Source organism: Scleropages formosus, chromosome 8, assembly GCF_900964775.1.
Source record: "Scleropages formosus chromosome 8, fSclFor1.1, whole genome shotgun sequence".
Classification (NCBI taxonomy): domain Eukaryota; kingdom Metazoa; phylum Chordata; class Actinopteri; order Osteoglossiformes; family Osteoglossidae; genus Scleropages; species Scleropages formosus.
The window spans coordinates 7,029,673-7,089,874 of NC_041813.1; the positions used below are offsets into that span (position 1 = coordinate 7,029,673).

At 43.1% G+C, this 60,202-nt stretch overlaps 1 protein-coding gene across 5 annotated transcripts; it reads left to right on the forward strand.

Moving 5' to 3' along the window:
* Positions 1-4,823: 4,823 nt before the first annotated feature.
* On the forward strand, positions 4,824-56,487 carry ldb3a (LIM domain binding 3a). Of its 5 annotated transcripts, XM_018766284.2 has the most exons (17): positions 4,824-4,912; positions 8,759-8,943; positions 22,273-22,424; positions 31,749-31,830; positions 34,704-34,726; positions 37,384-37,587; positions 38,801-38,833; positions 45,703-45,873; positions 47,244-47,342; positions 48,023-48,154; positions 50,675-50,731; positions 51,428-51,546; positions 51,630-51,990; positions 53,119-53,299; positions 53,386-53,506; positions 53,601-53,716; positions 54,287-56,487. In XM_018766284.2, the coding sequence occupies exons 2-17, from the start codon at positions 8,848-8,850 to the stop codon at positions 54,374-54,376; spliced, it is 2,037 nt and encodes a 678-aa protein (XP_018621800.2). In that variant the 5' UTR covers positions 4,824-4,912; positions 8,759-8,847; the 3' UTR covers positions 54,377-56,487. The 5 variants fall into 5 exon arrangements, with proteins under 5 accessions (XP_018621800.2, XP_018621801.2, XP_018621802.2 ...); XM_018766285.2 differs by lacking the exons at positions 4,824-4,912; positions 45,703-45,873 and having other exon boundaries at positions 8,575-8,943; XM_018766286.2 differs by lacking the exons at positions 4,824-4,912; positions 45,703-45,873 and having other exon boundaries at positions 8,575-8,943; positions 38,804-38,833.
* Positions 56,488-60,202: the final 3,715 nt, after the last annotated feature.

Here is a 60,202-nt window from a genome sequence, read left to right on the forward strand (position 1 = left end):
TGCTTTTATTACGGCGGAGGGAGATCCGCAGAGCGACTGTCGCGCGGGGAGCGGCGGTCACTTTAATGAACGCACCTCAGTGGAAATCCCGCGCCTGCCTTGGCCGCTCGCTCCCCTGGGCCGTGACGTAACCCGAGGACCCGGGTGATCCGTTCAAGTCCGCCGGAGCGACGCGGCGGGAGCGGACGGGAAAGCGGCGGAAGGCGACAGCAGGTACTACGTTGCGGCTGCCCGCTGTGAGCCGGAGCCAGTCGTGACCGGTTCACCTCGGAGTCGGAGCGCTCGGGGACACCGCTGCTCCGCCAGTCCGCGGTAACCTGACGTGTCACGCACGGCCGCGGAGGCTCGTCACTTGTCAGTGTCGTCGCTGCCGGCAGAAATAAGTCAGACATAAACAGGATAAAGTAACTCGCAGCTGCTCTATCCGCGTGTTGGGTTGCGGTTCGCTTAGCGTTTGAACTTCATGTTTTTTGCGGTTTTTTTTTGTTTTCTCAGAAAGTCCGGCTGGAGTGTGGGATTTAGAAAGCCGGCTCGGCAGTGCAGTACGGCTCATGGAGTTGGTTGCGGTGAGCGGACGGAGTCCCCGCAGGGTAGGGGGCCGCCTCGGGTGCTGCCTCGCCTCGCCTCGGGTCCGGTCGGGTCGGGTCGGGGGTTCGAGGTGAGCAACGACGAGGACGAGGAGGCAGCACCGTGGCTTCTGTGGGTTGCTGAGGCACCGACATGCGCCTGGAAAGTCAGTCAGTCTACCTACTAGTTTGGCAAGATCCTTGCAGACCCGTAGTGCAATGAATGAAAATACATCTTTAGTTTTACATTCGGTTGAATGTTTGTTGTTGAGGGATTGGGAGTTGAAGCCCTAAGGAATCTCAGCACATCCTCATCCTAGTGCATGAAATTTTGCCTTGCCTGTGTTTACACCTTCTTTTTACATTTATTTGTTTAGCAGACACTTTTCTCCTAAGCAACTTCCAATGAACTCTGTAGTGTTATCAGCCCACACACCTTATTCACCGTGGTGACTTACACTGCTAGATACACTTCTTACACTGGGCCACTCATCTATACATCAGTGGAACACACTCTCTCTGTCACTCACACACTATGGGGAACCTGAACAGCTAGTCTTTGGATTGTGGGAGGAAACCAGAGCACCTAGAGGAAACCCACACAGACACAGGGAGAACATGCAAACTCCACACAGACTGATCAGGGATTGAACCCACATCCTTTCGCAGCAGCTGCAGCACTACTCTCTGTGCCACATTTTTTCTTTATTTTTCCACATTGCCTTATTTGGCATCTCCCCCCCCAAGACAAACAATTGCTATACACCTGAAACTTGCTGGTCAGTGGTTCAAATACCATTGGGTGACATGCAGCATTTGTCAGTGTTCTGTTGGTTAGCGAGGGTGCGGTGGCGCAGCGGGTTTGGCTGGGTCCTCTTCACTGGTGGGTCTGGGCTTCGAGTCCCGCTTGGGATGCCTTGTAACGGACTGGCGTCCCGTCCTGGGTGTGTCTCCTTCAGCCTCGTACCCTGTGTTGCCGGTTTGGGCTTGGGACAAGCAGCCTCAGTCAGTGTGTGTTGGTCAGTGTCACATCTGTGCTTTTGCTTTCCTTTCAGAAGCAGCCACCTCTGTGCTGTCCAGCGAACCTTGGTAACATATTGCAAAACTCAGGTGAAGTAATTAGATGAGACAGCAGGTGACAAAATGGTTAGAGTTGCTGCCATTGCTCTCATAGGTTGCAGGTTTGAATCCCACGTCCTGCTGTAGTGCCCTGAAACAAGGTATTGATCGGGAATTGCTGCAGTAAAAAAAAAAAGTTGCCCAGGAGTGTAAATGAGAGGGCACGCAGGGGTGTCGTGGTGCAGCGGGCTTGGTCTGTGGTGGGTCTAGGGTTCAAGCTCTGCTTGGGGTGCCTTGCAATGGATTGGTGTCCTGTCCTGGGTTTGTCCTCTCCCCCTTTGGACTTGTCCTGTCCTGCTGGGTAGGCTCCAGCTCGCCGCAACCCCGCTCAGGACAAGTGTTGTTAGGCAGTGTGTAAATACAGTAGTTAAGAGTAATTATAAGAGTTAATAATTGTAGGTAATTTAACGTTGTGTGTTGCTTTGGAGGAAAATGTCAGTCAAAGAGGGCAAGGCAGCTGGTAGCATAGTGATTAGTGTTACTGCCTTTTCACCCAAAGGTCACAGGTTCAATTCCCACCTCTAGCTGTAGTACCCTTGAACAAGATACTTACTGTAAGTTGCTCCAATAAAATTATCCAGCTGTATAAATGGGTAAATAATTGTAAATATCTTAACATTGGTAAGTTGCTTTGGAGGGAAGCTTCAACTAAATGAATAAATGTATGCAATGTGAGCATGTAAATGTTGTGTGACAGTTGGTAACCCAAGGACAGATTAGTTTCTGTAGAGCACTTCTGTTCGGGATCAGAGGATATCAGTGATGTGTGAATTTGCCTGTTAACCGGACAGAACCACTTTGGCCAGCATAAAGGCCACAGAGAGACGGACGCTGTGAGATTAATGGTGGTGATGTCATCGTCCCCCCGGGGCTCTTTGCAGCTTCCTGTCTCTGGGCTTTGCTTATAGAAAGTGCCACTAGTTCCCTCTTTGAGTGCAGATATTTGTTGTGATTTGCTAATCCACAGTGGCAACAGTGTCATGCGTTACAGCTGAGAAGCGAATTCGCAGTTCGTACGGTGCCTCGCTCTTTTTTTTTGTTTTTTGGGCTAATGCCGTTTTGTCACATTTTTTGCTTTATCTTGTTGCGTCCATGACATCCTTATGGCCCTTAAGAAATATGTCGTCTGCTTCTCAGCACTGCATATTGTTTAATCTAAAACACAGTACCCGTGTTGCTGTCAGTCTTGTTGAAAATTACTTCATAATTTCTTTTGCTCATTTTATGTTCTGTTGGAAGAGTCAAACTGTTATGAAAAAGGGAGTTTTTTTCTTGTTTTACATATACTTGTGCTCTACACACATTCACTAAAGCTTTTTTAATTATCTTGTTTGGTTTAGACATGTGGTGAAAGGAAGCTTGGTTATGTTCTGTTAGTGGCACAGGGATCACAAATAGTTAACTTTAACAGTCAACAGCTTTTTTTTTTCCCCCCCACTTCTGAACTCCTTTACATTTACTCATTTAGCAGATGCTTTTCTCCAAAGAGAAGTACATCTCATAGAAAATACAATGTGTGCAATACATTGAGAGAGACAGACTTACAGTAGATGCTGACATGGGATTCTTAAGTACAGTTAGTTATTTTCCACCATGTGAATCAATGTTCATCACACGAGTAGCTGAATAAAACTATACCAGAATATTGATGATACCTGATCACCTTCCTAGTATATATACACACACACACACACACACACACACACACACACTTTCTGAACCGCTTGTCCCATACGGGGTCGCGGGGAGCCGGAGCCTAACCCGGCAACTCAGGGCGTAGGGCTGGAGGGGGAGGGGACACACCCAGGATGGGACGCCAGTCCATCGCAAGGCACCCCAAGCGGGACTTGAACCCCAGACCCATCAGAGAGCAGGACCCGGTCCAACCCACTGCGCCACCGCGCCCCCCACCTTCCTAGTAATTTTTTATTATTTTTTTTTAAAGATAGAGATAAACATTTACGTCACATTACAGGAGTAGCTGTGTAAAGGTTTATCTGAGGATGATCATAAAGTTATAGAGGATGAACATTTACACCTTACATGAACTTAAGAGATCATGGGCAAAGTGAGTCTGGATGAGGTGAGTTTTAAGACCCTTTTTTAAATGTGGACAAAGATTCAGCAGTTTTGAGTGAGAGTGGGAGGTCGTTCCACCACAACGGAGCCAGAAACGAGAACCTCTGTGCTTTACCTTTTGTGTGTGGCACCACTAAGCGGGCAGATGATCAAGTCTTGTAGATATCTGGGAGCGGTTTTACTGATGCATTTGCAGGCCATAACCAGGGTCTTAAATTTGATCCAGGCAGCTATAGGAAGCCAGTGCAGAGAAACAAGTTGCACCTTTATTATAATGTCCACCTGCATGGTTTCTGCCTTTCAGAAATTCATGCTGGTGGAAAAAAAGGACATTGTCAGCTGTCATAACTCCTGTTTCAGTGCGGGTGATTTCCATAACTGCTATCTCAAAGGAGATATTTTCCATACTGAGCACTTGAACACAGTGCCTGTGTAATTATGCCTTACAGTTAACAAGAGGGAAGGCAGTCTGTCAGCCAGAAAACAGCCATGATGGTCTGAGGAGCAAAATGTACTACTGATCCCAGAAGACTGTGTAAAGAAAGTATCATAAGAATACCTAGAGAAGAATCGGCGAAAGCCTGTTACATGCACCATGTCTACTTCTCTCTTATGTACGAAGATCACCTTATAATAGCACCTGGTGTTACCAGTTGATGAGGGCACCTTGCATGATATTTTTGTTTGATTTGCTCTTTTAGAGAACTGGCTGTTGGATGCTTGAAAAGTACAGCCTGTAGGGCGTTACTATGTATGCAGGTGGCCTAGGATGCCTTTGTGCTCTATGTTTCTGCTGTAACCCTCCATTCAGTCAAGCAGTTGTGGAAGTAAAGGACTTAGCTGCTTTTACTCTTTATTTAGCTAATAACTTTGTCCAAGGTGACTTACATTGTTAGGTTCAACAACAAGCCACTCACAATCACTTATAGTACCTATTTATGCAGTAGAGTATACATATTGTATCAATTCATTGCAGATACCTTGCTGAAGGGTGCCATGGCATAAGGAGGATTTGAACAGGGGTGACCAACCTAATGATATATGTTTCTACCCCCATAGGGTGATCCTCTTTTGTTCTGGGAGGACTGGAGCACCGTGGAGCGCTATAGTCCCCGTCCTGAAGGAAGGATCATCCAGAAGCCTGCATTGTATGTTCTGTTATTAAAGCAACACCTTTGCATTTATCCAGGAGACTGAGTGATTGTGGGACTAGGCTATAGCCCAGAGGATAGTAGGCAAGGCTCAATATCAGGGTGTTAAGTAGACATTAACAGGTAGTAGGGGTTGCACAGGTTAGTCGACTAGTCGATTTGTCGACTTTACTGCTCTGCGATGACACTTTAAGCTTTACGTCGACAAGCTGCTGGTCACGTGATTATGACACTAACAACATGGATGCCTCCGAGAAGACAACAGCTGAGGAGCCTGGTGGGTCACTGCAGCAAACCAGCAGCGGTTTATCAAGTGTGTGGAAATACTTCACTAAAGATGAAGCTTGTGCTACTGTCACTTGCAAAAAATGCAGGTCTGTCCTGAAGTGAGTAGCGTTACTGTCTCGCAGCACCTGGGTGGTGCGAGAGGACGTGGGTTAGATCCCCGCTCAGTTTGTGTGGAGTTTGCATTTTGTCTGTGTGGGTTTCCTCGCACAGTCTAAAGACATGTTGTTCAGGTTCACCCATAGTGTGTGAGTGACAGAGAGAGTGTGTTCCACTCATGTATGGATGAGTGACCCATTGTAAGTAGTGTATCTAGCAGTGAAAATCACCGTGGTGAATAAGGTGTGTGGGCTGATAACACTGCATAGAGTTCATTGGGAGTTGCTTTGGAGAAAAGCATCTGCTAAAAAAAGTAAATGTAAATATCTAACAAGTAGAGTAACCTGGATGTGAAATTGAGCTTCATTGGCGGTCTTTCCTTTGGAAAAAATGTCCACTCTGGAGTCATTTGCACAAATGATAAATAATATGATATTAACTAGAGCAACATATTCAGAGATCGCAGACAATCTATTACAACATGGTGCTGCGCAGGGTTGTTCTGCAATGAGTGTCCAAAGATTTTGTGCGCAGCACAGCATTGTAAGAAGAGGACACTCTTGTTGATTCATATCAACTTATGATCAATAACTCGGAGCGAAGCTAGCATGTTTGATTAAGCCACTGATGGATTGTTTCAATTCGTTTACATGCGGGGTTGTTGAAGAACACCACAAAATGAAACAACTGAAAGTCAAAAAATAAGATGGCAAGAAACTATAGATGAGGCATATTTTAAATATTTTACATTTTGAGGAAAAAAGGGTTTTTAAACATAGTTAATTCATAATTTGTTTTTCATTTTTAAAACAAAAAACAGAAAAAACTGCATTTTTTTGAACACAGCTATGATATATAGCCTATATATGAACTGTGCTGTGAGTGTATGCATTCAGTTTGAGAGTACAGATTGTTGGTTGTTGCAAAGCATTCCTTTCTCCTATGTTATTATTCACGACGTCATCAGCGATTAGTCAACGTCGACTCGACTTTCATCACATAACTGTCGACTTTTAAAAAAAATTTGAAGTCGTGCAGGAGGAATCGGGCCATTGAGTTGGATCGCACCAGTGCTGAACGAGTTCTCTCTCAAAGGAGGGGTGCGGTGGCGCAGTGGGTTGGACCGCAGTCCTGCTCTCCCGTGGGTCTGGGGTTCGAGTCCCGCTTGGGGTGCCTTGCGGCGGACTGGCGTCCCGTCCTGGGTGTGTCCCCTCCCCCTCTGGCCTTATGCCCTGTGTTACCGGGTAGGCTCCGGTTCCCCGTGACCCCGTATGGGACAAGCGGTTCTGAAAATGTGTGTGTGTGAAGTCGTGCAACCCCTAGTGGGTAGGCTGAAGGTCAGTAGGGAATCAGGAGAACCCTGGATTGGTGCGAGATACATGGTGAATGGTGCTCCTACAGATGGATGGGTGTACCATTGAGTCAAAGCTGACTGATATGCATGGTTTCCACGGCAAAGGTGAATGGAAGTGCTTTGCCAGAGTCTCCTTGTATCCATGTCTGGGTGGTGCAAACACAAAGATTGTCTCCTCACACCCTGAGCTTGACTCCAACCCCATGCCCACCTAGCAGCTCAGGAGCTGTGAGGCAGCAGATAATGATTCCTATAAAGAAGCCCACTTTTGCTCCATACTGTACTCTATCACTCATTAGTTCTGGTTGGAGTGCACTTGTTTCTTAGAGGGGAAAAAAAAAAAAAAAAAAAAAGTAGTCTGCTTTCTTTTGTATTTGGGGCTCATAACACTAGTATTTACATTTATTCATTTAGCTGATGCTTTTCTTCAAAGCGACTTACAACGTTAAGGTTACAATTATTTACCCATTTATACAGCTGGGTAATTTTACTGGCGCAATTGAGGGTAAGTACCTTTTACTTTTTTTATTTTTAAGAAGAATAATTTTTCTGAATAATTGCTACACATAAATAATATTTACCAGTATTGGAAACAAAATTCCACGGTATATACTGCATGTGTTAAGTGTGTCTGTCCTGTATGTCTTGTATGCAACTCTCTACTCAGGTAATCATGTTCTCTAGTGGTTCTGTAGAAATCAGTGACTTGATAACAGCCAGTGAGGTCTTTATTGGTCCCAACGTACTGTATGTTTCCATTGATAAAAAGGGCTATACTTAGCATTTGACATTTGCCACTTTAGGCTTCACTTTCCTGCTGCTTAATGGTTATTCCCTGACCTCAGTCACAGGCCCTTGTAAGTGCTGTCGTGCATGAGGGCTGCTGTTATCTCAGTGGAGCTCTGTAGCCTGTCTGGTGGGCTATTTCTGGACAGGCCTGACCCTGAGACACCAAGCTGGGCAGCCAGGGTTCATTTGTATTGATCTTTGACCATTGACTGCAAGGGCAAGTAACTGACAGCACAGCCTTTTAAGACATGTGGCCAGCTGGCAACTACTCACTAATAGCCCTTGACTTAAACAGGCACCAAGTGGTGTGCTGGTGACCGTAAGGTCACAGCTTTGAATCCAAGGAGGGAGAGCCTACAGTTTTCTCGAACGACTTCTGTTCATTGAGCTGTTATTAAAAGTGCGGAAAAATAAAACTTTAAATGGTTTTTTGCAGAAAATTCTGCAAAGCAACTGAATCATAAACCTTTTTCCCACCCCCAGAGTATTTTGCTGTAATTTACTGATATTTAGGAGGGGATTCACAAATGTCAGTACGTGCTTAAATGATGTTTGTGTCTGATGGTCTTTGAAGGCTCTGTCCAAGAATTTTTCAGTGTCTGTATTGGCACTGGTGTCAGTTTCAGAGAAGGTTTAGCAACCTTTCCATCTCTGAAACTGGGCATGGGACCCTCTCTGAGCTTTACTCAGCTTCATGCATATACATAAATCACCCAGTGGCACTGTCAGCTCCAGTTTTTCCAGAAGTTACAGTTAACACATACAACCAGGCTACGCTCTCAGTCGCCATCACTGGCCAACTGAATTTGCTTTCAATTAAGCAATAGCCTTTGTGCTAATTACTGCTAATCAGCCATTTCCTTACCTCCTTATGCTGGGCACCAGCAGAAGAAGTGGGAGGAGCCTGGGGTAGACTAGAAAAATCTGTTGGCCTTAGAAGAGGCTATATTAGCCATGTGAATCATGGAAGCCTGGCATACTGGGTGTCTCCTTACAAGCCATATAAGGGCCCACAGTGCCAGAGTGCTATCGCTTTCTGTTGAGGGGTGCTATTCTTAGTCTGTCATTCCAGCCCATCAGAGCAGGCAAGACCTCTCTTCCTTTTCCCTTCCCTACATCTATGTCTGATTTTCATTTTATGTGTTTAAGGCAGGGAGGGGGCCAACAGTTAGCCTGTTGGTCCAGTTAATTTCTTGTCTTGTCTTCTCAATCGCTGTTTCCAAATAAATCCATAGATTTATTTAAAAAAAAAAAAAAAAACTTATATTTTTATTGTTTGTTTTTCAATTTTTGCCTTTATTGGTTATTTATTTTAGTGACTGCCTGGTGCCTACCGCCCTTCACCAAGGGTTTGAAGGACAGAGACGTTGAAGAGCCAAACTGACGTGAAAAGGGTTTTTTGAAGATGAGCGCTTACAACGTAATGCTGAGTGGTCCTGCCCCATGGGGCTTCCGGCTGCAGGGGGGCAAGGACTTCAACATGCCCCTCACCATCTCTAGGGTAAGAGCTGCTCACATCATGCCATAAGTACATGCATCCTCACACAAGATGTCCAACACAAGTTTAATTGTGCGCTTCTTTATTCTACACTACAGGCAATATTATTGGCAGGTATGAAGTTGCTGTTCTCAGCCACTCACTGTGCACATCCTTCTGTTTGCTTTCATACCAGCTGAATGCTGTTAATCCTGACTGGATTATTGACATCATTATAGCGGATTAGGTGCCATGAGCTCATTTCTTCCATATTCAGAAAATAGCGACTTAAATTTATGAATAGTGTAATATATGCATCCAAATATAATGCCAGGTGCTGAAAGTAATTGCTGAGAAAGAAGAAACAATGATACAATACCAATACAATGAGAAATCCACTTCATTTTTGTCTCTGTTGTTTTAATACATCTACTCACATCTTTGCCGGAGTCTGCTTTGCTTATCTATCTGGGTGGTTTTAGTGCTGCCAGTTTATTGTTTGCAGTTACAGTATGTACATTCTTAACAGGACTTATTACAAATTTGAAAAGACATTGCTTTCTGCAAGTTAGACAACTTTACCCATTTATAGGTTTATTATAAAAAATAAATGCTATGTGTGGTTAATGATTGCATCAAAAACCTAGTGTTTCATAAAGCCTTTTCATCAAGTTTTTTAAAAAAAATCATATAATTAGGCATATAGATTACCTTCTACTGCTTGTTTTGGAAAGGGTTTGTAAATTTAAGAAAATGTGAATGAACGGCAAATGAAGTCAATTTAAATCTGAATAAAGATCTAGGTACCACCTCCTGGCTCTGCAAGTGCTTTGGTTTTAGATATAACGATGTATTGCTCTGCAGGGCTATCATTTTTCTGAGACTGGAGATGAGAAAAAAGAAATGGGCCACCTGTATTGCAATGTAGACCTGAACTATACTGTCATGGGTCTCTTCTCTAGACAGGGAAGGACAGGTGTCTATCAGTTCTCAGCTTTTCTACTCTGGAGTGCCAGAGGTATGAGAGGAACCTGAGGTGCAGGGGGAGCGGGCAAGGTGCGAATGGTGGCAGCTGGCCTGAGTCCAGGTGGAGCAACACAATCTTCCTCACATAGTTTGTGGTTGGGAACTATGGTGGGCCTTTGCTTTCTCCTGAGCTGACTCAGTGTCTGCTGTGGTCATTGCATGGCTGACACAAACCCATAATAAGCTAAGAAGTTATGCATGCCTTCTTCAGCACAGACTAAAATGAAGGAAGTCGGGAAAAATTGCACTCTGCCAACTGTTTTGACCCATATTTGGATTGTAGTCTGGAAAAAGCTGTGTTTTTAGGACAGTGATGTAGTGATGTTAAGAAGCCTGCCATAGAGTTGGAACTGTTCTGGCCTATTTGTTGCGGACAGAAACACACTCTGCCCACTGAATATGAGCATAAGCCAGGATTATTTGGAAAGGTAGCTGCTGCACCCAGTGAACACACACACACACACACACACACACACACACACACACACACACACACACACACATTTTCAGAACCGCTTGTCCCATACGGGGTCACGGGGAACCGGAGCCTACCCGGGAACACAGGGGCGTAAGGCCAGAGGGGGAGGGAACACACCCAGGACGGGACGCCAGTCCGTCGCAAGGCACCCCAAGCGGGACTGGAACCCCAGACCCACTGGACAGCAGGACTGTGGTCCAACCCACTGCGCCACCGCACCCCCCACCCAGTGAACATCAGAGCTGAAATGGAGAAGCACCAGGTGCTAGATGAAGTATTCCTCCAAAGCCCAGCACTAAGGGCAGAAGGACCAGTCAATCACCAGCCCAGCAGGTGGTACTCTGTAGTATGTAGTAGTCTCTGTCTATTTATGCTGGTCTTGCTGCCAAGTCCTTCTAAAAATATCTTAAAAATGGTTCTTGTTTTGGGCTGGTCTGTTAGAAGAGATAAAATGCTATCTTTATGAGTGTGTAGAGATAGAAACAGAGAAGGGATGTGAGTTGTAAAGTTTGTTTCAATCACTTGTGTCCTCTTCTCCAACCCTTCCATCAGGTTGTTCTTTGAACCACACATGCATAGCAGGATTTGGAAGTGCTCTAAACTTAATGAAATATAGCAGTGTGTCTTCTAACTGTTGAGTAAATGGTAGAGAGGATGTATTCACAGATACTGCACAAAACTGTATGCTGGATTGAGTATGAATGATAAGGAATTGTTTTTGTTACAGTCTGCAATCCTGGGGTGACTCGGTGAAACATATGCTGGGTCCTTGGCTTATGAACACAATTACCATTGGAAGTCTCTTTGCATCTTGGTTTGTTTGAAAACCCAAACTCATTTTTACCAATACTATCCCAGTGGAAAAAAAAAAAGCCTAATAATAGACATCTTTCAATTTATTCAGGAGTTCGGATCTGTAAAAACCTCACATGAAACTGTAATGAACGGAAAACTCTCTATAAGACTTCTTGCATTCTGTTTTTATCAATCACTTGTCCAGTGTAGGTTTGCTGTGTTCCAGAGACTGTGATGAAAACATGGTGGCTGAGGCAGGGTACACCCACCCACATGCTCTGTCTACAACCACTTGTCCCAAGTGGGGTCACGGCGAACCGGAGCCTAACCCGGTAACGCGGGGGAGGGGACACCTTGGACAGGACTCCAGTCCACCGCAAGGCACTCCAAGCGGACCCGGGCCAAACCCACTGTGTACCCGAGATGCTTTATTTAATTTTATTAACTTCAAACAACATTAATATTAAGTTTAGTTAAAAATTTGTAAAAAGAAAATACTTACACCATGTCTTCATAGCATCTTTCAGCTTTTTTTAATTGATCTACACACAATCATTAAAAGCATAGCAGACATACCTCAATCTATTCATCCGGTATATTCTGTGAAACTTTTACATATAGCTAAATAAATATACACTATAAAACAATTTTTTTAAAAGTTTTTTCAAGTGGTGAGACAAAATTGTTCTTGACTGAGGAAAGAGAAAAGTGAGACTTATTTAACAAGCATTTTACACTTCTGTATCTTTTTTTTTTTTTTTTTTTGGAACAAATTATGTGTACAGTTAAGGTCATTGAAGAAAAAGTATGTGAAGCTCCAGGGTAATAGTGTTGAGGCCAGCACTCACAGTAGTAACTATATATAATTTTTTGTTCAGTGTAAATGCAAAACTGATGCTATAACACGAACGAGACAGTCATGTCACTATAACTGAATAGAACAATGAAGTTGATTGGACAAACTGCAGATAGGAACGACACTGACATCCGTTATATGGCAGGACGCTGGCTCTTAATCACAATGGATGCTTGAGGTAACCTTTACAAAACATGTTAACTGCAAAATAGAGAACAGAAAAACAAAATTAAAAAAAACCACCATCCATAGTATAACAGACTGGGTAAGTGCATGTATAGCATATTCAGTATATAGTTACTGCTGTGAGTGCTGACCTCAACACTTTATTTCAACATTTATTAAACTTTTGTAAGGCTTCAGCACCCATTGTAACAGTTTTGCATTTTGGTGAGCATGTTTTTAACTTCCCATTACAACCTCTAGGACATAACATCTTGAAAAGAAGGTAATTGGAGGCACACGTTTCAATTCAGGTGTGTTTGTGAACCACCCTGCCGTATAAAATAGCCATACAAAGTTGGTTACCTGTTCCTCACAACAAAACTATGCTGTAGGGTAATATGAAAAGAACTTTCAGAAGACCTTAGAGAACAAGTTGTTGAAGCTTATGAGACTGGAAAGGGTTTCAAGGGTTTGCTACTCTCCCGAGAAATGACTGTCCTACAAAGAGCAGTGCAAGGGTACGCCGTACAAAACTGAAATCATTGATGAAGGACCCTTGGGTGAGAGCTAAGGGTCTGCAGGCATCATCGCTTGAACTTGTCAATGTTAATGAGTCTACCGTAAGTGAAACACTTAACAAAACGTGGTGTTCATGGGAGGTTAGCACAGATGAAATCACTGCTCTCCGAAGAAGGTGTTGCTTCAGTTGTTTGCTTAATTTTGCAGCGGCATCACATACACTGAAATTATTGCAAGTGTAGCTGTTATTGAATCTAGTCATGAATGGTCTGAATGTATGTGTATCACCAAAATGACGTTATAGTCCCAGCCATGTCTTTGACTGTTCTTCAGTAGTTATTCATTTTAAATGAGTCTGTATAAATATTATTCTTAGTAGGTTCATTTGATTGAAGGGCAGATTGTCTTCAGGGATTCTTTTCTACAGAGATCTTGTTTCCTGCAGTTCCCTATGATAGCATGAAGATTGATTTAATCTCTCTCAAGAACTGACTGCTGGACCTGTCTTGTGCTGGGTATATCCACAGGTTGACTAGTCATGATACTATTGTGGATGGAATGGATGTATTCCTGCTGTGCACAGGATATTCAAGACTCGGGGTTCTCTGGGACGAATGTTCCCAAGGGGGCTCCTCCTTTCAGCGGCTGGCAGTTAAACGTGGAACTCCACACTGGTAGTATTTAATGTCTTTAATATCTGGCTCCACAGATGCTATCAAGTTTTATGGTTACCTTAAATCTGAGATGTATTGATCTCAGTGCATGCCATGTACGAGATGCGGTTTGTAATCTTGCCAGAGCCCTGCTGTGAAAATGAGCATCTCCCTTGGATGTAGGCCTGACAGTTTGATAAGCCAGAGTGTCTCCTTGCGACAACATTATTTTAGGATTGTCCTTTGCTGTATCTTAATTTTGAACACATTGTCCTTGCTCTGGAGTGCTCGTGTGACAGTTTTGGAAATTGCTGCTCCATTTGACAGCACAGAGCTCTGCATAACCTTTACTCACTCAACTGCAGTACTGATACTGACAGGCACCGATGATGGCTTGAGTATTTTTAGTGTTCTCTAGAACGTGTTCAGCGTGTTCAGTTCAACAGTGCCAACAACAGGCACAGATGCTACTAATACAGCTTTTACCTGATCCAGGTAGAAGTCAAAACACAGCAGACTTGGCTTGAAAAAAATCAAGTACAAGAATCTGAATATGCGATTTCCGCTAAATGACTCTATTAACCTCAACCCTAAACACACACTTTTGGGACCTCTTTTGTGGTCTTGCATTCAGAGCTCTCTCTGCAGGATGTTGCAACAATATCATCATCATAAAATACAGTCGCTCCTCCCTTCTGGCAAAGTTGACTAATGGTGATCAGCTGGCATGGTTTGGGAGAGACCTGGAATTCGAATCTGTCAGGATATGTGGGGATGCCTTGTTACTACCGTGGAAGCCCTTGGTGACTTTACAAGTATGTCATTGGCTATTTATAGGACTCTCAGTCCTCAACTTCACTTACACCAAGTTTGACATCAGTCGACACCTTTCAAATTATTTTTTGCTGTTTATGTTCCCGTTATGTTATGAGCTGTATTTAGTTGGAATAAAGTTTTGGGAATATTGAATGACATTTCCGACCGCGCACAAACACCTGTGTGTCCATGTCAAAGCCAAACAAGCAATATTTTTGGAGGAGTAAAGGCAACACTTAAGAAGGCTTGATTCTGCAGCTTTGTGCTCAGAATTGATGCGTACGTTTTAGTTAGCAAGTTGTCTCATGTTGGACCTGATATTTTACCATTTATTATTTACTCTGTCTCTGAAAATCTATTTCACCTATGAGTAGCCCTGTCACCGGTTGTCGCTAGTGATGAATTGACTACCAAAGTGTGGAAAGTTGGCATTTGTCACATTTTGACTCCCAGCTTTTAAATCTGGCATTTTGAAATTGGTGTCTGTTTGAACTCGTGCGGGTAGGTGAAGTGGCATTCTTTATGTGAGAGTCATCAAGGCAAATTGCTCTTTTCAAGTGACAGGCAGAGGCGTGATGTGTGCACTCATAATCTGCAACTTTTTGGACCAAAGGATTGTCCATTTCTTTGAATCTCATTTTTTCCAGTTTCAACAATTTGTCATGATTTGCATCTAAAGATGATGTAATGTATTAGTCAAAATATACATGGTTTGAAAAACCTTGTTCACATACTGTGTTTTTAATTTTAGACCAAACAACCTCATTTCTCAGTTTTTGCATGATGTAGTAAACTTCACTTCTCATTTTCCATACCTGTGGCTACATAGGAAATGTTGCCCACTTATGATCTGTTGTCTTTTTATTGGTTTCCTACCGTGGATCTCTGTAATAAAGCTAGTGTTTGTTATAATAAGCTCATTTTAAGCTTTGTGTCAGTTATCACAACACCTTGTGTAACAATTCTCAGTGCATATACAGTAGACCATCCAGAAAGCGTTTGTGTTTATTAATACCTACTCTGTTTTCTTGCTGATATCATTTGTCAATGTGAAGTGTCAAGGTTGTCTTATGTAATCTGTACTAAGTAATTGCAGCAACAGAGAAGGATGTAATACACTACATTGCTTTTATTGTACTGTGAAGAATGGGCTGTAAGTTTGCGTCGGGATCAGATAAGTGGAGAGGGAGGGTCTGTGCACTGGCATAGGAGTTTCAGCTTCTCCGCCCCACCGTTAGCTTCAGGCCAATGCTGTGATATGTCTGATGAGACAGCATACAGTGATAATGTTACCCTAGCTCCTGCAGTCCTGGTTTTCCAGAATCTCATCGGCTACAGCATTAACGGTACCCTGAGGTGGGGGAGTGGTGACACTAGGAGCTGTTTTTAGCAGCGAGCTGAAGGTCAGATGTGTGCTCAGAGGGTCGGCACTACTGGTACCTGATGGTGGTAAGGTCACGGATTTCCCCTCGGCAGTCACTCTGTGGGTGGGTTATGGCTCATGATATGCCCAGGCTTTCCCAGGAGAGTGTCATGTATCAGCCAGCACAGGTCATTGTGCAGAGTCAGGGTTTTCACTGCAGTTTACAGAAACTTGTTCATCGGGTTTTTAAACGTAACTTGGACTCCACTTACAGCTAGTTTAACTGCTTAGATGTTCCTGATGTGCATTGCACATGTTTACAGATGCCAAAGACATGGAGTAAAGGAAGAGTAAATATAAAAGTAGTGGTCATAATTACACAACATAGGAAGTATTGCATGACTTAAAACAAAACAATTTCTAAAATTGCATGTGTTTAGACATTCCTGAAATGCATTGCACCTGAAACATTAGAAATACATTTATATTTATTCATTTAGTAGATACTTTCTTTCAAAGAGACATAAAGGTCAGAGTAAACAAGTGCATTGCATCAGCAGAGATAAAGATGCAGGCATCCAGTTGACAAAATACATTCAACCCAATACCACCTTTTTGTCAGCATACATTGCACAAACATACAGTGGATTTCAAAAAGTCTGAGACCACTAGTGAAAATGCTTCTGTTTTGTATTATTTTCCAAATTTTATACAAAATTTCTCATTACATATCAAATTATTGGCATAACAATTTGAGTGAAAAGTATAATCTTTTGAAAAAATTTACATGAGTTTCAGAGTTTCTTTGTGTTTTTGCTAAAGTTTGTGCAAGACCTGATGACCCATAGTGTCCCACCATGATTTGAGAATGCTCTGACAAAGGAAAAGTACCACTTCTTTGTGAAGAAGGATTCATACTGCAGCAGGATAATGACCACAAACATACCTCTAAGCTTTGCAAGAACTACTAGAAGACCAAAGAAGAACAAGGAGTATTGACTGTCATGGACTTTCCTCCGCAGTCACCTGACCTCAACCCCATCGAACCTTTATGGGGGCAGTTGAAGACCATGAAAACCAAGCATTCAGTAACGTCACAAGATGCTCTTTGGATCATTCTTAATTCATGCTGGGATAACATGGATCATCAGCTTTTGGATAAACTTAATACAGTTGGCTACAGGAAGCCAAAGGGGAGAGATGAGGAGGGGGTATAGCTCCTGTATGGTTTAAGTGTTCATGCACCATAACTTTATGATCACGCCCGGATAAGCTTTTACACAGCCGCTACTCCTGTATTGTACGTAAATGTTTGTGTACCTTTAAAAAAAAAAAAAAAAAAAAAAAATGTAGAAAGGTGATCAGGAATCATTTATTCTGAGTTTTATGCACCTACTCGTGTGATGAACATCGGTGCATAAAGTGGAAAGAAACAGACTAAGTTTACTTAAGGATCACATGTCTGCAGCAGTCTTTCTTTCTCTTAATGTTATACACACACTATTTTTCTGAGATGTCCGTCGCTTTGGAGAAAAGCGTCTGCTAAATGAAAAAATTTATATACCTGGGATATATGAATAAATATATACTTGGGAATGCTTTAGCAAGTTAGATACAGTGTGGACAGCGGTGTTCTGGATCATCTGGAGAGGCTTGATGGTAGAGTCTGGGTGTGCAGCTAGGAAAGAATTGCAGCACCTTGGGTGAGATGCCACCATGGCCTGACCAGAAGCTCTGTTGAGTGCGTTGAAATAAGGGCGGTTCCTGTGGATCTTTTGGACGAAGGATCTGAACATCAGGTTATAACTTTGGCATGTGAGAGAAGCAGAGACTTGAGCTGATCATTGCTCCCAGACTCTTAATTAATGAAAATGAATAAAATGAACAAGTTGTCCTACATATGGATGGACCTGATCAGAAGTGAAGGATTTAGGTCTAGGAGAAGTTTAGTTGTAGCTGGTGGTGATTCATCCAAGCAGAGATGCCTGAAAGGCACGCTGAGATACGAGAGTAGATATGAGAGGAAGATAAGAACTGGGTGTCATAGGCATAGCAATGATAGGAGAACCTGTGAGAGTGGAAAACCAGTTCAGAGAGGTTGAGGGGAAGAAAGAGTCAACCCACCTGGTAAGGTATGATAGGTATAACTCAAACCATTTCAGTGCTGTTCCATTTGCCTTAATTTGTGTGTTTTGAAAATGTCATACAATGTATACAGAAGAACATTACCTAATGTACATGCACATCTGTCTACATGCAGGATGCCTGTTTGGCTCACAGAGGACACTGAAGTGTACAGCATTCTAATACTAACCTTGACCTATTCTTGCAGTAAAAATTTGATATTTAAAGGGCTGGTCAGGGCTAGGAAAAAGAAAGAAGACCGTTAGTCCTGGAGGTTTGCATTGACTGTTAAGGGTACACAAGGCTGAATGGTATGTGGCACCAGCCTGCCATAGATCTGGGAAGTCTGTTTGTTGACATCACATTATGGACTCATGGATAGTTTTAAAGTACAGTCTTTCCCTCTGTTACTCGAATCCTCTGCTTCCCTTTTCTCTATTTCTTCCTGTCTTTCCGTACCCCTCTCTTTAATCTATACTCCTCTTGCTTCTTTCTTTCTCTCGGTGCCCCACATTTTTCCTGAAGCCTCCAGCCAGGCAATGAACAGGCCCTTTGTTAACTGGAATGAGCAAGAGACTTGAGCTGGCATATCGCCTGGCTGAGTGAATAGTTATCGGTTGGAATGATCCAGGGAGGGGAGGTTAATACCAGGTTTGTAAACCAGCACTTTCAATCCACCACTTGCTACCTCTAGTACTTTGTGTTCTTCTTTTTCCTTTCTTCATAATCATGTTCTTATTTTGTTTAATCCAGCTAGAGGTACCTGCATTATCATGCCTGAGAGGAGTAAATAATTTGTTCTGTTTATCTAGAGGAATAGAACTTCACCATGTACAACTGCATGTCTTGTTACAGTAGTCTTACTGTTCAGAAAGGTGGAAAAAATTGAAACACCTTCCCGTCTTATGAACTTTCTATTATAGACTCAGACAGCATCTCTGCTCTGCACCTCACTACCTCATGCACTTAAGTTCTGGTAGTTTTCACTGGTTAGAAGGATTCTTCAACTTTAGTGGGCAATTTGCATTCGGAATCATTTTGCTCTGTCCTTCTGGCCCTGGTTAAACCTTGAGGGAATCCAATGAATCAGGTGACTGAGCTGAAGGTTAAAGGGCACCTTGAGGCCTCATGCACCCCTTATGCATGGCAGGATTTTGTCTCAGTTGCCACAACTTGTTTGTTATGTCAGCAGAGGCTCAGAGCTCTGCTTGGCAATTGCTGCTGACATTTATTGTAGAACCACACAATGAAAACAGATGAGGGGGCAGGCACCAGGTGTGCACCAGGTTCAGTCGTGGTTTACAAAATGCATAAATATGCTAGGTTTCCCACATAATAAAGAGGATAGAGCACCTCTATTTATAGGAGACCCCCAGCTTTGTAGTATGTCACCGATCATTTAGAGCATAAAACACTGGACACTGGGCTTATAAAATATAGTAAATGAAAAGTAAAGTGTGCTATTTGTTATACAGGGAATTCTAATAAATAAATGTTGCAGAAACAAAAGAGATATGTCTCACCACTGACCTGTCAAACATATTCTGTTCCTAGCAACTTAGTGTGCTAATGATTACCTGTGGTTAATGTCCTCTGGGTTGTTTTTTTAATACATTCATCAGAATTTCCTCATCTGTTAGGTAGTCAGATATTGGGTGTTTCAGTTTACAGTCTCCTTGTAGGCACTTCTTGATCTCCTCGATCTCCTCCTTCATGATCTGTTAATGTTGTTTAGTGTAATTTGTAAAAATTTACAAAGCGTCATCTGCTCAAAGGACATCTTCCTTGGTATAACCTTCAAAATTGAATTCTGCAACACTCAAACTGTTCTTGAAACAGTGTGGTGCTATAGAATCCCACACAGTTATTAAGGGTTACGCTTGCTTAACTATTATTTCCAGTTAGCTTTTTGACTGGTTCTCTGTGACAATTTTGTTTCAATGAAGAAATTATTCACATGTCAACTGGTTGAATTTTCCATGTGGTATTGTCGTCTGGATGGGCTGAACAGAGATTATGTATCAGAATAGCTTTTTACTAAATTAACGTTATGTAAATGTGTTTGAACAGTCAGTGGAAAAGTAGTATTAAACCAGTCTTGAAATATGGGTCCAGTTATCTAAAGGTTTTTACTGTGAGTATAGTGAACTTTTTATTGATATGATGGAAAGTTTGCAAAACTCTAGATTTCTAACCATTAAAGTCTTAAGCATGTACATTACATTTATTTAGCAACTTATAACTGTTTACCTATTTATACGACCTAGTAATTTTACTGCACCAGTTTTAAGATAAGTTCCTTGCTCAAGGGTACTACAGATGGAGAGAGGGATTGAATCTGTAACTTTTGGGACCAAAGGCAGCAGCTCTAACCACTACACTACCACCCGTCCCTATGTAGCTAGAGCCAAAGGGCCACTTGGTCATTTCTTTACTTAAATCTCTGTTTGTGTACATTATAGTCTTGGAATGGCAGTGTATGTTCAGGCAACATCTTGAAGCACAGGCCAGTTTCATTGTACTTGTCTACCTTGTGCTTGCTATGGTGACTTTGTGAGAGAATCTGTTTAAACTCATGCAGGTACGAATTTACTGCATCGATATCAGCTGAAAGAATTTCTGCAGACACCAGGACCTAACTTGTAGCAAGCATTTTTGAAATACAAGATCAACAATGGATCTGCTCCCCAGTTCCTACAAGACCTTGATTGCTCACTACACTCCAGCCACTGCTATGGTCCTCCACCTCTGGATGGCTGGTGGAGCCATGTACAAAGCTCGAATGTGTTTTGGTTCTGGCTCGAATGTAGTAGAATGACCTCCCCCTCTCACTCAAAACTGCCAAATCTCTCTCAACACTTAAGAAGGGTCTCAAAAGACATCTGTTTTGGACTTTTTTTTGCATTGGAGACCAGCTTCTTCTTCTTCTAAGACAAATAAGGCTTGTAACTTCCTCTTTCTTCTACCCCTGCACAGTGGATCCAGTAAAATTTGAGTATGGACTTTCTGTACATCATTTTTCTAGTGGTAAGCTTAGTTGATAGGGTAATATTTGAATTGTAAGGATTTTTTTTTTAGATTGAAAAATAGTCAATGTGATGGGCAGCAAAATGATGCTTTAATATTTCTTTCCACATGATATTTTAATTCAAAATAATACTGCTCATAAATAATTATTTGCAAAACTTCTGTGGACTTAATTTGCTTTGAGTAATATTGTGAATGTTTGTGGAATAGTAACGGATGAGAAGGAAACATGCAGGAGGAGGAACTTTATTCTGTACCTAGCAAAGGATTTGATGGGAAGAACTTTAAAGGCCTCGGGGTCAAAGACGGCTGCCGTGGACCCACGAGAAGATTGACAGTAGCCATCCTCCAAAATGAGAGGCTTCCTCCCAAGCCAAATTGTATCACAGCCATTCCACTGTTAACTCTGTTATCATCTTTGGGACCCATTAAAAGCATGGATTATGTGGCTCAAGTGGTCAGAGGCAAGCCAAGTGTATTTTAAATATAACACAACCCACATGTCCCACAGCTGTTCAGGATTAGGTCTATAGCACAGTGCTGTGTAATGGGTGCTAAACAAGGTCCCTTAGTGGAGATTCTACCCTGAAAAACCCTCAACTAACTGAAAATTAGATGTAAAGAAAGGTTACTTAATTCTAGCCTAATCCCCCCCATCGCTCGCTCGACTTTATTGTCTTCGCCGAAACATGGATCAGCCTGGACAATTCGTACACACCTATGGATTTCTCCAGTAATTAGTTCAAGTTCAAGTTGTTTTATTGTCTTTCCTCTATATAGCTTCTATACAGTGGAACGAAATGCCGTTTCTCCGGAGACCACGGTACAACACAGAACAGGAGTACAAGACAGTAAATAAATACACAGGACGTGGATGCGGACATGGGTGGTAACTGTAAATAGTTTGTAGTGTATGGAGTCATGCTGGGTTACCTGTTTGACTGTGCCGGGTGAGCGTTGGGAGGCAGCATGGTGTTGAGTAATCTGACTGCCTCAGGGAAGAAACTGTTGCGGAGTCTGCTGGTGGAGGCACAGATGCTGCTGTACCTTCTGCCAGATGGCAAGAGGGCGAAGAGTCCGTGAGAGGGGTGAGAAGGGTCGTCCACCATGCTGGTGGCTTTGCGGACGCATCTCTGTATCTCACACCCTTTCCGGCAAAAGCTGAGGGACAGACTTGTTCTCTCCTCTCAGTGGAAATACTCAGTTCTTCACCATCTTCGACCATGTATTCCATGCTGTTTCGATCAAACTCACTGTACACTCAGGTTGTCCGCTATTGCCCTTTTCGCTTCCTTGTCTGCTTCTCTGAATGGCCTTAACATATGGTTGAGTTCCCTCCCAGTGGAAAATTCTCTGCTGATGTATTTGGGTGACTTCAACACATATCTTCAGGGCATTCAAGCAGTCAGTCTCTTGCTTCTACTCACCTCTCCATCCCAGTCTGTTGTCACTCACAAGGCCAGTAACTATCTTTACCCGATAATGATATTGTCATTACTGTATTTGTGATAAACTTGCCTTGCATTCACAGATTACTCCAGGGAGCAAAGCAGCACAGGGCAACCTGATCCCGGGTGACATTATCGTGGCCATCGACGGGGTCAGCACGGAGGGCATGACCCATCTGGAGGCTCAAAACAAGATTAAGTGTGCCAGCTTCAATCTTTCCCTCACCATGCAAAGGTACCCTGTGAGATTCTCTCTGTGGGTCATCCACACCCTTCAAATCCCTGCACTTGCTTGTACATCTGCAGGCTGCACACCATAAGCATTCCACACATCTACAGGTTATACCTGCACTACATACTTTACCTTTCTCATTAAAAAAAAAAAAAAAAAAAACAGTAATTTATCACTTTTTTTCATTGGTCAGTTTTCAGTTGGTGAATTTTTAAATGAAATTTGATTTCGAAATGGGACGAGTGCCTAATGAAAATGGACAGATGATGTTCAAAATCAAACATAAAAAGTCAAGTAGATTTATTATAACCATGTGTTTCATTTGCTTCTTTAACTGCGCTTGTAAAACTTGTTTATAAATGCATATAGTAGGTACTCGTTATCACTTTGAAACACACAACTTATACTCTTATTAAAATAAAAGTTTCACTGAACAACTGTAACACAGTTTGAAGACAGTTCAGAAAAGGTCACAATCCCTTTTGTTTCAGGATGCGAAAGGGTATAAGTGGATCCTGAGTAATTATAAGTCGACTTAATGCAACTTTGTCCTATGCAGGAAATATCATAGAATGTGTCGGAATACACACACACACACACACACACACACACACACACACACACACACACACACACACACTGTCTGAAGCTGCTTGTTCCAAGTGGGGTCACGGTGAACCGGAGCCTAACCCGGCAACACAGGGTGCAAGGCTAGAGGGGGAGGGGACGCACCCAGGATGGGACACTCCAACCGGGACTCAAACCCCAGACCTGCCAGAGAACAAGCACAGGCCAAACCCGCTGTGCCGCCACACCCCCCTCGCACAGCTTAACTGTTCTCCCTAGTATCAACACTTAAAGCTCTTTTCTTTACTCATGCCAAATCGTACAGTTGCTTAGAAGACATCTGACAGTTTATTGTCCTATAATTTAATCATTTGTACAGCTGGATATTTTGCTGTCTTTACTGAGATATTACTATACCTATGGGTTATCTTTAATGAGGTCACTGGATTCTTATTTGTAAGTATGGTTTAAAAAGTAATGCCCTTAGAGAGTACATGATTTTGTTGATTTGATGTGAGATTATTGCTCATTGTGGACTCATCAATCATGGACTTCTGTCTCTCACTGTGACTCTTATCTGGGATTGAATGTCTAGTTTGACAGTGATTGTTTAAGATAGAGATCACAACTGTGAGTCAAAGTAAAGAGTAGTGATTAAGTTTCAGCCATCCTCTCATCACCCTATTGTATTTCTTGTGATATTAATATACCTGTTAGTCATTCAGCGCCATTTTCATGAAACTGAAATAGCAGAATGCCTGTAGTGAGAGATTCTGTACATGTGTATGATTCACAGCAGACATGAGTCTCTTGCTTTATATGACCATTGGCCTCTATCGTGGAGCTGCACGCTAAGCCTGCTTGATAACCAGACATTTTCACTACACTCTGTGCCACCTTATGCCTTTCTTTGCACTCTCTTTACGGGAATGTTGCATACCTGAACATATGTTGCTTTAGTATTGCTTTTGTTTATTAAGCAGACGCTTTTCTCTGAAGCGACTTCCAATGAACTCTATGTAGCGTTATCAGCCCACACACCTAATTCACCGTGGTGACTTACACTGCTAGATACACTACTTACACTGGGTCACTCATCCGTACATCAGTGGAACACACTCTCTCTGTCACTCACACACTATGGGGAACCTGAACAGCTAGTCTTTGGATTGTGGGAGGAGACCAGAGCACCTGGAGAAAACCCACACAAACACGGGGAGAACATACAAACTCCACACAGACTGAGTGGGGATGAAACCCATGTCCTCTTGCACCACCCAGGTGCTGTGAGACTGTAGTGCTGCTCACTGTGCCACCTGTATTACCTGTCACCTTCCTAAAACAATGATGTTTTGGATATAGGTAGGATTGGGTATACAAAGGACCTTCTTGTTGGGTGCAGAGCACTGATGAAATTAAAATGAATTGAATTAAATGCAGGAATGGTCGCAATTAGAAACACCCACTGGTTAATATTTGATCAGCTGGGCTCACGAGTAGACAATAGATTAGTCATAGACTGCCAGACTTGGAAGGTTTCCTCCTCCTCTTGTACTTTAACCACTTTTGGGGAGAAAAGCGTTTATTTACTAAGTGAGATACAGCTGAACCATCAGAAGGAATGCCCGAAGAATGTCTTAGGAAAAATGAAAAGACGTCTTTTTAATCCTCCAGAAATTTATTTGGCAGTCTCAACGTTCTTTTTCATCCCTTTATCTTTTGCGTAGTAGGAAAGGAAAACAGTTGCTCTCTGTGAAGCCTTTTAGTCAGTGATAGACTGGTCATTCCCAGTGAGACCACTGATGCTCAGTGGAGATGTTAGAGGGCTCTTGTTGCACTCTCTGTGACATTTCCCACAGCCTCCCAGCCATCCAGTAATCAACTTCAGATGTTTTCAGATGCTGTTTATGGGGGTCTCCACAACCTGGCCATAAAGATGGGTGCAAAAAAACAGGATGAATTCACAAGTGTGGTGGTTGGAACTGCCCTTTGTTTGGGTTTATTGGCAGGGCAATGTGGCAGCTCTTTAGTGCGGAAAGGTCACAGCACTTACTTACCCCGTATTTCATATGTAAGACAATTAGCTGAGCGGTAGTGAGGGCTATTAAATGTGACTGTAGTGCTCAGGCCATGCATCACAGACTGGTAATCCAGCTACACTCATTTGTTCCGTGGTTATCCTAGCACTTCCCAACTCTTTCTCACTTGCCTTGATGTCCTATAACAGCCAATAGGCACAGCAAGATGGACTGAGTTGTCCTTTTTGGAGGCAAATGACTTGTGCGTGGCTATCATCTCCCTAGCACAGCATCATGCTTGTACACCTTTGCACTTCCTTTTTGGTGGGTGTACGTATGACTCGTGTCCAGTGTCCTTTCTCATTTTTAGGGAAGTCTGACTTCAGTCCAGGTGAGTGGCAATGTTTGCGACAGCTATTTTCAAGTAGGTTTTAAGTTCTTCCCCCATCCTGCCTCAGTGCACTGGCCCACCATCAAACCAACCAACCAACCTTACCCATGGGCTCCTCTGGAAGACTGTCTCACCTGCCTAATCAACGAAAATAGAGTTAAGTGTTCACTGTGGTGCCCTGGATGATCACAACCAACTGCTTTGTTTAACTAGGGACACCTTAATTGCTCACTTACTTGTAGGGGGCAGCTGGTACAGTAGTAGTTAGAGCTGCTGCCTTTGGACCCAAAGGTCATATGTTCAAGTTCCACTTCCACCTGTAGTACCCTTGAGCAAGATACTTACCCTAAAATTGCTTCAGTAAAGTAACCCAGCTGTATGAAGGGGTAAATAACTGTAAGTTGCTTTGGAGGAAAGTGTCAGTTGAATGAGTAAATGTAAGGTTACAATCTATAAAGCTCTGAGATTTTATTGCACAGCCTGTCACATTCAAACCTTCTAGAGATCACCTTTCAGTTGGTGCAGTCATAATTAAGTGCTTTATTCTACCAGTGCAGCAGCCCTTTACAACTGGTCCGGAGTGTTTCCATGCAAACGCAAGGTGGTAAGTGTGTAATCAGTGTTTTCAAGGAAATATGAAAAATTAGAAAATACCGAATTACTCCCTGTAAGATTATTTCATATGGAGCTTTCTTAACCTTCTGCTGAAACAGAAAAGAATAATAAAGGAACTGATAGTCAAAGCTTTCCCTAAATGTGGATAGTAGGCCAACTTGTGGATGTATGTGCCGTAAATGGTACTGACCAGAATTTTTTTTTAACTAACAATGGATCCATCCATCAAGACACAGGAAGTTAACAACACATTCTACTTTTTTGACATCTAGGATATTATTTTAAAAAATGTATTGATGAGGTTATCTTGGAGTCAGTTGGAAGGTAACTTGATTAGCTTTATATTTTCCCTTTTTACTTTTATGACAACCTCTGCATGTGCTAATCTTCTAGTTTGATTAACAAGCAGTCAAAGCACTGCTGGGTCATCAGAGCAAATGGCTTATGGTAAAAGGTCTTTTTTTCGTTTCTGTGTGGATCCAGATGGGGGGTGTGGTGGCACGGTGGGTTCAGCCACTGTCCACTGGGTGGCAGGTCTGGGGTTTGAACCCTGCTTGGGGTGCCTTGCAATGGATTGGCGTCCCGTCCTGGATGTGTCCCTTTGGCCTTGAGCTCTGTGTTGCCGGGTTAGGCTCCTGCTCGATGGAGGCATAAAAGGCAGAGGCGGAACGAAGTCGGATGCGGACCCTTGTTCGCCAAACTGCTCGCTCACCTAGAGTTAGCCTTCGCTTCGCCTTCATCTTCGCCCTTGTCCTCATCCCGTATCCCTTCCCTTTCCTGAACCCAGCTCAGTCTTCTTGTGTTTTGACCTTCTGTCTGTTTCCTCGACCACGTTTCTGGATTGTCCTTATGTATGACATTTGCTGATCTAAGACCTTCGCCTGTCCCTGACCACGCTTCCTGTTCCTCCTTGAAATAAACTTCTGTTCGCTCTGCAATTTAGTCCGACAGATCCTTCCGGAACATGAAAGCAACCCTGCTCAGGACAAGCAGTTGTCGACGATGGATGGATCCATATGTTCCTGGATTCAGACTTTGCACAATGTATTGTTCTCTTATCCTGTTCTGTCATCTAACTCTCTTATCCCCCAGATTGTTAGATTTTGGGGTCTTTATTGCTCGCTTTTCCCATAAAAAGTATAGATTCTGGTGTGCATAATAAAACTTTTTTTATTGCACCAAATCCAGTTAAATATTTGCAGAAACAGAAATTTGTTTCACATACATCCACAGAAAGTGAGTTTTTTTTTAAATGTCCTGTGTAACATCTGAACATGGAGCCTCAGTCCAAGAGTTCTCAAGTGCTTCTAGGGTTCCAGGAAGCTCAGAAAAAGGGGCTTGTTCAAACATTTGTAATGTCCTCTTAATCCTGCATCAGATGAAGGGAGCTTTTACCTTCAAAGTTTATGCAGACAAGGAGAAGGGAAGAGGTAATTTGTGTATGTACCTCAAGTGATCATGGGTCACTGGGAGAGTGTGTTCCTGTAATTCCATGCCTTGGTTAAAAGTCAATTTATGTTGGGGATGAGGCATCCTTAGGCTCAGGTTAGTTCACACAGCTAAAGTTTTTGATTTCTAGGATGACTGGAAGAGAGTGATGTGTGTGTACTGATCTTTCAGTGAGTCTACTCCTGTCCTTCCATGTACACATCCACATGGTAAAAATGTAAATCGGGGAAAAATGAAAATAATGACAGCGCTATGCTCTTCGTACTTGCTGCTGTCATCCTGGATTATAGCAAACACCTTGAAAACTCCCGAATGCCCTGAAATGTCCTTCGCTGTAGTGAAAGTAATGTAGCAAGAGTCTCCAAAGAGGAGATTCTCCTTCCAATGCCTTCTGATGAAATGAGGCCAGTTGAGTTGGACAGTACTGGCTAAGTGAGATTTCCCAAGGCAATGTTCTGTGTTCCCTGATTTATTCATAATTTAGGCCTTCACATCGTTCTTTAACAATCCTTCATGTCATAGAGCACATCCTTCTTGGGTCCTCTGAGCAACATTTAAAAGTACAACTGTGAAGTTTTAAAACTCTCTTTTATTTCAGGAAGGTTTTTAAAGTTTGTTTTTTCTGTTTATTTATTGTTGAATTTACTATGTCACAAGGTGTGAAATTGTCCCCTCTCTACTTTTGGCAACTTTGGTATGTTTCAAAAATCTGCTGAAATTATCATTTATCATTTGTTTTTCATTGAACTTCACTTGTACTGGCAGCGTGATATCCCCTTTAAATGATAAGTCTTCTTTTGTTAGAAGGAGCAAGTGTGAAGCCCAGGATCAGACTGTACTTGTAAAATCCTTGTACTTTGGGTTGTAGGTGAGAAGCAGGAAAGAGCAAACACTGATGATATTGAAGACCATTTGAATACATCAGTGGGTTGTTCAGAGTGCCATTGCTACTGTGCCAGCAGTGCTCACCTATTACCATGTTACAGGTTTTATTCCCAGTACATCATCACTGCTTTATTTTTGAGTCGCAGTACTTCCTCTCTTCCTTTTTCTGTCTGACACTTGGTCCATTTCATACTAAGATAATGTAAAGGTCTGTATTTGGGTGTTGAATGGAAAACTGAGGATCAAGTAGCACGTACATAGAGGAAACTTTCCAGTGTTGTTAACTGAAGAATTTTCCCATTTTTGTAATGTCCCTGTATATGTGGTGTGGATGATAATATATGGTGTACTCTATATGGTATGGCTGGATGACTGAAAGCACTGTCTCTGCCAGACCAAAACCTGCTGTAATGATACAGTGGCATTTTCTACCTAAAACTTATGTGATAAAGTGGCATTGCTGACCAAAAACTGTCATTCAGTGTTTTAATAGCATTTGCTTCCAAAATCTTACTTCTCTTTAAGGATGGAGTGCTGTTTTTACACCAAAAATTTCCCTCACTAATTGAGTACAATTCTCTTACATCATTAGCCTCCTTTTTTCTCCTTTCAGTAGCAAGAATTCAGTAAGGATTTGAATTTGAAAAAAGAAAGGATTTTTGCACAATTTTCTGTAAAAGTAACAACGTTTTGTACATCGAGATGAGAGCAGTTTTATACACTGGGTCCTTGATCAAATTAAAATTTTTCGAAGATAAACATTTTTCGGTTAGTTTTACATGTTTTTTTTCTTCTGTCTACAGTTGGTCCCCGACTTACCAAGACTTAGTTCATTAGTCAAAAAGTTCACAAGCTGAGCATGAAGCGGGCCAGGGGCTCATCATGAATTCTGTGTGCAGCTACTCTTTGAGAATTGCGTGCATGCGTCTGTATCTCTCTGTCTGCTGGTGAAATGTACTTTTCTTTACGGAGTTGTATGTTACCTTACAGAAGAGTGTCTGCTAAATGAAACTTTGCTGTGTGATTTACATTTATCCATTTAGCTGATGCTTTTCTCCAAAGGAATTTACTGTTATTTACCCATTTATACAATGGTACTGGAGCAATTTGGGGTAAGCACCTTGCTCAAGGGTACTACAGCTAGAGGTGGGTATCAAACCTGCAACCTTTGGGTCCAAAGGCAGTTCTCTGTATTTTCACCTGCACTTGGGATCCTGGTGTTGGTATTTGGCAGTATAGAACGCCTATACAGTGCAGTAGCGTGACGTAATGTGACTGCCTTCACTCTTCTCTTCCACACTGTTTATAGCCTGTGTCTATTGTTTGTGAGTAAAGCTGATGAATGTTGCACAGTTGCACAATAAATCAGTCAGCAATGAGCATTTAAAAAGAATTTGAGGAAACCATGTTTTTTTTTTGAGTCACTTTAAATTTGTTTTAATTTTAATGTGATTTAAAGTAAATAAAAATGTTTAAATGAAACTTTGGCAGCTGCCACACACAGGCCACCCACACATTTACATTTATTCACTCTGCAGTGTATTACCTTACACACACACACCCTACACATACGTGTCATACATAGACACCCCGTATGCGAAGACCCACTGCACAAACCACACTGGTAACCTGTTTCTGGTACAGGTGTTTGGTGTGGGGTGGCTGATAGCAAAGTGGTTAGACCTGTTTTCTCGGGATCCAAAGGTTGTGGGTTCAAGTCTCATCTACTGCTGTAATACCCTTGCGGAAGGTACTTGCCCTAAATTACACACGCGTTGGCTGAACCGCTTGTCCCATACGGCGTCACGGGGAGCTGAAGCCTAACCTGGCAACACAGGGCGAAGAGCTGGAGGGTGAGGGGACGCACTCAGGACGGGATGCCAGGCTGTCGCAAGGCACCCCAAGCGGTACTTGAGCCCTAGACCCACCGGAAAGCAGGACCCGGTCCAACCCACTCGGCCTGCCCTAAATTACTTAAGTGAAATTACTTACCTGTATTAAACTGGTGAATAGTTATATGAAGATTAAAATTCATTTTTTGAGAAATGAATACATGTACATGCAAACACAGATTTACCGTGATGACCCTATTTAAGTCCCTTCTGCCCACAGTGTGATGATTCCAGCTCTGTATACATTCTGATCCCCTTTTCTCTAAGAACTCATCTAGCCCAAAAATATAGATATACTGAAGCAGGAAATATGACTCTGCATCCTCTTGTCCTACAAACTAGTACAATTTTCACAGAGTACAGTGGTACAGAGGCTTTTACAGTACAACAAATAATTATAGTTATGTCTCAAGTATTAGTAAAGTCGATAAAGTAAACTGAGACAGTAAAAGATAATAAACTGAAAGTCACCAGAAACCAAGAAATGTGGTGCATGTGGTTAGAAGTTCATAAAAGACAGTAAAATAAAAGTTGTACAATATCTTGCATACTACATGTTTCTCCCTGGTATTCATATTACAGATTTTCATAATACTTAACCTTGTGTACTTCAGGAATAAAATACATTAAGATGTAAAAGGAAGAGGAGAAATTGTATTATAAAAAGTTGCTGTTGTGTTTGATGAACTAGCTGGTATCAGACACATAGAAGCTGCCTCCTTGGTGTTTTGGGTTTTGAGATTAAATCTCAATATGCGAGCGGTCCTCCCGTGTATCTCACTGACCTCTGGCAGACCTGTGTGATTCCGTTCCTGAATGCTGGATCAAAAGGGGACCAATTTTATTAGACAGGTTTGACCCAGGACCTCATAAGTGGGTCAGCGCTGTCTGAACTTAAGCCAGAGGTATAATCATTTGTTTTCTTTTTGTTGGCCAAGATGCCATGATGCACAGCAGCCTTTGCTGCTTCCATTCCTCATTGCACTTATGATACCTTAGTTACAGTATGAATAGCGATCGCTTTCCCAGGACTTTACGTTCAGTATTTGCCTGAAGCTACAGAAACATCGAGATTCCAACTAGACCCCTGGGGGTACGTGACTCCTACTTCCCATCTATAGGACTAGTACTGCCAGGTCTGCACAAGCATTTTTGGATGTTGTACAATTTGAATTCTTGACTCTCAGCTCTAAAGAGTGCAGAAGTGGCCTGGCAACCATGTGTAAGTTTGTTATTTGACAAAGGTGTCATCACACAGCTCGCTGTGGTGTATCGAGCATTGTTTGGCACACTCACCATAGTCCTTGCTGCTGCCTGTGAAACCCTTTTTCGTTTACACGTGAATAAACCTGGAAGTCATTTGCTTCCTTTTCCACCCAGGAACATTTTCTTTCCTTTTGCCATTAAGTCATTTTCCCAGTTATTAAACTGTCCATGAACTGTCACACAGTTTTCATCAGCTGTCTTGGTCATAGGTTGCATTGATGGACAACATTTGTGTCACCTGCAGGTCAAAACGCCCAGCTCCAATACCCACTGTTCCAATGCCCACAAGAATTGACATCTCCAAACCCATCATCCCACACCAGAAGGTAGGTGGCTCGTCTCCTTCTCTGTTGCGATCCTCTCTATGGAGTCTTGTGCCATCCACCATGGGAGGTTCTCTTATGAGGTACAGGAACTGAACATGATAGTAGACCTCATCCTGGTCTCCAGCCTAAAATAAGGTTAAGCAGATGCACTTTCTGATGCCTTAGTGGCCAGCAGTGCCAAAAGGACATGAGGTTAATGTTTTCAAATAAGAAGGGCTATAAAACAAATCCTCCTTAGTTTCACTTCAATCGCTGGTTGTTGAGCAGCCAAAACACACCAGTAAAATCTTTTTTTCCAGTGAGAACTCTACAGAAGGCCAGCGGTCTCTTGGGTTTCACAGCTTATAAATTTAAGGCAGTGGTAAAGCATAAGTCCCATTTTTGCTGGGAGAGCAATTTTATTGTTTGCTTTCTTAAGAATTTGTTTTCGGTGATAAGCGCCAGTGGAGAAAACCCACTCAGTCGTGGCACAGTCATTTGCCTCCCCCTAGTGACTAACCTAAAGGGCATTGCCCATCCGAGTTAGGATTGCGACCGCTGCGAAACCCAGTTCTGCCTTATTGAAATGATTAAAAATCTCGATTGATTAATGAAAACGCACCGCATCTGCGTTCTCTCTTGCTCTGCTCTCTCTGCCCTCTCCTTCGACTGCACTCACATCTTACCCCTTTGTTTCCTCCCCAAGGGTCAGGCAGGCCTTATCAATGGCAGCCTCTCAGCCAGGAATACCTCCTCTGTGTCAGTAGGGGCATTCCGTGAGACAAATTCCTACTGCAGCAAACAGGAGGTCAGCCAGTCCTCTAGCGTGCTGCTCAGCCGCACTGACACCACCTCTACCTCAAAGAGGCCATTGGGCACAGGCTCCCCTGGTGCCTTTGGCAAAGCAACTCCCAGCCACAAGAGACAGTATAACACCCCAATCGGTCTGTACTCAGCGGAGACGCTCAGAGAGATGGCGGCGCTTCAGGGGAGTGCCAGAGGAAGGGGCCCTGCAGAGGGCGAACCCTTGGGGTACGTAGCATAGAGAGATGAGCCTGTAGCAAAGGAGACATTACCAATGGACCTTGGCACTCCGGTCCCTCTGCTCTGGGAGTGGGGGAGAGTGACTGGCGAGGTCAAGAGAAAACCTTGCCGCTCTGTCTTTCAGCAGGAGGCTGACTGCTGGGCTCAGAACACACAGGCATGGCCCCCTTGGAATTGAATTCTTAGCGCTGAAGTCTTGTGTTACAGGTCACTTCTGACGCACGCGAGGCATCGAGGTGGTTTACCCCTGCTGTGGGGAATTTGTAGAGACAGCAAAGTGCACTGAGAGACTCAGGCTTGGCGAATGGGCGTCATTCAGCTAATAGAAACAGGCCAAGCAGCGCTCTCGCCCTTGCAAAATGCTCACGAAATAACATCGTGCTCCCTGGCTTAACTTGTGCATCGCGTTCATCACAGGGGCGCTGACCTAACAGCGCCAAAATAGAAGCCAAAGAATCAGCTCACCGTTACCTTTTATGTGGACCATCAACTCTGTGTTCTCTGTCTTTACAAGAAGTTCCGTTAGTTCCATTTAATTTGTCACATTAGTCAGGCTGGGGACTCTAGCCTCCGTGGATTCCGTGGAGTTATTCATCACTCGTAAATGAGGAGACACACCTGAAGTTTGCCAGCTGAAGGGTTTTCTTTATTTCCTGCTCGGTAAATATGCATTTTCACACTGGGGTCACCTAAGCAGTTATGTCGTTTATGTTGTTTGCTTTTGATGTTGCGTTAAAAGGAGGTAATAATGAAGAGGCAAGGACAGAGACAGTGTGTTTCTACGTGTTTATGGGGTTATTGCGGTGCGGTCGCTTGGTGACTGGAGGACGGAATAGCCACCTGTTGCTGACTGCCTTTTAAAAGGCGACGGAACACCAGCGCTTGGACTCCCTTGTGTTCCACACTCTACAGGCGCCATCTCCCATTTGCCCCGTCCCTTCCCTGGCCCTTCCTGTAGCCGTCCACTGCTCGTGGAAACAAAAAAGTGTCTTAGACTCATTTTTGTGCATCAGAAATTTCTAAGTATATATGTCCTTAAGTGCCCTGCAGAATGCTGGGAGCCCTAAGGGGGAATGTGGGAGTTGAGCAGAGATTAATTATGGGTTGCAGTCTCGTTATATCAGTGTCAGAGGCTTGCTGTCCTCGTGACGTAGGGAGAGACCCACTGTAGTGCTGAGTGCTGCTGCCTGCCATGTCTTCATCTCATTCTTGAAGTAGGGTCTGATAGTCTCCTTGATCACCGTTTATGACATGCATCTGTCCTTTGGGAGGTTTCTCAGTGGTACACATTGCCTCATGACAAGTACATGCGATTTGAAAGAGGAAGCCGGCTGCTCTCTCAAATCCAGAAATGATTAAGGTTTTGAAAGACTGTCTTTATTAAAAAATTAAGATTGCCATTCTTTAGTATCTGTTATTTAGATAGAAGTGCAGTGCTGACCTGATATAACACGTATTATAATACGGTCAAGGGTTGGACCCTCTTGACTATTGATGCATGTAATTTTTATTAAGGTAAATATATAAGATATAACGTGGACTCACTCAAAACACATTCAAATTATGTTATATCAGCTCTGCAATACAGTTGGTTTGTTTTTTCCCAAGCAATGCATCAGTAATTAATAATTAAAAATGGATTTAGTTGTTCAAATGTTAATTCATGAAAGGAAAGAAGCTGAACTACTTTACATCAAGCAGAAACTATGTGTTGCTTTTGCAGACGCAGCTTTTACGTTTGAGAGTTTGGGGGCCAGATGTTCTGTGATGATCAGCTCCACATGGCACTAATTGTAGTCGCGCTGCTAACTGCAGATTCTTTTTTCCTTTCCCTTCTTATGTTGCCCTAGGTCATCATCAACACCCCTGCCAAGTTAGTACCTGCTCTGGGGTATGGGCATGGCCTGGCCTGTTTGATGAGCATAGCATCTTGCCATCGTTTTATATTTTAAGTATAGTTTGCAGTTTGATGGTATAGTACTCCTTTATATTATGTACAAGCGCCGTTTAAAAAAAAAAAAAAAAAAAAACCTCAGCAAAAGTGCTAAACTGATGTATTAATTTAAAATATTCATCAAATTTCTGCCTGTTGATTTGAAAGAATTTTTATAGTCATTGTTCAAGATCTGATCAAGAACTGATTTGTTTTTTTTTAATCTAACAAAAGGGACAAGGTTTATACAAAAAAAGCCATGCTGACATCTTGTACCTAGGTCACCATGGTGTTTTCTTTTCTGTGCGATAGTCAAATTGGCCGTCACACAAGACATGTAATGTCGTAGTGACAAGTGCATGCGCATTGACAAGTGCTGCCTGACAAAAGAGCGGGAAATGAATGGTCTATGAAAAAAGTTCTACATCTGCATGTTGACTGCATGAGGAGTGTGTTTCAGGCATGACGTGGATGTCAGGTTACATTTAGTAACACAAGCATTGCCGGTTACACAGTGGGTACTCAGCTTAGCCATGTTGACTTGAATCACGATGCAGTTATGGCTTTTCTTACAATCTGTTCTTACAGTAAAGCATTTTCAAAATGAATACATTCACGTGTGCACATGTACCTTCATGGTAATATTGAGCTCTAATTTTCTAATTCCTCATGGAGCAAGATATTTCGGCTGAGGATATACACTCACAAGTAATGTCATTAGTTCCACCTGCCCAATTTTTCCTACAGCTCCCAACCACCACACAGTCACTCGGATGTGTTTTGGTGTGTACAGTATGCAGGCATGGTCAGCATGTTACTATTCTAGACAGTATGTTCTAGACATAGACATGAGACCTATCCTATGCTAAATGTGGCATGTTCATTGGTGCCGGACACACCAGCTCCAGCATCGTAGAAAAGGCCACCCTCCTGCAATTCTTATGCTCCAGCTTTTGAAGGATTTACGGAGAATGGTGAGCTAAAAATGTAGTAAGTGGCAGTCCTGAGAGCAAAAAAGCATAGGTAAGAAAGGTCAGAGGAGAATGGCACGACTCAAGATTTAATTTAATAGACATATACATAAGGCTCCAGTGAACATGTGATCGGAAGAGTAGAAAAATGTTCCTTGGTCTGACAAATCCCATTTTCTCTTTTCAAATACTGATGGGCAGGGACAGAATTTACCATAAACAGTTTGAGTGCATAGACTCAGACATATCCTGCACAGTTTCGGCAGTACGGGGCTCGTAGTGAGGATGCAGTGATGCAGCGAGTGTTTCCATATACCTCCTAGTATCAATTGTGCATTGTTTGAACACCACCCTGTATCTGAACATTGTTGCTGGCGAGGATCATCCCTTCATGGCCAGAGTTTACCCTTTTTCTAATGGAAAAACAATCCAGCAGGACAATATGCCATACCACAAAGTACTCTGTCAGTTTGGGACTGTCTTAACCGTGAAACTAACAGCGACGGTCCTTGCGGAGTGTTTGTTGTGTCATTATGGCTGACAATGTGTAGACCCACTAGCGATGAGTTTCCTTCTGTGTGTTGCCTCTCCTGCTCGTGGCCGAGTGCCTGAACATTTGATTCACTTGAACATTTGCTCTACCACCGCTGTAAACAGACACTACACCTGCATTCATTTTCTAACCACATGTTTGTGTTGTTATACAGATTACACAGGGAAAGGCTATAAAGGGGGGGAAAAAAAAAAAAAACTGAAAAGAAAATATGCAACATTGTGCACCCCAACCAGCACCTTACGTTTCTGGGCTGGGCTCCAGACCATAGTGACCCTCTCTTAGTGAAAGCAGTTGTCAATAATGAATTAATGAAAATATTACATTAAAAGACAGCATGCAAATAGTAGTTTGTTACAAATATTATAAACTGTGTTTACATCATTGTCATGCATAAAAATACATTTTATGCATATGGTATTTGTATTAATTTTAGGTTACATATTTTCATTTTATTATTTTTTCCATTTCAAACAATTGTAGTTCAGTTCCCTCACAATGGAGGTGATTTCATGGAAGAAATTAAGCCTGTTATGTGAAGAACAGGTATATATTATGAATAACCTCCAATGTGATGCTCTTGAGGGGATGCGGTGGCGCAGTGGGTTGGACCGCAGTCCTGCTCTTTGGTGGGTCTGGGGTTCGAGTCCCGCTTGGGGTGCCTTGCGACGGACTGGCGTCCCGTCCTGGGTGTGTCCCCTTCCCCCTCCGGCCTTACGCCCTGTGTTGCCGGGTAGGCTCCGGTTTCCCGTGACCCCGTGAGGGACAAGCGGTTCTGAAAATGTGTGTGTGTGTGTGATGCTCTTGATCTTGCATTAACAACCCATCGCTATCATTTTTGAGAAGTCATGATTATGATAAGGATATTTTATGGATTACTGCTCTTCGGTAGTGTGAAAGTAGAAGTGTGGTGCTGCTTTACTGATGGGCAATCAGGTGGAATGGACCTACTGATCTTACACCTCACGCCTATATCTTTTGCTCTTGACACCGCTGCCTTTTCCTGCACTTTTTTCTTTTCCCTTTTTCTTTCTCTATATCACGGGCACCCTCCTCCCACCTCTGCCTGACAGCAATGAGTACGTTCCCAGCTTCAGCCCCAGTGCATTGAAGGACTCCGCCTTGTCTACCCACAAGCCCATCGAGGTCAAGGGTCCCGGTGGCAAGGCAACCATCATTCATGCCCAGTACAACACCCCTATTAGCATGTACTCCCAGGATGCTATAATGGATGCCATAGCTGGCCAGGCTCAGGCCAGAGGCAGTGATTTATCCAGGTAAGTCAAACCCCAGTACGTTCCCATCGAGCACCTCCACGCTAGCTCCCTCGATCAAGCTTGCATGAGCTTGCTGCGCTCACTGGCCGCACTAGAGTTTAGACATGCAGGGCTGCTCTGTGCTGGAGAAAGCTAAAATCCCGAAGGGGATGCTTTCAACACCTTTCCTCTCTGTCTCAGTCTCTCTCTGTATTCTGTTTCTTATTTTCTCTGTATTCTCCTTGCTAGATCCTACATGTTATAGAAAGAGATACAGAGATATCGGCAGTGACTTTGAGACCATGCGGCAATGGCAGAGCACCTTACTTTTTTCTGTGCCACCAAGGCTTCCAGTTGGTCACAGTCTTCCTGCTGAATGACTGACAAGACAAGAGTAGAAATGTACTCTTGTATCAAGGAAGGATGATCAGTTGTATGTGTTTGCGCTGTCCCTAAGCCATGAATTGGTACATTATGTATAAGCCATGCGGGGGTGCGGTGGCGCAGTGGGTTGGACCGCAGTCCTGCTCTCCGGTGGGTCTGGGGTTCAAGTCCCGCTTGGGGTGCCTTGTGGCGGACTGGCGTCCCGTCCTGGGTGTGTCCCCTTCCCTCTCCGGCCTTACGCCCTGTGTTGCCGGGTAGGCTCCGGTTCCCCGTGACCCCGTAAGGGACAAGCGGTTCTGAAAATGTGTGTGTGTGTGTGTATAAGCCATGCCTTCTGCACGATGACACACGGTGTTAGTGATTAGCCTATATCCACTTCACCCATATACAGTCACACTAAAAAGGATGTGATGGAATGTAGTTACAAATACCAGCCACTGTGTGAACAGTTACTCCTACAGTGTGATCCTGTAGCTTTCCACCTTCTCTTCTGACTTGATCATGTACTGCTGACTCTCTTTTTAGTGCAACTATAGCCTTCCAAGTGTAGGACAGCTAGTAAAAGTGTGTGTAAGATCTGACATGTCTCCATCTGTTATGGACATTCAGGTATTTCTTTATAGCATTTTCAGAAGAGTTGAAGCACTGTTGGAATGTGTCACATTGGGGATGATTGGCTCATCTGGGCTCCAGCACTTTTGTGTGGTGAGGGGAGCTCATCTCTGCTTTTCCTTCTTCCACTCCATCTCACCCATGCCCCACCGCTTTGCGCTTCTTCCCTTTTCTGCGGTCTCGCCACTCCCCCCCCCTTGACCATTTGGGGGAATCTGGTGAATAATGTGACTCTCAGCAGCGACACCCCAGCTATCAGCTCTCCCCTTGCGTAAGTAGCCTGGTCATTGTATCAACATAGTGGGCAGCCTTGGGCTGTTCCGCTGTCATTCTCTCTTATTTCTGTTTGCACTGATGCCTGCTTACCTTGCCCCCCCTATCTGCTAATACTGTGACCTTTCCTGTTTTTTGCATTATTTGTCAGACATGTGGTGTGCATGTTTCAGCCTGGCCTGCGGTATGTTGTTAGCCTTTGCTCATCTTGTAATGTGTCCTCAAGTGTGAGGTCAGATGATTGGTATTGCCTTCCCCAATGCAGTGGTGACATCGTAGAAAGCATGGGTCATAGAAGTAAGTTTGTGTGTCGGATCCATAGGTACCGGGTCATTATCGAAACACACACGTGACAAAGATACGTAGTTACTTGGGCTTCATGATTAGATTACACAACCAGACTTTCATATGCTTAATGGTGGGAAGCTGTTCCCTCTGTAGCCGTAACATATTATGACCTGAATTGTATTACTTGTTTGGCTTCTCCTTATGGCCAAAAATTTCAAATTATACAATGTTTGTTTGTTTTTTTTTCTTTTTCTTTTTTTTTTGGGCCTGCATCTTGCATTCTGTTCATGCGCCATCAGGTCGGATTCCGTTAATTCATGTTCTGTTCAATAGCACCCCGAGCAATTTTACTCTACTGCCTTCATGTTCTGGTCATATATCTCATATGTCGACATTAAGTGTTTTATTGACTTATTTTGGTGTTCTTGTTTTTAGGCAGAGTTGACCATGTAGAGCTTTTCATTACATTTTTGCGGGAAAGAGGACGTCATGAGGATGGTCTGGGAAGTTGTACACATTCATATGAGTATTTGTGTTTAGTCGTGATTGAAATAAATCTAAACCGAGACTTTTGAGGTGGACATAATCAGACTAATGCAGGTTTTGCTTTCCCTAGTTACATAAAGTGTAAATACTAAGGAGTTGGAAGGGCTGTGTAAGGAAAGGAGGATTTCTGTCAGTGCACTTACTGTCTGTGCCTTTTGCCTCAGCCAAAAAAAAAATGGTTAAAAATCAGAAACATGAGGGTCATGCCTTTGTTGTACACCAAGTGCCAAGCATGGTAAAAAGACATGTTCTGCATATCAGTCCTCCTTCTGCTTATTTTTGTTTTGAATATTATGCATAAAGACAGGCTGTGCAGACATAGTAAAGGTACACGCAAGCCTGTCCACCTGGCCGAGCTTCTCATGTAGGTAGTGTAGGTGCACTGCTTAAGAAAGATATGTTGAACGTGAATTGTATGTTTACTTTTCCCACAGTAACCTGCTTATTTGTGCTGTACGGCAGGTTGGGAGGCATTGAAATGATCTGAGTTTGGGAGGTGCACCACAATACCATGTAGATTGGCAGGAAAATGAAAGTGAGATCTCAATTACTACGTTTTTATTTTCCTGTTTTTAAACAGTGTTGCGGTGGGTAAACGGTTAATGTCAAGAGAGCAAAACAAAACATTTATGAGTTTAATTTCATAACTTAGGTCTTTAATCACTCCTGCCGCACCTTGATGTCAATGCTTCTAAGGAAGCCTTTAAAAACTGTGGATGAAGAATGAAGTATAATTGTGAACTATGAAGCCTCAGTGCCAAGGAATAGAGCTAAAATGAAACAAGGTGTGGCCAGTGTGTAAGGTCCCCTAAGTGATCCACAATCCAGCAGCTGCAGATTAACTGATCCTGCGCGGCTCTTTCTGTGGTTGCAGTACGTTGCCAGTTAAAGACCCTCTTGTAGACAGTGCTTCTCCAGTGTATAAAGCCGTGATCCAGTCGGAGGACAAGGACACGGACTGGAACCGGCGTGCTGCCCAGCTGCAGTCCAAGTCCTTCCGCATCCTTGCCCACATCACAGGAACGGAGTACGGTAAGTCTCACCCAGCTACGAAGAGGGTCTTCGCAGTGCTCAACAACATTCTTATTTTAATTAATCAGCTGGGTTTTTATATATCTGACCTTTTCCAGAAATCCTTAACCGTAGTGCTCCACATTTGTACAAAACAAAGAAGTAACAAGGAACTATTAATGAGCTTCTGCTGAAACTTGGCACATTTCTAGTGTGAATGTAAGGAAATATTTACAATCCATAACGTAATCAACCCTGAGGCCTTAGCAGCAGTTAAGACACGTTTCACTACAGATGTAAAATCGGAATTTTGAACACTGTAGACACATTAAAATAATTAGTATCCTTCCTCCCCATTGGTACATGGGTGAATTTTCAATGGTGACGATATAGGTTAAAGTCCCTGCAGTGCCACTCTAGTCATGTATGGCCAGTATTGTCTTATGTGGGCTCTACAGCACTCTTGGTGGAATTAAACAGAGCGCTCTTCTAGCCTACTCTCCAAGTGTATAATGGTGCACGATGAAGCCTACAGCTCACAGAGTTAAAATGAGTGAGCAGCTCACAGCATACAGCCAGGATAAGATGTATGTCTGAATTAATCTCCCGAACTGATTCTATTTGGAGACAAACGAACATGGTAACTAGCAGTAATTAAAACAGGAGGAAAGAGAGCACGATGCATTCAAAAAGAAGTTTCAGATAGATTTAAACAGAAATGAACGGGCAGTTTTTTACACTTTCTTTCTTTCTCTCTTAGCTCAAGACTCAGATGAGGAAGCCCAAAGGACATCAAGGTAGGCAGCTAGCAGCAGCTGCAGTGGCCATACCTGACAGAAACCCCAGTAAACCAGGCCCAGGGACATTCACTGGTGGAGCCAGATGCCTCCCTGATGAGAGTCTCCATAGATTTCACACTTGACCCTCTACTAGCAAGGAGCTGGAGGAGGATACAGCTAGCGTCTCTCAGGCTTAGTGTTGCGGTCATTGACACCACCAAAGAACTTAATGCAGCTCCGTGCTGCCATTCATGGCAGAGCTTAATCGTTTTAGCCACGTCATCACAAGTACCCCAGAAACAGAGTATCAGTACTGTGTTGCCTATATACACACAATACAAGTCAAGAGTTCCAGTAAATTTACTGCAGTGTACTTTTGATTGATTCACATTTTACGCCCAGGTCGTCAGTTTGAGTTACATTTACATGTATTCATTTAGCAGATGCTTTTCTCCAAAGCGATGTACATCTCGCAGGAAAATGCAATGAGCACATTACATTACTCTGAGTTGTACTTCACTTACTTTCTTGGACAACTTTTAAGTATGTTTTGAACATTATCTTGCTGAAATACCAAGTACTGCCTAACTAGGCGTAATTACGATGGAACAACATGCTTCTAAAGTATGCTGTGATAGGCAATATTGTTTGCAACTGCCATGATCTTGGTACAGATCACCAACTCTGCTGCCAGGAAAGCAAACCCAGACCATGATGTTTCCTCCTCCAGTAGGTGGCTAAATTCACCCTTTCTGTGTCCTAAAGACACTTCAGATATTTCAAATTTTGGACTCATTGGTCCAAAAGACTGATTTTTACTCCCCATGTGTTTAATTTCAGTTTTTTTTTTTTTTTTTTTTTTAATGGCAAATAAAAACTTGGTTTCAAGCAGGGGCTCAAATACTGTAACTATACTGATTATAATGTTAGGAACAACTCACAGTGAAGAACTTGAAACTTACAAATCTCAGGGGAGAGACGGTCACAGTCCATACCCCTACCCCAGGTGTACCTTTCTCACTTTTGCTTTCATTTTGTTTTCATCACCCGTTTCCAAGTCGCTTTGGAGAAAGTCGAGTAAATGTATTTACCTCTTAGTTGAGTATGTACAAAGGGTACCATTAGAGGAATTACAGAATTCGGTGGTAGTTCTGACATTTGTTTTTCATTTAAATCACAAGTGTCAAACTTGTTTCATACACCAGGCTGAATAGGATTCATTGTGCCTGCTGTGGGTAGGTGTTATTAATTACAGCATATTTGTATGATGACAGAGATAGGCTAGCAGTGTTAACATGGGTGACGTGGTGGCACAGTAAGTAGTGCTGCTGTCTCACAGCCCCTGGGTGACGCTAGAGGACATGGGTTCAATCCCTGCTTATTCTGTGTGAAGTTTGCATGTTCTCCCTGTGTCTTCGTGGCTTTTCTCCGGGTGCTCTGGTTTCCTCCCACAGTCCGAAGACACCCTGTTCAGATTCCCCCCTAGTGTGTGAGTGACAGAGGGAGTGTGTGTATTCCACTGATGTATGGATGAGTAACCCATTGTAAATAGTGTATCTAGCAGTGTAAGTCACCTTGGTGAATAAGGTGTGTTGGCTAATAACACTACATAGAGTTCATTGGAAGTCGCTTCGGAGAAAAGCGTGTGCTAAATAAATGTAACACTATTCATAGCCGTTCTAAGTTATTATGGCTCTATTTGTCTACGCTCCTTCGGTGCTGTATAGTGATTCAGTATTGTTGTTTGACCCATTTTAGCCTAGGTATGATTGGTTTATTGACAGCAGTTTCTTACCTCTTTTTCATTCTCTCTCTTTTTCTTTGCTTGACCTGAGTTACAGGACATGTTAAAAACACAGTGTAATTGTTACCAAAATTAGTTGTGACTCTAGTTGAGTTGTTCATTGAGCTGACATATATGCAAGTGACAGATATACAGTTCAAGGGGTCCCCGATTTACGATGGGGTTACGTTCCGTGAAACCCATCGTAAGTCCAAAATATGTAAGTCAAAAATACATTTAATACACCTAATACACACCTCTATGTGACTTCTGTATATGAGTTATACTGTTTCTAACAGGTATAATACCTCACTACCTCTCTTCCTCTCTACATAACTTTGGAAAGCATTATATAAAAATAAGATCACAGGAGACATTGCCTTCATGTTCTATAATGCCACAGTTTTGGAGACTTCATCCCTGTAGAAGCTTTGTTGAAGTTGTGGCGTATTGTGTTATTTAGGGCAATCATTTCTGAGTTCAGAAGTGTTTTGTATGTGTCGTCTTGTGGATGTGGAGGGTGTTTTCAAGCAGGCAGTCCAACAGTTCTGAGCCTCATTTTGGTGGTTCTGTGTGTAAAGAAGGTTTACACAGTTTTGGAATCTGGAAAGTATAAGAATAATTTTTACAAGTACAGGGGGTTTTACTCCAGCCTGAGAAAGCTATTGAGCTGATTGGGTCTTATGGCTTCAGTTCATTTTATGATTTGACTGGTGCTTTCCAGTGACTTTTGTCAGCGCAAGTTGCGTGTGGAAGGTGTCACTGAGGCTGTGTGTGTTGGATGAGAAAACCATGATGATTGTTTTGGTCTACTGTCAGAATTTGCTGCAAGTCCTCTGTCTCAGTGATATTTTAAACCTGCCGTGTCCTTAGGTCCCATGTCAGGTGGCTCATCAGTCCAACAGCAAGTACACGGATGTATGCAAACATGCACACATGCACGGAAGTTTAAAAAAAAAAAAAAAACTGATGAAAAGTGAACCATCTGGTGAGCACTGTTCTGTTTCCTGCTTCTGTTCATTCCGACTGATTTTCACTTTGTTAGAGAGTTCAGAGGAGAACATATTCCCAGCTTGTCCAGCAAACACACAATTGTCAATTAATTATTATTAATTGGTGTTAGGGGAGATGCGGGTTTGGCTGGGTCCTGCTCTCTGGTGGGTCTGGGGTTCAAGTCCTGCTTGGGGTGCCTTGTGATGGACTGGCGTCCCGTCCTGGGTGTGTCCCCTCCCCCTCCAGCCTTATGCCCTGTGTTTTCAGGCTAGGCTCTGGTTTTCCACAACCCCGCATTGGACAAGCAGCTTCAGCCTGTGTGTGTAACTGTTGTTAATACCTATACAGTCCCTCTTTCTGGAAAGAACACCCAAGCCCATTATATGAAGTTTGGCTGTGTTGGCAGAGAGCAGTTCAGCACACAAGGTTCCTGACTGGTGTGCAAGGTCAGCTGTTAGTCCACTAATCCAGCTGCTGCTAGATGCCTGCCCTCTTACTCCCCATTTCTGCGCTGGGGCTCCTGCTCTGGCCTTTGTACCTGCTGTTATTTGACAGGATGGACTAGAAGGAAGAGTGGACAGATCCATTTGTCTGATGAAGCAATGCCTTTTATGTTTCAAGCCTTTAAAGAATGTTAAACATTTTTTTTTGTTCTATACAGTACGTCTATGGTTCTTGGTATATTCTGATCATATACTCTGTGTACATGCTGTGTTTAATCCTTTCCTCAGCAGGGCTGAAAGACAAAAGTTGTGAGCTTCTCTGTGAGACGTTTCTTGGTTGGCTTTCATCTGAAAGTGCAGATGAATATGCAACCTGTATCTGAAGAAAGTGTGTGTATGGATACTGATCTGTCTCACTTTTCCAGTGTTCAGCCTGTCTAGCAGCATCACTGATAAAGCTTTCCTAGCAGAAGACAGCAACTTAAATTAAATGAATAAACTTTAATTTAGGTTTTAAAAACTTAACTTAAAATTAAAAAACTTAAATGAATAAACAAAATGTAAATTAGCTACTTATTGCAGGGCTTTTCCACTAAGAGTACATTTCTAGTTTTCACGCAATTCCAGATGTTTCCGACAATTCCAGCTTTGTGTAGGACCTCCTCACTAGTCAGTAGACATCACATATGTTCCTTTTAATATTATGAAAACAACTTTTTTTTTTCCATTCGTTCCAGTTCATGAAAGTTCTTTTTAAGGATAAAAAAAACATGTTGTACTTGTTTACATTGTGAACATTGTCTTTAAGGATCATTAGAAATAACCTGTATTAATGGGATGTTTACGCTTTCCAGTTTGTCCTTGCATTGGGTGTGCAATATTGAAGCTTCCTCTTGCATGTGAATGGATAGAATATCTTGCGGAGACGCTTTAACTCTCTAATATATATACACAGTATGTGTATATATTTTCTTCAAGATATTTGTCCTCTCTTTTTTCTGCTTGGCCTAACCCTATCGTGCAGTACTCCTGTTGAGCATGCCCCAGTCTCCACAAGCCCAACGCCTGCTTCTCTGCCCGCTGCTGCTGCTTCGCCCAGCCAACCTGCTTCCGCACCACAGAGCCTTGCCGATCAGGTGCCGCCTTCTCCTCCTGCCGCCCAGACTCCGGTGGCTGCTACCCCCACCTCAAAGAGGTAATGCTGTATGGTGTGGGTTCACACTCAGTGGTTGCCATTGAATTTTCTGAAAGTGTTTCCCTGCACATTGCTTAGAGTGTATGTCTTTGCTTGTATCCATATATTGTTTATGTCTGATGGCAAGTATGTATTTGGGGGACTATTTCGTATGACTCAGTTTTTTGTAACCAGGTTGAATTCAAGGTAAGACTCAATGAGACTCAACACTTTTGCTGACACTGCTCTCCCCTTGGCCAGTCTACCTGAGCTAGGAGTTGGATGCCACCCATAGGACATCCAGTTGACAAGGGTCCACCCCACTCTGAGACCTGTGGTTTTGTACAACTGTGTTAAAACAGAGAGCCAACCTGTGGCAGTGAAGTCTTCACATGGACCTTTTCATCAACCTCTTTAACCTCCAGCCATCTCATATCACCATTCATTGGCAGTTGGTGCTTCTTCCAGCTTTAACATCATGATAGATTTACATTCACTCCTGCTGCCAGCCCCTGATGGGAAGCAAAGCTCAGTCAAATAATGTGCAAGATTATAAGACTTTGCCCAGACGTTTCTGCTGGATTTGACATCTCCTTATTATTCATCAGTCTCTATACATTATATCCCTATTTTTTTTCTTACCGACACATCATAGTATGGGTTATGCAATTAAGGCTGAAAGATGTAATTAATAAGTCAACTTAAACCTTAAAGACAACACCGCTGCTGACTTATTGAAGTACTCTCATGAAACACCTGCTCTTAACACCCAGGTGTATGATGGAAAAGGTGTTCAGATGTTCTATTTAATTATCAATTAGGTTAAGTCAACTGCTAAGTACCAAAAACCAATTATGGAAGAACAAAAAAACCATCACCCTGTTAACTGCAGCTCAGTCTCTTCAGTATTAAACTGTTGAAATCTTATCTGGACCAATAAAACTCTGTCTTTTTCCCTGTCATTTAAAGTCAGCCCTGGCTTTCTGCAACTTGTCTCCAGATGTGCACTAATGCCCTACAAAGGCTGATCTGCTCTTGACACCCCCAGCTGTTTTTTTTCCTTGCAGAAATTTTTAGGGACTTCTGTGAGAGGTGTGTGTTTTGTGCAGGGAGTTATCAGGAAACAGGGCCTGCATGGCCCGAGGACAGATGTGCTGCCCAGGTACAACCTACCACAGACTTACGCCATTGAAGGATCATAAGAGCAGTGATCTCTTCGAGCAGTCAGTGTTTCATTAATCTTCATTTTGGAGTTAAACTTTCTGGATTCATAGCCTTGAAGGTTCCCAGAGTTCTCTGTGTGATGGTGGACTGCACCAGCACTTGCAACCCATCACAGGTCCCACAACATCTCACAAGGGTGTCCGCTAACTCTTACCTGTCCTCCGCAGCTCGAATGCACCCCCATCCTCAGCGGCCCCATCTTCAGGACCTCGCCACCTGTCGCTTGCTGCCTCTACTATCTCCTCTGCTCTCTCTGCACAGTCTAGGTACAGCTCTCATTGAAACACCTGCCTCACCCCCTCACCTCTGCAGATCAGAAGAGGGTGATTGCTCACTCTTGGGATTCATGGACCAAAACTTTGCCCATACACAGCCTGAAAATGCACATGAGCTGACAGAAGTCCAAATGTGTTGCATTCCTTTTTGGAAAATAATATTACATTATTTCAGTACATAGCCAGTACTTTAGTATGACAGGTCTTGAAAGAGGAAGCTCTTAAGTGTTTCAGAAGCCTTGTAATGTTATTGTTGTCAGCACTTTCATTAAGTTTTAACATGTGTACAAAGGAAATAAATTACTTTCACTGAAAAATAGTTACAGGGTTAACGTTAATATTTCTCAAGGTTTTCATCCTCCAGATGATGGAATCATGTGCAGAACAAAGGTTGTGGTTTTGCCATGGCAGTCAGTGAAAGGTGCTGGGAAATCACAGTTAGGCACATTAGGAGTTTTATAAATCAGTCCAAAAAGTGAGGTGCAGCACTGATGGTCACTAAATGACAAGCAAAGCGTAAATTTGTGTTGTTCTGAGCTGCATAGAACCTGAGAAAAACCAACCAAGAAAATAAGCAAACACAAGGAGAACAAGAATTCAGGCTGGTCCTAGGGTTAGTATGGGGGGTAAGAGGACCATCTCTCATACATCTCTTGTTAACTCTTGTGAAGAAACTATGTTAGTAAGCCAGGGCCACCACCGACCTCGGCACTGGAGGCCCTGCCAATCACCCCTGTCTTCCGCACCCGATCTCTGCCCGAACGAACACCCACTCTGCCCTCTGGGAAGCCCAAGCGCTTGAGGTACCCACACTTGGACTGACTAATGCAGTGAGAAAACTGTGTTATAGATTGTGTTACGAACACAGCGGCGTGCAAAGGCGCTGGGGAAGCTGGGATAGGGGATTGATGGGATTTTGGGACAGGACTTTAATACTCTAAATGAGAAGAAGGAGGAGAAACTCTTCTTGAGTATGGCTGCCTTGTGAAAAAAGGTCTGTTGTTCGCATACACACAAGTGTTGCACAAAGCTTTTCGAAGGAAGTCTAGTTGAGCTGCAGGTCCACATGAGTCATTAGGCTTCACTTTGCCTTTCATGTCACAGTTGCTCCATTGCTGTTAGTGTACAAGAGCAATCTGGGGTTCATAAGCTACTTTCTAATGTATAGGACAACTGCCCCAGGAAGATTTAAGAAGGTCTGGAATCTGGTGCCTGTTGGGGGTATTTGAAGCCCCCCATGGCTCATTGTTTGTCCTTCTATCATTCACAAACAGGGGTCCAGGAGGACCGTTGTGATGCCGTTTTTACTGCTTACTGAAAAACGGAGACGTAAATGAACTGAGCCAGGAGTTAGGGGTTGAAGGGCTTTTATGTGGGTCCACAAGTACTGGACCTCTGAGCTGCTTCTGGGAATTTAATTTTCCTACTAATTGCATTCCTCATGATGTGCCAGTGTTCTCACCACGTTAATAACCCAAGTTCCCAACCTTTATTGTTGGTGTTGTCAAAGAGGTGTCCATTTTACGTTCAGGTTGGTTTCCCATGCTGCTTCAGCTTGACTTGTCTGAATATGCAGACCATACTGGTTTGTAGCATGCAAAAGGCAGGTGTATGGTTTCTTGTGGTTATTTTTTATTACTCAGCTTCTTCTTAAACAATTTTATCCAAAGAGCATTACATAATCTTATATCTCTCCATGTAGCTGATGTCTTCGTCTAAAGGGATTTACAATGCATTAGTGCTTTAAAGAGAACATGGTACTAAATTATCTCAAAAGACCTTCTTATAAAGCTAGGTATTTTGCTGAAGTATTTCAGTTTCTTGACCTCCTGGGACTTGAACTCGCAGCCTTTTGGTTACAAGCCCATTTCCATCCCAACCTGTGTATTGCCTTGTTGTAAATGAAAAGGGGACCTGGAGGGCCCCCTATCCCAGGCTCTACCTCGCACCCTCCGCACGTCACTGTTTACCAGCATGTACATAGAGAGATTTGACTAACAATTAACTGAGAGGGGTCTGTCTTGCTTTGAAAACAGTAGTTGTTGCCAACCTCTTAGAGGAAACGTTAGACAGAGGGCTTATGAAGGAAGTCCAAGGAGGTGTCATCAGTTTAGGGAATTTTGCTGGGGGGGGGGGGGGGGGGGGGGGGGGGAATTTTTCTGTTTAACTGCTGACCTGAAGCCACAAATGAGACAGAATGGTAAGGCTTGGTAACATTCTGTAGTTTCATAAACATCACACGGCCATACGTTCATGATTACTGATTTCCGATTCAGACCCCTCTGTATAATTTATCGCCTTTATATATTTCCTTTTTCCGTTCGTTTCTCATAAACTCCCGCAACTTTATTACTAATGTCATGTTTCATTTTTAGCACTGATTCAGGTAAATTATGAAACTTTTTCTTACGTTTTTACCGCCTTCAATTCTTCTATGTGTTTAACTGTAGTAATAGTAGTAGATTAAGGTAAATAGTGTGTCGTGAACTTTGTTCACACAGATTGCATGTCTCTGGTCTCTCTTCGTTTATGGTGTCTGTGCTGTGTGGTCCAGTGGTCCTGTGTTGTAACTGTGTTGGAATAGACCCTTGAACACTGTGGGGCCTCCCCACTCCCCTCCAGGCTACAGCATCTCACACTGCAAGGTGGAGGCCACTTGGGACAGGAGGTCAAAAAGTGACCACCTTAAATGCATGGGTGTTTCCAAACTCTTAGCTTTACAGATTACCATAAACTTTATGTCTGAGACTCATACATAATGTTTGTTAAAGAAGGAGACTTGGCAGGTTGTATAGTATAGACACAGTGGGGTGCCACGAGTCATCCCTCATTATGATACGCATGATGCCCAGTAATTCTCAGGGATGTCCAGGTTTGAACAGACTCAATCTCCCAGAGGGCTCTGAAGTTCTTATTCTCCCTTGCGTGTGAAAGAGAATGCTTTCTATAACCAGGTCTGTTCCACAGAGGGGTGAATCTCACATTAACCCGTGACATCTCTCATACTCCATCCCATTGCTGATCAGCTACGGGCATTAGCGTGACGCTCACTCAAAACAAAGTTTTCAAATGTACACACAAATTCCTACTAATTTAAGGAAAGAAGAGAAGTTCACGTGTCAGACGGACTGTAAATGAGTGTAATATTCATTTCAAGAATTCCGTTTTAGAACCATTTCTAAAGTAACACATTGTCACTGCTGTAGAGGGCTGAATGCGGTATTTTTTTTCTCTGTGCGTTTGTGTCTGTCTGTTTCCCCCCAGAGCAAGAAAAATCACGATGGTGTTTAATTGCCACACTTTCTTTTCTGTTACATTTCTAGCTTCAACATGCAGACTTCCTCTGGTTACAGCTCCCAGTTCAAATCCACCCCCTCCAGGTACACATGTGGCGGACTTACTGGGATAACACGCACTAAGTGCCCAGAAACGTGTGCAGTAACCTCCGTACTTTGAAACATCCTTTCTGTTTTTTCCTCTCTGTTCTAGCTCAGTGTGTGCTCTCAGGATGATAACTTGCTTTTAGACCATTTCTACTAGTCTGTCATGTTGTGTTCCTAACCCTCCCCTTCTCTTAAATATAAACATATGCAGGAAGCGTGACTCCCCTCTCCATAACTACATTCCTTGTTTCGGTGGCCTCAGTGTGGACTGCTCTGCCGCACCCAAGGCTCTCTGTTCTAACACTATTTCAGGACAGGGCTGTCTCTCTCTGTAGCCCTCTTCTATGTTAAACTTGCACTAACCTGTGCACAAACAAGTATGGGAAAGCCAGGTACAGAGAACAGTTGGTGGGACTAAAACCAAGGAAGAGGCACCAGTCATCTTGGTCAGGTTTGAGCCCTCATGGCATGTCTCGGACACTCGCCATGGCAACAGCCTCCGCGGATTTCTCACATGCAACTTCCAGAACTTGAGGGTTTCAAATAAAACGAAATTGCCTCTTATTTATTAAATATGTTCTTTGCTCTGGCTGTAAAAATTTGACTCTGCAAATCAATTGTCATTTCCAGTAACGGTTTCTCTGTGATTGGATGACAGTGCTGTCAGTCACTTTTCTTGTCTGCCCTGTACAGGCCCTATGGCCAACCCCCATCCCTGCAGCAAAGTTCCATCGAGATCCCCATGGGCCCACCCCCAGCCAAGGTTGTCAGCACAGCCACCATTGTGCCTACCGCCTACCCTGCTGCTCCAGGTGCTGACGCTATGTGGTGTTGCTGGGTTTTTGCGCCAAGATCACACAAAGTCATACTGAAAGCACTCCTCTATTTCCTTCAGCTCCAGCCCCAGCCCCCATCCACATCCCTGCTCCAGCCCCTCCTCCTGCCGCCTCTGTTCCCACCGCATCCGGCAGGCCTCCCTGGATCTCCGACAGCAGCTTTGCTCAGAAGTTTGACCCTAGCAAGACTACTACCACCAGTGTCAAAGTTCAGCCTCTGCCCCAGGCGGCACCCCCTCCTCCAACCTATATCCCAAACCCCACCCAGGCCCCTCCTGCCCCAAGCCCAGCCTACAACCCTTCCCCTGTCTCTGCCCCCGCCCCCTTCCCACCAGTAGCACGTGGGGTGGCCCAGAGAGCCGAACGGTTTGCCGCCAGCAGTCGGACACCTCTCTGTGCAGCCTGCAACAGCATCATCAGGTAAAGCAGACACATCTAACCATGACCGCAGACCACTCTGCACATCCTGTAAGACTCTGCAAGGTCCCTCACATGCTGAGGATACAGTGAAACTTTGAAACTTCAGTAAATTCCGAGAGTTAATTTGAATGTCTTTTATGCCAAATTTTAACTAAATTATACAATGGTTACAAACCATTACAAACACATTTGGAACAAGAAGCCGTAAGTCAATTTGTTCTTAAACACAAAACCATGTTTGCCATTTAGTCAGTACAGATGAAAATTTCCTAAAGATGCCCCTTGTTTTACTCTGTAAAAATATCATTCCGTTAAAAACATCACGTATAGCTGCACTAAATAAATACTCTGTAAGATAGTTTTTATTTTTTATTGACATCAAATAGCAAGCAACAAAACCACCACACACACGAGTTGTGAACTCTGTGGAAGTGAAGTGAATTAAGATGGTCTCAGACTCCTACACTGTTTGAGTGTGGCTTTCTGCCAACTGTCACCTGGGCTTATACATGCAGGTCACTTTAACTCTGCAACACTCACAATTTTTATAAAATAGCGACATCAAGAGGCCAGCACAGTGGTACAGCAGGTAGCACTGCTTCCTCAAAACACGTGGGTTGTTTGGGCATAGGTTTGAATCCAGCTCAGCCTATGGGGAGTTTGCTTGTTCTCCCCCGTGTTTGTGTGGGTTTCCTCCCATGGTGAAACTGGTTAGTCGATGACTATAGATTGCTTGTAGCGTGTGTATCTGCATCTGCGGCAACCCCATGATGGACTAGCATCCCGTCCAGGGTGTACCCCTCCTAGTCTATTGCCCAGTGATTCCAGAATCCGCTCCAGACCGCCATGACCCTAACAAGGATAAGCGATTCATGAAAGTGAATGTGACAGATAGGTGAAGAAAATGTGATTTTACAGAATAAATAGGCAAACATTTGTGTCTTTCAGAGAGTTTGCAAGTGGGACATTCGTAACGGGAAAAATCAGTGTACATTAATTTAGTTATGCTTCTGTTTAAATGGGACATTGTAGTATTACAGGTCTTTGCAGCTACATTTTAGAAAGGCGAGTCCAGTTGCAATGGTCTGTCAAGTAGTGAGATTCCCTGTCATTTTTGTCACCCCCAAGGGGACCTTTTCTGGTGGCACTGGGTCGGTCCTGGCACCCAGAGGAGTTTAATTGCCACTACTGCCACACCTCGCTGGCAGATGTCTGCTTTGTGGAGGAGCAGAACAATGTGTACTGTGAGAGCTGCTACAGGGAGTTCTTCGCCCCCACCTGCGCCCGGTGTAGTACCAAGATCATGGGGGTGAGTCACATATTATCCCTGGGTTTGTCACTTTGCATGACAAAATGCAGACAGACTGGTAATCGTTGTGTCCTCGTTCCCAACAGGAAGTGATGCACGCGCTGCGGCAGACTTGGCACACCACATGCTTTGTGTGTGCCGCCTGCGGCAAGCCGTTTGGCAACAGCCTCTTCCACATGGAGGACGGCGAGCCCTACTGTGAGAAAGGTATGTGCCGCTCTACCTGCTCAGCGCCTGCTACCCTGTGTGGTCTTTGTGCTCAGCTTGTGTGCTCAGCTGCTAAGCTTTCCTGTCTTTCCAGATTACGTTGCCCTCTTCAGTACCAAGTGCCACGGCTGTGACTTCCCAGTGGAGGCCGGAGACAAGTTTATCGAAGCACTGGGCCACACCTGGCACGATACCTGCTTCGTCTGCGCGGTATGTACCTCCTCCTTTTTAACAGGAGGCAGCACTGACATGAAACTGAAAGATATTGCAGTTACATTGAATGTTGCAAAAACAAACAAACAATCACAGTGGGTGAAACTGTTTGTCCCGAGTGGGGTTGTGGCGAACCAGAGCCTAACCCGGCAACACAGGGCACGAGGCTGGAGGGGAGTGGACACACCCAGGATGGGATGCCAGTCCATTGCAAGGCATCCCAAGCAGGACTCGAACTCCAGACCCACCAGAGAGCAGGGCCTGGCCAAACTCACCACACCACCGCACCCCACTTAAAACACAGAAGCACAAGAGCTAATTCTTTTTTTCGTGTCTGTAAATTTAAAAAAGGTTGTTATCAGCTTGCTTGATTGTAGGCTACACATCCGGCATAAATTTACGAAAATGTTATACACACAAATTGTGTTTTAGTGAAACCAGTCAGTCTAAGCAAGTGATGTGCTTTTCATGTGGTATGTGAGGTGTGTGTGACACTGGAAAGGACACCACCATTAGTACCGGTTGTGGTATGACGAGGTTTGACTGCATGATCTATTCATCACACAGGTGTGCCACATCAACCTGGAAGGCCAACCATTCTACTCCAAGAAGGACAAACCCTTATGCAAGAAGCATGCCCATGCCATCAATGTGTAGCTTCAGCATGCAGGGTGTGGAAGGCAGGGCTGGTGGCTACTGTGTTACCCCTGACTTCACAGTCCCATGGGAGGGCAGCGAATGGGGGGTAATCTCCACTGGCAGAATGCCACCACCCTCAGCACAAAGAATGGAAACGTCAACAGCAATATTGTGACAACAGAGAGAATAAACGTAAATCAACCCATTTAAGAGCAAGTAGCTCATTACATCTACTGAAACCTAGTAATGACAGCTGTCAAGCTAAAGAAACAAAACGTGGTTTTTTCTGGTTCTGTGGTTGTGAGAAAACAGAAAGTTCAGCTGTGACCAAGATATTTTGGAAAGTGGTCTATCTTTAATTATATAAATTACTGTCTTTTTCTGAAATTTCTAGTGTGCAGCTCAATGGGTTAATGTGTTAGTCATCCTCATTGACATTAAATCCCTTCTTGATATGAATATATTCCAGGAGGAAAAAACAAGTGTCACCAAATACAAGATGGGAAACTCCGCATAAATGCATATCTGCATTCATGTTATTTGTGATTTAAAAAAAATATCTTGGTCCAAAGCTGACACATTCATAAAACTGTAGGACGATCAGATTTGTTAAATTTAAGTTTGAGGTGATGAAATCCTTTGCCTATTTTAATAGGATAAGTTTATGGTGAAAAGGATAGTTTATGGTAGAGTATGAATATTAAATACAGAGTAGAAACTGAAAATGTTATATAGTGTTTTCAGTTTATTTTTAGAACTTTATAACAGGCTAATAGCTATAAACCAACATTATAAAATTAATCAAAAGACTAGTTTATTGACATAAACGTGATGAAGAAATGATTCAACACATTTCAAATACTTATTTAAAACTCTTCATAGTAAGATCCATGATTTATTTTTAAAGTATTTATTTTATCTATTTTAATTTATTTGCTTTTTCATTGTCAGTTTATATTGTGCATCATTACTGCTTTGTATCGGCAGCGATGCTTTGTGAATACAACGGTCACCTGCTGTTCATTGGGTGTGGGCGCTACAAATGTTTGGTTGCCCAGAGGGGAAACCGCTGCTTAGAGTACAGTACAGGTGTGGGATGGGGTGACACTTTAAAGGAAGCTTCTCTTTTTATTGATGGCACGGGAATAGGCTTGGTCAGCTGGTTGTCTGCACGTTGGCCTGCAGTAGGAAAGCAGGTGATCTCCCACCTGCGGTCTTGATGTAAGGTATTTACAAGACCCAAATCAACTTGAAATCATGGTGTGCCTTACGCTGTTACGGCATACTGTTTTTTTTTTTTGGTTTTTTTTTGTCTAAATTAGGAGGAAACGTTGTGTGTGTCTGTTTTTCTAATTTATGGCCAAACGGGCCCCACGTAACCTTTTTATATCACCAACAATTTGTAATGCTTGGGTTGTTAGGCAGAACGAGACCGGCACTCATGCATTTCTTTTTACAATTGATTTTCTAAATTTTGTGTGTAGTCTCACTTTTTTTTTGTGACGCGTGTCTGCGATTTAGCCGCTTCGTAGTGTTTGGGGTCCTTTTGCGAGACGTGCGCTGGTGAAACGGAGAAGCAAGTGTGACGGAAAGCCTGTCGTGTTTTCTGAAAAGATACTGGAGGCTGCGGTTTGTGACCTGGCTTAGGAAAACACCAAATAGAAATCATTTTTCAGGTGAGTCTGAAGAGGAAGAGAATGAGGAAGAGGCTGAAGGGAAAACACACACACACACACACACACACACACACATAAACCAGTAATGTAGAATTCCTTCCCTACAGTGCACCAAAGAGCCATTCTAGGACCAAGTGGCCCTTTTTCATAGAAAACAGCCTGCAGTGCTTTTTATAAAGTACCTCTTTCACCAATACTTTGTGAAAACACCCTAGAAGTACTTGTCGTTCCAACTTTATCCCATTTGCTCCTTTGTGAGCCACTTAGTTTGTGATACAACTCATAACCCAGACAGTTCATCGCTAAAATACGGAATGGAGACTTCACATATTATCACGTTTTCTTTCCCTGAATGTATTCGAAGATAGCAAATTCCCCCTTAATAATTCTGAAATATGTATTTACTTTACTCATTTAGCTGACACTTTCCCCCAAAGCGACTTACAATGTTAAGCTACTAGTAATTGTTTAACCATTTATACAGGTGGGTAGTTTTGTTTCCTTGCTGGAATAATTTAGGGTTAGAGCCTTGCTCAAGGGGACTACACGCTGGAGGTGGAATTCGAACCTCCAACCTTTGGATCTGGAGGCGGGAGCTCTAACCACTTGGCTACCAGCTAAATGAATAAATACTGCTATATATATTACAAAAAGCAAGAATTATAAAATTTGCAGAAACACAGGCTGTGGAGTTGTGGTCACTTTGAGAGGGACATTTTGTGGATCACACAGATGGTGCTGTTCGCTTGCTTGGTGTTCCACATGTGGGTAGGCAACTGAAGGGCCATGACGGTGAACCCAGCTAACGAAGACCGATATTTTATTGTGAAAAACATTCACTATGGGCCGCTTCCTTTCGCAACAGCTGAGTGGAAAGTGTTACAGTGTTGAATGAAACACTTACACATTCTGAAATGGTCATTAAGCAGTGGAATAGACTTTCAGAATGCTGGGTATTTCTAGGCCCACCTCTTTCTCCCTCCCATTGCTGGCATTCTGTGCGCCCATTCGCTCTCCATTCCCTTCTGACCAGCTCCACTTTGCATTCATCGTTCGTTTGCTTATTCATTCCATTTCACTCAAGTGTCACTTGTGCTTCTGGTGAGCTTTTCCCCTTTTCATCCCAGTTTTCATCCTGGGCGGCACAGCGAGTAGCTGTGCAGGAGGACATGGGTTCAGTCCCCGCTCAGTCTGTGTGGAGGTTGCATGTTCTTCCTGTGTCTGTGTGGATTTCTTCCAGGTGCTCTGGTTTCCTCCCACAGTCCAAAAGACATGCTGTTCAGGTTCCCCCATAGTGTGTGAGTGACAGAGAGAGTGTGTTCCACTGATGTGTGGATGAGTGGCCTAGTGTATCTAGCAGTGTAAGTCACCTTGGTGAATAAGGTGTGTGGGCTGGTAACACTACATAGAGTTCATTTGAAGTTGCTTTGGAGAAAAGTGTCTGCTAAATAAGTAAATGTACGTATCAATTTCCTGTCCTCCATGGCGCCTCATCCACCTCTAGCTGGTAGTAACTCTCTTTCATACCCACCAAGTTTGTAATGCCCCCTGAAGGCCATGAGAACATTTCAGTCATACTGTAGTCCGAATGGCACTCTCCACTGCCTCCTGCAGCCTCGGGGTTAGCCGTCTCACCACTCGTCCACCCCAAGCTGCTTACCCAGAATGCCTTAACCTCGATCATTTATATTTCCTCCTCTTTATTTCTTCAGTAGAGCAACTTTTAATGACTCTCTTTCTTAACATTAAGCCTCTGGGTTCTGTCTAGTCCTTCAGGTGCCTGTTTATGCAAATGTATGGTTTGCACTGATGGTTAACTAGTTTATCAAGATTCTTAAGTGTGGAAATCTGTCCCGCTCTTGTTTTTGTTTATCCATATGAGACGAGAAAATATGTTTATCTTGCAATGAAGTGGTAAAACAGCATAGCTTTTGTATGACCTGCAGTGAGAAACAGTGAGAAAGTTTGATTTTTGTTCACTTTTTTTTTTAAAAAAAAAAATCACTTGTTAGATTATGACAAAGTATGGCTTTGATTTTACCTGCAGTTGTATGTCTCTTTTTTTCCACTTTGTGTTTTTTTTTTTTTTTTTCTTTGGCATGGACTGGATTTGAAGATTAGGAGTGTTTTAATTTTATGTTACTATTACTGTGGCGCTTTTTCCATTGTGTCTGTTCACCATCATCGACCGAATGTATAGAATGTAGAGACACTGTGTTCTATGTCATTTGCTTGTCAGGTGTCATACACCAAGAATGGTACATAGCAGCACCAAGAATGTTCACATTTTCCGTGCGTTTCAACATCGGTTTTACCGTATTTTTCCTTTTATGTCTTGAGTAATTTGAGATTTCTTTTATTACGCTAGAGTCTCATAAGGTACTGTCTTTTTACACGATGAGACAGGGAAGCACTGTAATATGTGGAAACCAGCTCAGCCGGTGTCACTTCATGGAGTCGCTGGCTGGCAGCGCGAGGGGCCGATACTGGTGTGTGTTGGTACACTAACTGTCTCAGCTTTGTGTCACAGGTGCCTATCTATATTAACAGCAGGAAAAGAACAGTTCACTGTAGTCCATGAGCAGAAATGTGTGCTACAAAGCAACAGTCAAGTGATTATGTACTACTGTGTGTACAGGGATTATACCCTGAATGTCTTGGTAAAGAACGAGAGCTGGGTCTTTCATTATTAACTGGACTCGGGTCTGGTTGATGGCCTTACTTGTGTGTTTTTCTTCTTTATTTTTTTTTTGTTAAATAAACAAGGCCTTAATGTTTATGAATGAAAAATGCAGGAAAGGTGATTTGAGACCCATTTTATTTAATGAACCCCTATTGGTTTGCCCCTGCTTCGGTGTTGCGAAGCTGCTGCTAACACCTTCTTTTGCATTTCGCGGACTTTTTCTTTCACCGCAGAATTTGCGATTATGCATCTTTTTTTTTTTTTTTTTTTTTTTTTTGTTGAATACAATTCCTCAACAACACACAGAGCTGTTGTGCTTCGGTTGTGCATGTTTCTCAAGAGTGCATGTATTCAAGTTATTGGCTTCAGTAAAAATGGTACCACTTTGGCAACAAGAAAAAAAAGAAAATGTCTGGTTATTTTTGTGGTTTTTAATGTTTCTTTTAATTGATACTACAGATATGAAAAAGGCATACATTGCGTAATGAGTTATATATCAATAAACAAGGGCGACAAGATTGTCACACTGTAACCTGAAGCCTGTTGTTTTGAATCCCACTCCGACAATAGTACCTTTGATCAAGGTACTTACCCTGAACTGACACAATAAGAATACCCTGCTGTATAAATTATCATATATGTATATATCATACATGTATAAATCATTGTAATGTGTAACATACTGTAGGTCACCTTGGTCAAAGTTGAACAGGATACACACACACACACATTTTCTGAAACCGCTTGTCCCATGCGGGGTCGCGGGGAGCCGGAGCCTAACCCGGGAACACAGAGCGTAAGGCTGGAGGAGGAGGGGACACACCCAGGACGGGATGCCAGTCCATCACAAGGCAGCCCAAGCGGGACTCGAACCCCAGACCCACCGGAGAGCAGGCACAGGCTAAACCTGCTGCACCACCGTGCCCCCCTGCTTGAACAGGATAATAATTAATAAAATTATCTTGCTTTGACTTGTTGAACATTCAAAACCTGAAAAACTGCATTATTTAACCTAGTTGTAACAATGAAATAATCGCATGGAGCGTAGAACTTTGGACACCAGCTTGGTGCGTTTTGTGAGAGGGAACACGGCAAGCGAGAAACCTTTTGACTCGGCACGCGTACCGATCGAGTCCCGCGCCGAGCGCAGCTTCGAAGAGCCATCTGCGGAGAAGGAATTTCCTCATTACAGGAATTTACGAAAAAATACTTTGTGCGCAAACTGCTTTCCGTTTCAAAGATGCCAGCACGCGGGAAGACGGAGATGCGAGTCATTTTGCGAGGGCCTGAAATCCACACCACGTCACCACGATACCGCGATGCGTGCCACAGAGTCGTCCTTTTCAGCCAGTTACGTAGTGCTGTTTGACTCAATTTATTAATTATAAAATAGACCTCTACTCAGTAGGTAGTGCAGTGTTTATTTCGGACAGCGGTGCAGCGGATGGTGCGGCTGGAGGTGGGATCGATCCCTGCTAGGCCCCA

What these genes read in the sequence shown, in the direction of transcription:
- ldb3a (XM_018766284.2), top strand. Translation starts at nt 8,848, where the DNA reads ATGAGCGCTTACAACGTAATGCTGAGTGGTCCTGCCCCATGGGGCTTC. An exon ending in ATCATCAACACCCCTGCCAA is followed by an intron (nt 34,727 to 37,383) that starts GTTAGTACCTGC and finishes TCTGCCTGACAG; the next exon opens with CAATGAGTACGTTCCCAGCT. An exon ending in GCTATCAGCTCTCCCCTTGC is followed by an intron (nt 38,834 to 45,702) that starts GTAAGTAGCCTG and finishes CCTATCGTGCAG; the next exon opens with TACTCCTGTTGAGCATGCCC.